This window comes from Medicago sativa, chromosome 3 (assembly GCF_051527215.1).
Source record: "Medicago sativa cultivar Bolivia chromosome 3, Bolivia_mono, whole genome shotgun sequence".
Lineage (NCBI taxonomy): Eukaryota > Viridiplantae > Streptophyta > Magnoliopsida > Fabales > Fabaceae > Medicago > Medicago sativa.
The window spans coordinates 38,009,940-38,082,028 of record NC_140751.1 but is presented as its reverse complement, the minus strand read 5'-3'; the positions used below and the strand labels follow the sequence as shown (position 1 = coordinate 38,082,028).

Here is a 72,089-nt window from a genome sequence, read left to right as displayed (position 1 = left end):
ACAATTCCATAGTATTTAAGGGAAAGAGGATAGACAATGTCTATAAAATTAACTTCTCTGAACTGGTTGATCAGAAGGTAGTTTGCCATCTATCAGTGAATGATAAGAAATGGGTGTGGCACAGAAGATTGGGACATGCTAACTGGAGATTAATCTCTAAGCTTAGTAAGTTACAACTGGTCAAAGGCTTACCAAACATTGACTATCATTCAGATGCACTCTGTGGTGCATGCCAGAAAGGGAAAATTGTTAAATCATCTTTTAAAACAAAAGACATTGTCTCAAGCTCCAGACCCTTAGAATTGCTCCATATTGATTTATTTGGACTAGTTAAAACTGCATCCTTATATGGAAGTAAATATGGAGCAATATTAGACCTATCTTGGAGAACATAACATATGAACTCTTTAAGGGAAGAAGACCTAATATCTCTTACTTTCATCAATTTGGAGGTACCTGTTACATTCTAAATAATAAAGTCTACCTAAAGAAATTTGATGCCAAGGCCCAAAGAGGAATATTTTTAGGTTACTCTGAAAGGTCAAACGCATACAAAGTGTATAATTTTGAAACATTGTGTGTTGAAGAATCAATGCACGTCAAAATTGATGATAAAGAGCCTGGAAATGAAACACCAGAGCAAGGTGAAAGTTTTGCAAATATACAGGTGCCTAAAGATACTTCAGAACCTAATCAGATTCCTGAGTCTTATGATAGTCTAGAAGCTGAACCGACTCCAGAAGCTCAAAATGAAGTAGCTTCTGATGAAGCTCAAGATTGTTCTCAACAAGCTAATCAATCCAAGAATACTTTCAAGTACAAGTCTTCACATCCAGAGGATCTAATCATTGGAAACAAAGAGAGTCCCAGGAGAACAAGATCATTTTTCAAATAAGAAGAGTCTATGATGGGATTGTTATCAATGATAAAGCCTGCTACTGTTGATGAAGCACTATCAGATGGGATAGATACTTACTATGCAAGAAGAACTCAATCAATTTCAAAGAAATGATTTGTGGGATCTGGTACCCAAGCCTCAGCACAAGAACATTATTGGAGGATCAAAGGCAGTATTTAACGTTCCCACCTGCAACTACGAACTAGGCTAGCTGAACAAAATGGGTATTTAGAAACAAGCTTAATGAACAAGGAGAAGTAGTCAGAAACAAAGCCAGACTTGTTGCTCAAGGTTATAGTCAACAAGAAGGCATTGATTATACTGAAACATTTGCTCTAGTTGCAAGATTGGAAGCAATCAGGTGATTTCTATCCTATGCAGTAAATTATGGCATTATATTATATCAAATGGATGTCAAGCAACCGCCAGGTTTTGAGGATCTGAAGTATCCTGACCATGTTTATAAACTTAAGAAATGACTATATGGTCTGAAACAAGCTCCCAGAGCTTGGTATGATAGACTAAGTAATTTCTTAATTGAAAATGATTTTAAAAGAGGTCAGGTTGACACAGCACCCTTCATAAGAACTCTTGAGCAAGATATTCTTGTTGTGTAGATTTATGTTGATGATATAATATTTGGTTCTACTAATGCATCTCTTTGCAAGGAATTCTCTAAGTTAATGCAGGATGAATTTGAAATGAGCGTGACGGGAGAATTGAAGTTCTTTCTTGGAATTCAAATCAATCAATGCAAAGATGGAGTGTATGTTCATCATTCAAAGTATACTAAGCAGCTTCTGAAGAAGTTCAAGCTTGAAAACTATAAAGAGATGAACACACCAATGCATCCATTCTGCACCTTAAGCAAAGAATATACATGATCAAAGGTTGACTAGAAGCTGTATAGAGGTATGATAGGTTCTTTGTTATATCTCACTGCATCTATGCCAGATATCTTATTCAGTGTATACTTATGTGTAAGATTCCAATCAAATCCTAGAGAATCACATTTAACGGTTGTTAAGAGAATCTTTAGATATTTGAAAGGAACAACTAATCTTGGACTCCTTTATAGGAAATCCTTAGATTATAAGTTGGTTGGATTTTGTGATGCTGATTATGCTGGTGACAGGATTGAAAGAAAATCAACTAGTGGAAACTGTCAGTTTCTTGGCGTGAATCTGATATCCTGGGCTAGCAAAAGACAAGCAACTATTGCTATGTCTACAACAGAAGCAGAATACATCTCAGTTGCAGGTTGTTGCACACAACTACTCTGGATGAAACATCAGTTGGAAGATTATCAGATTAATGATAACAGAATTTCCATCTTTTGTGATAATACTGATGTTATTTGTTTGTCAAAGAATCCAATTTTACATTCTAGATCCAAGCATATTGAAATCAAACACCACTTTATCAGAGACTATGTACAAAAAAGGAATTTTTGGATATACAATTCATTGATACTGAACATCAATGGGCTAATGTATTAACTAAGCCTTTAACTCTTGAAAGATTTGATTTTATAAAAAAAAAAATGAACATGCACTTTGTGTCTGATTAAATGCTTACCTCTGAATAGGAATTTAGGTTATGATGTTGTTCAGAAGCTATAGTCCATCAGAAGCTCTTCACTGAGGTTCTATGGAAAATGTGCTTCTGATGACATCAACATCTGAACTCCAGATTTTGGACGTTCAAAGTTACTCTTTAGTGACACATGTCCCATTAACATGGAAGTTACTCTGAGAAACTCATACATGGATTATTTGTATTGGTTTATAACTTAAGAAGGCAATGATGAATTTTAGCTTTGAATGTACTATCTCGTGCCCACTTTGTCATTAATGTTGTGTTTATTTATCCCCTTCTAAATTGCAAGCGTTTTTGCTAAAAACACTTAGACAAAATCACACACTCCTCACAACACTACTTACGCTTTCTGATTTTAGACCGTATCTCTAAAAATCTCTTCTTTTTCAAAATCAAAACCTAAGAACCTTAAATCTTCATCAATCATCATGGCATCATCAAGTCCAAGTCAATGTCAGAAGAACCTTCGATTTGAATCATCTGTCAATCAAGGACTCAGAACAGTGTAATTCAAAGTTGTCAAGGAGAATAGCGGTTATTGTGTTCAATGTACCTTCCCAAATATTTACCATTTTCCAAATTTTGCAAAGATCTGTGGAGCCACGCCATTGGCAGGTCACCACTCCATTAATAAAATTTGAGCCTATGCCCATTTATTTGGAATTGTCATTCATTCTCCTTGCAAAATTTCTTCTATTTTTGACGGCAATATTTGAAGCAAAATATTTTCAAAAAAAACTTTTCCATGTCATTTGAAAAATGTAAACAACAAACACACTCTCTTTGAACTCTTGAGTAGGTGACATGTACCTCAACATCCGCCTCGAGAACGGTTACACTCCGAAAGAGAAACATGGCTAAGCACTATGGAGAGGACTACTTCTTTGAGCAAGATGCTGTCATAAGCCAAAAATACAAAAAGAAATACAAAAAAAGGAAAGCTCGCTAAGCTGAAAACCTAAAAAGGCTGCTTAGGCAATAGAGAGCGTCCTGGTGGACTGAAAACCCGAAAGGGCCGTCAAGCCAAAAATTAGGGGCAAAAAAAGGAAATATATTCTTAGTGGACAGAAAACCCGAAAGGGCGGTCCAGGCAAAAGTTAGGGATTTTCAAAGAAAAAACAAAAAATGCATGACTGCTGAGGCGAACCAGTGGAAGAATACTCTGCGCCGGTTTACAAATGTGGACTTCTTCTAGATTTTTGGTTAAATAGCAGGTTTTCTCCCCATGAGGTGTCTACTTCCCTATTCAGTTGTTATGTTGTGTCAGGATTTACCCCGCCAACAACTTGATTTGTTCATAATAATATCATCTCCAAGGAAGTTTGCCGAATGTTTGTACTGCAATGTCAGTCCGCCTCTCATCTTACTTGTCCTGTCTCGTTTCATCGAGTTCTCCTGTTATATATAGTCCTATGGTCATACAGTCGTACAAGTTGTACATTCATACATTCATTCATACATTAATACTTTCACGTATTCATACATTCATGCATACATAGCATATACACAACATCATTCATACATGATTGCATTAGTCACCCAGAGTATTGTTTTGCTCGGTCTAACCCCAAAAAGCAAGTGGAAGTTTTTCTTTATAAAAAAAAGCTTGCAAATCCATATTTTCTCAAAAGTTTAATCTCCCGGTATGTCAGATAATGAGAAGTCACCCAATTTCTACTTTATCAAATGTTTCATTCCCCGGTTTATCTGATTACGGAATATCAAACGTGTCCTTCCCCAGTTTATCAAATTACGGAATATCAAATGTGTCATTCCCCGGTTTATTGGATTACAGAATATCAAATAAGTCATTCCCTGGTTTATCGGATTACAGAATATCAAATGTATCATTCCCCGATTTATCGGATTAAGGAATGTCAAATGTGTCATTCCCGGGTTTATCGGATTACGGAATATCAAATGTGTCATTCCCCAGTTTAATGGGTCATTCCTCGGTTTATTGGATTACGGAATATCAAATGCGTCATTCCCCAGTTTATCGGATTACGGAATATCAAATGTGTCATTCCCTGGTTTATCGGATTACGGAATATCAAATGTGTCATTCCCCGATTTATCGGATTACGAAATGTCAAATGTGTCATTCCCCGGTTTATCGGATTACGGAATCTCAAATGTGTCTTTCCCCGGTTTAATGGGTCATTCCTCGGTTTATTGGATTACGGAATATCAAATGCGTCATTCCCCAGTTTATCAGATTACAGAATATCAAATTTGTCATTCCTCAGTTTATCGGATTACGGAATATCAAATGTGTCATTCCCCGATTTATCGGATTACGAAATGTCAAATGTGTCATTCCCCGGTTTATCGGATTACGGAATCTCAAATGTGTCTTTCCCCGGTTTAATGGGTCATTCCTCGGTTTATTGGATTACGGAATATCAAATGCGTCATTCCCCAGTTTATCAGATTACAGAATATCAAATTTGTCATTCCTCAGTTTATCGGATTACGGAATATCAAATGTGTCATTCCCCGGTTAATCGAATTACGGAATATCAAAAGCGTCTTTCCCCGGTTTGTCGGATTACAGAAGTTTCAGAAGCGACTATCCCCGTTTTGCCGGATTACGGAAGGTTAAAAGCGTCTTTCCCCAGATTTTCAGATAACAGAATATCAAAAGTGTCATCCCAATATATCTGGTCAAATGGTGCCACTAAATTTTTTTGTCTTCATTAAACTATCGTTTCTAAACCAATACAACAGTAGACAATCATTTCCCCAAGTGAAACTACATTACCCCCTAGCGGAGTCAGATTCCTTTTTTCAACAAATTTGGGTATCCCATTGTTGTTTCTCGTCCCAGTTAAATCATCTTTGCCACCCTGCATTCATAATTGCATCACGAGCATTCATAGCATCTTAGGTCCAAAAATGGTGTACTTTGTATTTAAGTCTCTTCGGCCCATCGAATCAAAGATTTCATCTTCAAGTCTCTGGACGAAGAAACTTAAATAGGGTCATCTGTCATACCCCAATTTTTGACCTAAGATCCTACACTCATATGTCATTTGACCCTGAATAGTCTTTGATTTTTCAAAGGAAATTTCGGCAGAGATGTATTTGAAAATACCTCAATTTTTGTTCCGATTCGGGCCGTCTTCTCTCTTTATTTTTAGTTTTTTTTATTGTTTACATTTATCTTTTAGTTTCCATATTTTATTCAATTTTTAATTTTAATTTCAAAGGCAACAACACGTTTTTCTGGGCTATAAAGAAAGAGAAGAAACACAGAACTAGGAGGCAAAGATTCATCTGATAACACTACACAGAAACACCACGATTCCAATCCCATAAAACAGCCAAACAACCTGCAAGAAACACATACCACAACCGATCCATATATCCAACCCTATCCAAGTCGTACCTAAACTCAAACCCTTAAATACCCACAAAAACCAATCACAAAACCGTATCCGAAAATCGAAACTACAAACAGACAACCCATAAATCGACCCTCACAACAAATCATCAAACCGGATATTAAACCGAAACAAAGAAAAACAAAAGGTATTCCATTAATTCTTCGATCTAGACTCATATTTTGTCTCTTTGTGTTTTTCGATTTCAGGAATAGGTAGACAAGGAAGAAAGAAGGCCGAATTGCAAACGAGAAAGAAGGGTTTAAGAGAGAGAAAGTGGGTTTGAAAATGGCTTGATCCTATGCGTGCTTGTCCATGTGTTTAAGATGCGCCCTCGCCCTTTTGACCATCTGATTCAGATCTGTTGGCCCTTGATGCCTCCATCATGATCAGATCTAGGTTGTTTGATAAATCAGACGGCCCAGATCCAATCAGACTAGGTCCAATCAGACTAGGTTGTCTTTTCAATTCCTGTACCCCTAATTATACTGCCTGCACCCCCCCATCTTATTTCATTTTTTTCCTTTTCACGCATTCTTATTTTTTCCGTTGCATTTTATTTTCTCTTTTCACACTTTTATTCATTTTTTAGTTTAAGTTTATCATTCTGCATTTTTTATTATTTATTTATTTTTATTTTTCGTCATTTATTTTTATTTTGCATAGATTTAGAATCTATTTAGGTCCAATGTAAACTATAAATGAGAAGAACCATGCATGTGTCTTTATTTATTTATTTATTTATTTATTCTGCTTTATATGTTAAAAAAATGAAAAAATTAGGTCAGATTAGGAGATTTTGTTGTGATCCAACGTCACCACAAAATTCTCACGCTTTTATTTTATTCTAACGTTAGTTTTATTTCTAGGTTTTAGTTATTAATTAAAAAGAACAAAAACATGCAAATAACCAAAATTCACAAAAAAATCATTTTCATAATAAACCTTGATTTTCAATCAAGTGATTCTTGTCTTTATTTCTTTTCTTAAGATAATTTCAATCAATTTAATCATATTTTGAGTAATTTTCTCTTAACATTAAAAAATACAAACAAATTCTTATTTTGTCACTTGGCTTTTGTTTTAAAACTTTTTCAAAACTAATAACAAATACAAAACAAATCAAACGGTATTGAAGCTGAAGAGGAAGACTGTTGTCAGGAAGTTGAAGGAATCAGCTTATGTAGCTGAAGAGGAAGAATGTATTGAAGCTGCTACTAAGCTGGTTACAAGGGAGATAAAGAGAAAGAAACCTGAGGATGATGTTGCACTCCAGAAGGCTCTGAAGATTGCAAAGAAGATTGAGGTCCCTGCATCCAATCTTGTTAGAGCAAATGCATTTACAGATGCTCAGGAAGTTGTCAAAGCTACTGAAGCTGTGCAAGAACTAGTAACTTCAGATGCTGGAAACATGCTGATGGTAGTTAATGCTGGTGAAGGTGTCCAGGAGGACAATACTGCTGGGTCGGATGCTGCTGCTCCAGAAGCTGTTACAGGTATTCCTGATTCTCCACACTCTCAGTCTTTTATAAAAGTAGAATCTGATTCAACCCAATCCACGTCCTCCCAATCCACCTCCTCTTTATCATCCTCTGATCTAGATAACATACCTTTAGGCAAACTTTACCCATCCACTCAAAAAGGCTTTTCATCAACAACCAAAACCCACAGAAAGCCTTCTCAGAACATATAATTTGAGCCTATGGTTCCTAGTGTCAATGAAGTAGCCTATAATTCAACCCAATCCACGTCCTCCCAATCCACCTCCTCTTTATCATCCTCTGATCTAGATAACATACCTTTAGGCAAACTTCTTGAAAAAATTAAAAGTTCAGTCGTGAAATAAAATTAGTGAGTCAAAGCTAACTAAATAGCTTGATTTCTGAAAATCACCGCGGCAACGACATAAGAATGAGGAGAGAAAAGTGTTTCTAAAAAATGCCAATTTTCTTCTCTTTCGAAGATTTTTTCGTCGAAAATGGCATTTTTGGGGGGCATTTTGTTAGCCTGTAATTTCAGCAGGCTCATTTAATATGGTCAATATTTGTTTGACCTTTAACTTTGCAGAAATCGAAGGTTTTCTCATTTCAATTTGAGGATTTCGACAAGGTGGCAAGCTTAGCGCGCATAGTCAGAAGTTCGACAGAACAAGGCTGAGAGTACAATCGCGTCGAAATCAAGCATTCAAGGCAGAAAAACACGATTTCAAGCTCAAGAGCGGTTTCCTTAGTGGAAACATGGGGACAAGCGGTTGTCCAAGATGGAGAAAGTGCTGATCACAGGATTAGTATTTGCTAGTTATTTTCTTTAGGTATAAATATGAGTTTCCAAGTCGGAAAATGGGTTGCAAATCATTTATAGAAATTCTACAACACTCAAACTACCGGCGTCTAGGGAAACGAGTTATACAAAATGTATGTAAACTGATTTGTAGACCACTTTATATTTATCGCAATGCATTTAACATTTCCTTTTAAGTTTATGCGTTTAATCTTTTACTCTTTCCTTTAGTTTTGTCTTGCTTTTACTTGCAACCTCAAACCCGGTGAGAGACAATGCCCTTTTTATTTCAAAACCCGTCCTGCTCTCTAAGTAACCTGAGTGCATCTCGTGGCCTTTTTCAAACTGTTTTCAATAAAAACCTTTGCACGAAATGACCTGAGATTTCTAGTTCGGTCTCACTTGTAATAATCAGAAATAGCCCGTAGTTTACCGAAAACACCGGTAAACAACTATTATTAGGAAGTAGTATTATTTATGTGAGAGGTGAAACCCTTGATTAGGTACTTAGGTTGTGTGACGTGGTTTAATATTTATATCTTTAACTTAGGTTGATAACTATCTGTCTAGGAAGTAACTGATTATTAACTTGCCAAAGATATTAGAATAATTGTTGACCCTAGGCATAGGTACCCAGTGGTTGGAACCCATTGGGTCGAGTGGTGCCTTACCGAGGCTAGGAATTAACTGGTTAGTAATTAGGGAAACAAGCACCTAGCTGTTCGACTTAAAGCTATTACCTAATAAGACCATTCTCTTGAAACCCTTAGTAAGGTATACGTAGATTAGGATTTCCTGTTTGTAGACCATTCTCTTGGTTCCCTACCTAAATACGAACATCCCAACGGCCTCATCACTTGTATAGTCTACCTAAGATAAGTAAACGCGACATTTATATTACTTATTATCGAACAATATATATGCATAGGAGATTCGAAGAATCCTAACTGCTGCTTACTTTTCTGCAACCAAAACATATAAACTTGCTTAGTTGCAAACTGATAAAAATTGAAACCTACCTTTTATACCATCAAACTTACAAAAATAAGTAACAAGAGTTTTGGCACTTGTAAATTGTTGTTGAGTCCTTTCCAATCTCTAATTCTTCACTTCTTTATAAAGAGGTGTGAAAGAGACGCTGTGAATTGCCAGCACATCAAAAAGAGTCGTTTGAAACTTTGATCAATCACCAATGATCTTTTGCCTGATATGGTAGTTGTCCTATGAAGGATCAATTTCAAATCCATTCCCATTGTGAAGGAACATCGTTGCAGGCAGAGCTGTTTTTCTTGTCTTGTAGCAGAGACAAAAACAGAGTAGTGGAGGTAGTGGTTGTACACTTCGTACAATTGTACTTTGTCAACACTTTTTGAAGATAAGCATCAAATTCCTTCAAATCCTTTCAAAATGATCGTTGCTTTACATTTCCAGTCCTCTGCAATGCTTAGACGAGTTTAAATCCATTGAACAACCCTTGAAGCTTTAAGTCTTGCATCTCCTAATGAACTTCAGCTTCTGGTGATGAACTTGCTTCTGATGAGATGCTTCTGATGAATTCTACCTTCTGATGACGTCACCACTTCAGGAGCACTTTGACTTCAGGAGCACTTCTCTTCAGATGCATTAAGCTTCCTTTTTGTTGATTCCTTAGCTCTCTTTTGTTCATCCAGAACCTATTTAAGATGTCAAATTTTTGTCTATGGTTCTGTACACTTGAACAAATATTAGCTTATCTAATTGACAATTTTTATCACCAAAACTCTCAAAGGTTCATTGTTAAACACATTTTGTTATCATCAAAACTCTCAAAGGCTCATTGTTAAACACATTTTGTTCCAATAATCTCCCCCTTTTTGATGATGACAAACAATAGCATTTAAAATGTGCAATTGTTGTTAATCCAATTAACAAGTTGACTATAAGGGTTTGAGGTTTGTAAGCTCCCCCTGAGTATAATAGTTCTTAAGGTGAGGTTTGTAAGCTCCCCCTGAGTTCTATCCATGTTAATTAAATTCATCATTTAAAAGCGCAATAACACTCAGAATATTCTCACATCAATAGACTAAGAGATAAGAAGTAGGTCCTATTAATTTAATATGATTAAAAATTAAATTAATGGGGCTCAGAGCCTATAAATACTATACATATACTCCCCTTTTTTTCATCAATAAAAAGTTTAAAAACTAAAGACAAAAAGAAAGAGATAGGAAAAAGATAGTGAGAAAAAGAATTTTCTAAAAACAGAGCATGAACCATATATATAACAGAGCATAAATATAGAAGAAATATCATAGCAAAGACAAATGGTATCAGAAGCGCAAAACTAGTTCAGAAGCAAACATGAAGTCAGAGGCACAGTAAATGTAAGAAGATGACAAGCAAAACAACTTAAGATATGAACTAAACAAGTTAATTGTATGTGCAACTAAGGGTTGGCTTGTTTATGTAGCATGTTCATCATCTGTTTGATCATTAAGTTGGTCTCTTCTTGTTGCTTCTGCATAGCTTCTTGTTGTAGCTTCATATGATTCTTAAATTCCTCATTGCTTTTGATCAAGTTCTATTCTCTAGCTCTAGCTTCTTCTAGCTTAACTTCAGTGGATGATTTGTACTCCAGTAGAAGTAGCTTTTGCTCCATTAGCTCTTTCTTCAGCTTCCTGTTCTCAGATTCCAAGTCAGCATTTCTTTGCAATAAATCTAGGCTTCCAGATGCTGATTTGAAGCTGACCTTGCTCAAGAAGCTTAAATCCAGGTCTCTAGGATGCACACCAGAAGGAATGAAGTAAGTAACTTCTCTTCCTTTTATGCTTGGAGGATTCTGCACCCAGGTTATGAAAACCTTAACTTCTTGCAAGTTATTATCTACTCCTTTCAGACAGTCTTTAAATTTCTGTTGAGCCGAGTCTTGTTCATCCAAACATGTTTTCTGAAGTTCAGACAAGACAAAATCAACTCTTTCCTTCAATCTTCTCCACTGCTTCTCATAGCTTTCCTTGTGAGTAAGATTATTCCTTGCTTGGATCAGCTAGATCAACTCCTGAGATATATTCTCACACACATCTTGTAATAGAGTAGAATCTAGAAAGATGGTTGGTGGTGAGGGTAACTTTGTAGGTTTGGTAGGAGCAACAGGTTGGATAGCTAAGGATTATGATGATTGGCTATTTGTGGATGTTGGAGTTTGAGTTCTAAATGAGGGTTTATCAGGAACAAACTTCTCAATCACGGTAAAGGATGATTGCTCAACCTCTACATCAGAAGCATCTGATGTGATCATGAAGTCAGATTCACTGATGGTTTCAGGAATGGAAGGTGTTAAGACTTGACCAGGAACAATATATTTAGGTATGATGTGTTCAGAGGCAGGTGTAATGACATGTTTAGGGCTGGTTATTGAAGTCATTTGTTGGTTAGGTGCTTGTTGTTGGGGGCTTTCTAAAGCAACTTCATCAGAGGCTACTTCAGAGGATTTTTGTGAGTTTAGCTCAAATTCTGGTAGTTCACCAGAGTGGTGACTGACCAAATTGCCTAGAACTGATGTCTCTTGGTTTTGGTTGGTTGAGGGTGGTTGAGATGATGATGATTCAACATTCACCTCAGGAGGAACCATATTGAGGGGTGGAATTATCTGTGGTTGGAGTGGATGGTTAAAGGGTAGTCTTTCACAGACTTTGTTTCCCATCTCAGACATTTGGCCTATTCTTTCATTGACACTAGGAACCATAGGCTCAAATTATATGTTCTGAGAAGGCTTTCTGTGGGTTTTGGTTGTTGATGAAAAGCCTTTTTGAGTGGATGGGCAAAGTTTGCCTAAAGGTATGTTATCTAGATCAGAGGATGATAAAGAGGAGGTGGATTTGGTTGAATCAGATTATACTTTTATAAAAGACTGAGAGTGTGGAGAATCAGGAATACCTGTAACAGCTTCTGGAGCAGCAGCATCCGACCCAGCAGTATTGTCCTCCTGGACACCTTCACCAGCATTAACTACCATCAGCATGTTTCCAGCATCTGAAGTTACTAGTTCTTGCACAGCTTCAGTAGCTTTGACAACTTCTTGAGCATCTATAAATGCATCTGCTCTAACAAGACTGGATGCAGGGACCTCAATCTTCTTTGCAATCTCCAGAGCCTTCTGGAGTGCAACATCATCCTCAGCTTTCTTTCTCTTTATCTCCCTTGTAACCAGCTCAGTAGCAGCTTCAATACATTCTTCCTCTTCAGCTACATAAGCTGATTCCTTCAATTTCCTGACAACAGTCTTCCTCTTCTTCCTAAAAAGTAACTTCCAGCGTTTCCACTAACTCTGCTATTCAGAAGCACAAAGTCCAACTTTTGGAGTTCAGATGCTGATGTCATCTTCAGAAGCACATTTTCCTCAGAACCTCAATAAAGAGCTTCTAATGGACCATAGCTTCTGGACAGACTTCAGGACCTAAATTCCTATTTAGGAGCAAGCAAATTTTAATCAGACACAAAGTGTATGTTCAAATTTTTCTTTATAAAATCAAATCTTTCCACAGTTAAAGGCTTAGTAAATATATCAGCCCATTGATGCTCATTATCAATGAATTTTATATCTAAAATTCCTTTTTGAACATAGTTTCTAATAAACTGGTGTTTGATTTCAATATGCTTGGCTCTTGAACGTAGAATTGGATTCTTTGACAAACAAATAGCAGCAGTATTATCACAATAAATGGGAATACTGTTAGCAGTAATATGATAGTCTTCCAACTGATGTTTCATCCAAAGTAGTTGTGCACAACAACTTGTAGCTGAGATGTATTCTGCTTCTGCTGTAGACATAGCAATAGTTGCTTGTCTTTAGCTAGCCCAGGATATCAGATTATCACCCAGAAATTGACAATTGCCACTGGTTGATTTTCTTTCAATCCTATCACCAGCATAGTCAGAATCAGAAAATCCAACGAACTGATAATCTAAGGATGTCCTATAAAGGAGTCCAAGATTAGTTGTTCCTTTCAAATACCTGAAGATTCTCTTAACAACAGTTAAATGAGATTCTCTAGGATCTGATTGGAATCTTGCACACAAACATACACTGAATAAAATATATGGCCTAGATGCAGTGAGGTATAACAAAGAACCAATCATACCTCTATGCAGCTTCTGGTCTACTTTTGTTCCAGTATCTTCTTTGCTTAAGGTGCAGGTTGGATGCATTGGAGTGTTCATCATTTTACAATCTTCTAGCTTGAACTTCTTCAGAAGCTCCTTAGTATATTTTGTTTGATGAACATATACTCCATCTTTGCTTTGATTGATTTGAATTCCAAGGAAGAACTTCAGCTCTCCCATCATGCTCATTTCAAATTCATCCTGCATTAACTTAGAAAATTCCTTGCAAAGAGATGCATTAGTAGAACCAAATATTATATCATCAACATTTATCTGCACAATAAGAATGTCTTTCTCAAGAGTCCTTGTGAAGAGTGTTGTGTCAACTTGGCCTCTTTCAAAATCATTTTTGATCAAGAAATTACTTAGCCTATGATACCAAGCTCTGGGAGCTTGTTTCAAGCCATATAGTGATTTCTTTAAGTTTGTAGATATGGTCAGGATGCTTAAGATCCTCAAAACCAGGAGTTTGCTTGATAAACACTTCTTCTTCAATGACTCCATTGAGAAATGCACTCTTGAGATCCATTTGATATAATCTTATGCCATGATTTACTGCATAGGATAGAAGTAACCTGATTGCTTCCAATCTTGCAACTGAAGCAAATGTTTTAGTATAACCAATGCCTTCTTGTTGACTATAACCTTGTGCAACAAGTCTTGCTTTGTTTCTGACTACTTCACCTTGTTCATTTAACTTGTTTCTGAATACCCATTTTGTTCCAATAATGTTCTTATGCTGAGGTTTGGGTACAGATCCCACACATCATTCCTTTGAAATTGATTAAGCTCTTCCTACATAGCTAGTATCCATTCATCATTTGCAAGTGCTTCATCAACTGTAACAGGTTCAATCATTGATAACAGTCCTATCATTGACTCTTCTTGTCTGAAGTATGATCTTGTTCTTCTAGGACTCTCTTTGTTTCCAATGATTTGATCCTCAAGATGTGAAGACTTGTACTTGAATGAGTTCTTGGATTGAGTAGCTTGTTGAGAGCCATCTTGAGCTTCATCAGAAGCAATTTCATCTTGTGCTTCTGAGGTAAGTTCAGCTTCTGGACTATCTTCAGATTCAGCTATCTGATCAGGTTCTGGAGTATCTTCAGGAACCTGTATCTTTGCAAAACTTTCATCTTGCTCTGGAGTTTTACTTCCAGGCTCTTTGTCATCAAATTTAACATGCATTGATTCTTGAACACAAAGTGTTTTTGAATTATACACTATGTATGCCTTTGACCTTTCAGAGTAACCTAAAAAGATTCCTCTTTGGGCCTTGGCATCAAAATTCTTTAGGTAGAGTTTGTTATTTAAAATGTAACATATACATCCAAATTGATGAAAGTAAGAAATATTGGGTCTTCTTCCGTTAAAGAGTTCATATGCTGTTTTCTCCAAGATAGGTCTGATATAGATTCTATTTTGGACATAACATGTTGTATTCACTGCTTCTGCCCAGAAATGTTTAGCCAAATTGTTTTCATGAATCATGGTTCTAGCCATTTCTTGTAAAGTTCTATTCTTTCTCTCTACAACCCCATTTTGTTGTGGAGTTCTAGGAGAAGAGAATTCATGAACAATTCCAAGTTTTTGAAAAAAGTTTTCAAATGGCTCATTTTCAAACTCTCCACCATGATCACTTCTTACTTTTAAAATCTTCATTTCTATTTCAGATTGTGTTTGAGTGCAGAATTTGCTTAATACATCATAAGAATTATCCTTACTTTTCAGGAATTTTACCTAAGTCCATCTGTTGTAATCATCAACAATAACTAATCCATATTTACTTCCATATAAGGATGCAGTGCTAACTGATCCAAATAAATCAATATGAAGTAATTCTAAGGGTCTGGAGGTTGAGACAGTGTCTTTTGTTTTAAAAGATGATTTCACAATCTTCCCCTTCTGGCATGCACCACAAAGTGCATTTGAATGATAGTCAATGTCTGATAGGCCTTTGACAGGTTGTAACTTACTAAGCACCATCTACCAGCCACACATTATTGATTGAGATAGAGGAGTTACCAATAGTTCCTGTACCAATGATCTTGCCAGACTGGTTGCCTCCAAATTTCACATTTCCTCCTTCTTTCATTGTGAGGGTGAGGAACATAGACTTCTCTCCTGTCATATTCCTTGAGCAACCGTTGTCTAGGTACCATGATTTTTTCTTTTCCTTTGCTCTTAGACATATCTGCAGTATTGACAATTTCAGATTTAGGTACCCATTGTTTTATGGGTCCTTTCAGGTTAGTACTAGAAGTTTTACTTTTCACTTCTTGTATCTTGTGCTGTAAGTTTGGTAGCTTCTGGTTAATCATTACCTTAGGTTTAACAACCTTTGGTTTTGATTCCCTAGGACCTCAGATTCATGTTTCAACATACTCTGAGGAACAGGTTCTGATCTCTTCAGAATCCTGATCTTTGAAGTTTTAGAATAAGAGTTAATCATAGCCTTTGGCTTAGAATTCTTTGGCTTTGAGGTAATCTTAGCCTTAGAGCTGGATGCTTCATGTTCTGATTGAACCACAGTTTTAAACTTAGCACCTTCAGGTACAAAGAAGGTTTTCAATCCTTCCTTGACGCATTCACAACATGCTTTGAGACTGATTTCATTAGGTTTCCCTCCTCAAAATTCAATCCCTTTGCCATTGTTTCTGTAATTGCCGTAAATCTTTGAAGCAACTTTGCTTCTGTCAGTACCAGATATAATAAAATCCTCAAGAGCAATTTCATGCTTGCTTAAAGACTTTCCATTACACTTTTCTTGTAGCTTCTGACAAAGATACTTGAGCTTCTCTTCATAAGTTTTACAAATGAAGACAAAGCCTCTAAGTCCTTCTTCAGAAGCTTTTAGATCCAATAGAGTTGATTCTTGTTGTTTCATTAAATCAACATAATTTTCTTTTAAATCTTTCAACTCATTAGTTCTTACTTCAAAATGTGTAAATAGTTCTTTAAGAGACTCAATAAGTTCTTCTCTGGGAATTTTAGAATATACCTCATTTTCATCTTAAGAGTCTGAGTCAGGATCTGCTTCTGAAGTCTCAGTAACCACTAACCCCATAGCTACCTTAGCATCTTCTTCAGCTTCTTCCTTTTCAAACCCAGATTCACTATCCAAATCTTCCCAGGTTGCCATTAAACTCTTCTTAATCTGCTTTCTGAATTTCTTTGTGTTGAAACTTGATTTCTTTGACTTATCCTTTGATTTCTCCTTCTGAAGATCAAGGCAATCAACAATGAAGTGTCCAGGCTTCTTACAGTTGAAGCATCCCTTCTGATCTTCTTTCTTGGAGCTCTTGTAGCCACCTCTCATACTCAGAAACTTCTTGTTCTTCCTTGCCAGATACTCAAGCTTGTTGGAAAGCATAGCCATCTTCTCAGTAGGATCTTCATCAGAGTCTCCATTAGGCGACTCATCTTCAGATTCAATAACTTTAAGAGCTTTTGATGACTTTCCCTTTAGATGGTAGAGCAATAGATTTACTCTTCTTAGCAGGCTCATATTCATTAAGACTTATCTCATGAACTTTGAAAGAGCTGATAAGATCTTCAACACTTAAAGTTTTTAAATCTTTAACTTCCTCAATAGCAGTAACCTTAGGTCTCCATCTAGCAGGCAAGCTTCTTAGTATCTTGCTAACATGATCAGAAGCAACATAGATATTCTTTAGTATTTGTAGTCCAGAGACTAGGGTTTGAAACCTTGAGTACATTTCCTCAATAATTTCATCATCCTTCATCTTGAACAACTCATACTGATGAAAAAGCATAAGAGCTTTTGCTTCTTTGACCTTCTTGCTCCCTTCATAGTTAGAACAAATAGAAGCAAACATAGCTTTAGCAGTGGATTTGTCACTCATCTTCATATACTCTGCTTTAGGTATAGCAGTGACAAGTGCTCCTCTGATAATATGATCCTTCTTGTAAAGTTTCTTCAGAGCAGGAGTATGTTTCTTTCTGTCAACAACATCTCCTTCTTCATCAAGGACCAAGTCACCAACACCATCTTCAAGTATGTCCTATAGTTCTTCATCTAAACTAATGACATAGTTGTAGAAGTTGGTTTTCCACCAAGAAAATTCTTCAGGATCTCCATTAAACTTAGGATCTCCATTAAACCCGGACATGTTTTTCTCAGACCTTTTTCTATTACACTGTTAAGTGTTAAGACAGCAGACCAAGGCTCTAGATACCAATTGAAGGTGAGAAAAACACAAGAAGGTGGGTTGAATTATGTTTGCTTCTTCTTCGTTTTCTCCTAAGCTGAAAACACTGGCCATAAGCAAATAGAGACTGCTTCTGAAGTGATGTTCAGGACTAACTTGCAGCGGATAAAAACAAAGTGAGAGAGAAGAAAGACACAAAGCAATTATACAGGTTCCTTCCACAAACCGGAAGAAGTCCTGTCCCCCTTGCACTTCCAAAGAGAGTTCACTAAGATGTATTATTTGATTACAACTGCTCACTGCAAAACTTAGCAAGAGACTTCAAACTGCTCAAGCACAACTGCAAGAGACATCCTATGCTCCTGAACACAATCAAGAGACTTCTAATGCTCAAGCACAACTGCAAGAGACTTCTAATCAAACATAATTACAAAGAAAAATGTTTGAGGTTGAACACTTGATATACAATCAGTGGTGTTCACAATACATATCAGATACAAACTCTTAAGACTCTAGAATTTCTAAGATATGAAAGTTGATAAGAAATTCTAAGTGAACTTTTGAATGCAGAACAATTTCAGCAGAGTTTTGGCACTGGTAAATTGTTGTTGAGTCCCTGCCAATCTCTAAGTCTTCACTTCTTTATATAGAGGTGTGAAAGAGACGTTGTGAATTTCCAGCACATCAAAAAGAGTCGTTTGAAGCTTTGATCAATCACCGATGATCTTTTGCCTAATATGGTAGTTGTCCTCTGCAGGATCAATTTCAAATCCATTCCCATTGTGAAGGAACATTGTTGCAGGCAGAGCTGTTTTTCTTGTCTTGTAGCAAAGACAAAAACAGAGTTGTGGAGGTAGTGGTTGTACACTTCGTACAATTGTACTTTGTCAACGCTTTTTGAAGATAAGCATCCAATGCCTTCAAATCCTTTCAAAATGACCGTTGCTTTACATTTCCAGTCTTCTGCAATGCTTAGACGAGTTTAAATCCATTGAATAGCCCTTGAAGCTTTAAGTCTTGCATCTGCTGATGAACTTCAGCTTCTGGTGATGAACTTGCTTCTGATGAGATGCTTCTGATGAACTTCAGTTTCTGATGACGTCACCACTTCAGGAGCACTTTGACTTTAGGAGCACTTCTCTTCAGACGCATTAAGCTTCCTTTTTGTTGATTCCTTAGCTCTCTTTTGTTCATCCAGAACCTATTTAAGATGTCAAATTTTTGTCTATGGTCCTGTACACTTGAACAAATATTAGCTTATCCAATTGACAATTTTTAATACCATGTTATCATCAAAACTCTCAAAGGTTCATTGTTAAACACATTTTGTTCCAACAATCTTGAGCCCTACATCTATTGGGTTATTCGTTACAGACTTTCTAACACTCCCTTCCCTTATTTTTTGATGATTACAATACATTTATTGAAGTACAACGATCATGGAGGTCAACAATTCCTCGGCTTCATATCAAGTATGTTCTTCACATTATAAGTAAGATATGCTTTCTTTATCAACCACGATATTTGATCTGGTTGAACCTAAGAAGATGGTTGGTTGGATAAGATATATTGAATTATGGGGATCGAGCTTTAATTTGTCCGCCATAAGCCTTGCTCCATTGAGTTGTCCGTCCTGGGTCCTTATCCATTGGAGGGGGTTATGTACATGTACATGCTCCAACGCCCAAGTCAGTAAGGGGTTCAGGAGAAAGTGTGATTATAGTATGGGTAAGAAGTGTCACACCTGAATCATCAGCTTCTGCGAGGTGTCCTTTTTCTTCTAACACAATTTGTTGACTTCCGGATAACCTTTCTTAAGATCTTCTACCATAGTCTTCTAAACTCCTCTAATGCATCTGATGCTTTAATACATGTTATATACTTTGATAGATACATTTTATGATCCTACACACTTGAACAAATATTAGTATATCCCATTGTTCTTGAATACTTTGTTATCATCAAACCTTAAAGGAATTGCATAAATCATTTTTGTTCCAACATATAGACCTGTAGGAGACATGATTTAAAACAAAATCAGAGACAAGATCTAACGGAGGATGAGGTCCTCTTATGAAAAAAAAAGTTAATCTTCTTCTGGATTGTTTTTGGAAGACTTCGTGTTTGTTTGTTTGAGATTTTGTTGTTGTTTGTGTTATTGAATCTTCTTTTGTTTTTTTGGGGTTTATAAATTTATAAGTTGAGGGGATGAATATGGTTTTATGATTTGATGAATTTTTGGGTTATGGTATTTAAGGTTGAAGAAAGGAGGGAGGAACATGATGAAGAAGATGAACATGGATGAACAAATGATGAACAAAACCTTCATTTAAGTTTTTTTTTTAATATATTTATTTTTAAATTAGTGTTATTTATAAAAATTGCCACTTGGAATTAGTTAATTCGAAAATGAATGAAAATAGTTCAATCAACATGCCACATAGACAAATTATGCTGACATAGACTAAATTAGGAACCTAAAATGAAGAATCTGAAATTACAGGGACAAACTTTAAACTTTTTTTTTTAACCAGAACAAAAATTGGAATTCGCTAATATCACAAGGACCCAAAGTAGTATTAACCCTATAGATTTTGTAAGAAATAAATAATGAATTCTTATGATTGATATTTTTATTGTATGACCTTCTTACTATGTGTGCTGAAGGGACGACGTATTGAAGTACTTAAGAGGCATTTTATAGATATTATATTTTAAGGAAGGCATTTTTTACAAATTCGTAGTTTCTAAAAACTATTATAAGTTATAAAAAAAAAATATAATCTATTTCATTCATACAACTAAAGTAAACTATGGTTAAAATTGCAAAGTTTGTTTGCGTTCTGATTATCTTTCTTTCCTTATTTCTTTTTGAAATCACAGTCGACGGTGAGACCTTTTATCCTTTTCAAATTTCTTTATGGGTTAAATATGTTTTTGGTCCCTATAAAATGGCGACCTTCTAAGTTTAGTCCAACTTAATTTTAATAGCTTTTCTAATCCCTACAAAAAAAAATTTACTTATAATTTTAGTCCCTGCTAAAATAAATTTTGTTTAATTATCCTTAAACTCTTAAATTTTTTAACGATTCTTTTTATACAAGTTTAGAACACTATGAAAGGTTCATTTACTAAAATCTATAATTTTTTAACATGAAATAAATTAAATATGAATTTTTTAAAACGACAAAAGTTTAAGATATAAGTAACAAAAATATGGACGTAGAAATCAAATTTTTGCGATATTTTATAATTTTTTAACATGAAATAAATTAAATATGAATTTTTTAAAACGACAAAAGTTTAAGATATAAGTAACAAAAATATGGACGTAGAAATCAAATTTTTGCGATATTTTTTTCGGAGGACCTTTTAATAACGTTCTTAACATGCCTGTAAAAAATTGTCGAAAAACTTAAGAGTTTAAGCATAAATTAAACAAATATGGATTGAGTAAGGACTAATATTGAGTGCAGAAATTTTTTGTAGGGATTAAAAATGCTATTAAAATTAAGTAAGGACTAAACTTAAAAGGTCGCAATTTTGTAGGGACCAAAAACATAATTAACCCTTTCTTTATTTACTTTATATACAACATTGTAACATACTTTTATTCTCTTTATATACAACATTGTAACATTCTTTTATTCTCTTTTTCCATTGAAGGGGCTTATTATGCCTACCCTTGGTGTGTTAGAGATATTGATTGTCCAAAGGAAAAGTGCAAGCATCCTTTTAATCCGAGGTGTCTTAATCATGAATGTGTATGTCGTTTATGGGGTTTATAATTTATGCATTCATCCCTCAAAAAAAAAAAGTTTATTTGAGTAACAGTCCCAAAATAGTACGCAGAAGTCCAACTAGAATATTTCTTAAGATGTCATTTAGTTATTTTGTTGTCAGTTAATGACTTTTTTATTCTTTTAATAATTTCACGAATGTTGTGCTATGAATTTGTACCCCAATATGATTGTGATAAAAGGAAATAGGGTAGAAAAATATATTATATAGATTGTACTTCTTATTCTTTCTTAATTTTCAACCCTACATCCTAACTATTTTTTTTTTTAAAATACTTTTCCTCCAACCTGTGGCTCTGATTTACAATCAGTCACAACCGATGTTTGAGGTACTAGCTTATATGCTAAATAAGAGATATGGGTCCTACTAGAACATTTTTTTTTTAACTAAACTTTTGTTGGCTCTTGATTTTTTTTTGTGGGCCATCATTTTGATGTTTTATCTACATTTTTCTTTTTCATTATTTTCCTTTGATAACCAAGTTCTACTGGTATCCAACCCCAAATTTAAGATGTTTCTGATTCCAAAGAGAAACCCCGAATTTAATTTTAAACTATTGGGTTTTTATATTGTGTTGGTTGCATTTTGTTAAAACAAGAAGTTCTTGCAAGAAGTTGTATCAGATGTCCTAATCATGCAAGTACAACATCTTATCTTAAGGTCAAGTACTTTATTTTGTATTCTTGAAAGATTGTGTTTTTGCGTGAAATCCTTGAAGATTTGATTGAAGATTTATTCACGTAGCTTGTGCTCCACAAAATGTGTGTTTCTAGAAACTGCTCATGTTGGTTTAAACTTTGTCGTGTTTTGAATTTAATGTCCTAAACATTTTAGGAAATAATATATGTTTTGGTTTGTTTATTGTTTAGCCCGTGAAGGAAAAACCCATGTTTACTCTAGCTATATAAAGGAAAACTCACACCTTTTGAAGATTGATCGAAGCCGTCATTTTGAGAAAAGAGTCTTAGGGTTTCGAGTCATAGTTATTTGTATACCTCTCTTTGTATCCTCTTGATGCATAAAGCTGGTTTGTTTAGATGAGTTGTATTTTGTCATTTGTAAACCACCCTAGTGCTTTTTGCAAGAGTTGGTTTGTTTATTGGAGTTGTTCTCCAATTTGATTGTAATCGTGATTAAGGACAATCACAAGGGTATTGATTGAGTGATGAAAATGAGATGGAATCTCATATCTTGGGGAGTCATAGGTAGAAATTTATTGGTAATGATTAGGTGTCAAGGAAGTGAATAGGGGCTATTTGCATAAGACTATGAACCAATACTATAAAAGTGAATTTCCTTTCTTGGTATGGATGCCTCCGGACGTAGGTCAGGTTTCACTGAGTTGGGTTACCAAACCTACTGTTTTCTTTATTTATTGCATTTTACTTTAATTGATGTTTATTGTTATTGTGCTATAGTGTCCTACCTGTTGTATAGGACATCAGTATTGTTGAACCTCTTGTCCAGGACATTGGGTAAGACATCTATCCAGCGAGTGCTCGAATTTCAATTTGGGTGATTCACACTCACCACTTTCCCAAAATAGGTGGGTAGCCCCAAAAAACAAAGAGAAAATATTAACATAAGATGAGAGTGACTCACCTTTACTAACATCCCAAGAATGACCGGTTTGAACTCTTGAGAAGAGAGGAGGTTACTGACGTAAGATGGGAGTGACTCACCCTCACTAACATCCCAAGAATGACCTGGCCTCCCTCTTGGAAAAACACCAATTTGAACAACATCCCAAGAGTGCCGCCTTACAAAGCTATATCTCTTAAAACACCAATTTAAATAAACATTCCCACCTAGATGAAGTGAAAGAAGTTATGTCATTTGATTCATATGTTTGATAGCGCGGTTAGTGTAACAGCCCATTTTTTGTTAGGATTATTTTATTTATTTATTATATGTTTATATTTTCTTAATTGCTTGTTTGTGTGTTTGATTTGGGATTAGTGGATTTTTAGCCTAGAAGGTGTTTGCTTGTGTTTTCGGCAAACTACGGGCTAGTACTGATTATTACAAGTGAGGTTGAACTAGAGATCTCAGGAGCATGTTGTGCAAAGGTTTTGATCAAAAAAGGGTTTTGAAAAGCGCCACGAGATGCACTCATGTTACTTAGAGAGCAGGTTGGGTTGGTAAACAAAAGGCTTTAAGCACGTAAACTTAAAGGCAAGGTAAAATGCACTGCATTAAAATAATGGTGGTATACAAATCAGTTTACATATATTCTGTATAACTCGTTTCCCTAGACGCCGGTAGTTTGAGTGTTGTAGAATTCTATAAATGATTTGCGACCCATTTTCCGGCTTGGAAACACTTATTTATACTAAAATTACTAACTGGCAAACCACTAATCCCATGATCAGCACTTCCTCCATCTTGGGCAACAGTTTCCAAACTCGAAATCGTGCTTTCCCTCCTTCATTGCTTGACTTCGATGCGATCTTCCTTCGGTTTTGTTCTATCAAACTTCAAATCACGCGCGCTAGCTTGCTATCTTGTCGAAATTCTCGACTTGAGATGAGAAAGCCTTCGATTCCTGCAAAGTTAAAAGGTCAAACAAATGTTAAATGAGCCTGTTGAATTTACAGGCTAACAAAATACCCCCAAAAAATGCCATTTTCGATGATACGACTCAAAAGAGGAGAACATTGGCATTTTTTAAAGTATTTCACATGTCCCGTTAGTATTTTCCTCTCAATGGTCGAAAACATTTCATTGCTTTAGTGGGCCAACTCTTGCAGTTGAAAAGTTAGCGGGACATCTTGGTAAAGCAAATACCAACCATTGATCATATCCATCACGGTAAACACGTGGCAATCATCTAAAGGATCTTATGGCTAATAGAGTACTTAATCTTCATTTTAATTCACCTCCATGTAATAATGGCCATTTTAAATCAAGATTCTCATTCTCGAATCTCTAGAAGCCATTACACCTATTGTCGCACTCTTCAAATAGCCCATTTGGATCACGTCACTTCTTCTCCACCTTTGTGAACTTTGTTTGACGCGCAATATGGACGATTTGGCGGATCACCTCCTGCTTCTTATTGCCTCAAAAGTCGCTAACTCTGGCGTTAAAAAACTTTTCAGATTTAGGGCCATTTTTCTTCGCTACTGGAGGCTTCTTGATCACCCTGCGCTACTTAAGGCTTTACCTCGGAGCTGTCTGTTTTACCTCTTTGATCCTAAACCCTGTGCAGAAAAAATCGCTTTCATGCAACAACTTTCAGACAGCGGGCATTCAACATTCTGTATCACTTTGGCTTCTCAACTCTTTCAATAGCCAGATCTAGATGTAAGGAAAGTTAGACAGTTTCTGGATGCAGCAGCCCATCACAGATCAAAGTACTTTTTGATGATACTTGATGTATTGGCCGAAGATGGGTTTTCCGTGGGTGAGGTCTTCTCAGTGTTTATCGACCTTTTTGTCGACAAGCAACTAGCTTGTTGCAGGAGGTCCCTTATGAACCTAGGGGTTCACCCTAATTCGGCTTTCCTCCCTCGAGGGTTAGTGTATTGACGCGCCTGTGAATTTGGTGGAACATGTGAAGGCAGCAAAACGAAGTCAAGGCTTGTTTAGCCACTTCCTCGGTCTGATGTGGAATACAGGATGCCTGACATCTGTCTATTTTGCCGCCTTGACCTTGAAATCACCTGGTTCCTCATTCACTTTCGTATCATGGAGGATTCAAGGTTCCCTTTGAGTTCCGATAACTCATCTTGTGTGCATTTTTCCATTTTTTATTTTAGACCATCAAATGGCTTTTAAAACAACAGGAACCGCAATGCCACTCATTTTGTTTGGTGTTGTTATGTATTATGTTGTGACATAACAATGTCCAAATTGCAATAATTCGGCAATGTTTTGAATTGTCTTAATAATTAAAACCTGATGTTTTTCTCTGTCAAAATTTAACGTTTGTGCTATTTCTGTTTTTACACAATATACTTATACTTTAGTATGTGTCTTTATTTCGACATGTTATCACAGAATTTTATTTCCTTTAACATATTATAAATGGTAAATGTAATGCCCGTTTCGATTATTTAATTATTTTAATGAGTTTTAGATCATATTTATATGATTGGCGTGATTTATATGAGATTTATGTGATTTATATGATTTTAGAGAAATTTATGAGACGTTGTGACTTATTTTATTGTTTAATAAAATAAGATTCGAAAATAAAATAAATATTAAGTTGTGGGGTTATTTTGTGAGTTTAGAAAGTTTAGTGGTAGAAAAAGGAATAAGATAAATTAGACGAGGGGTTATAAATAAGAGAAGTTAGGTTAGAAAGACATAGAACGCGTACGATCAGTTTTTGGTGAAAGAGGGAGAAAAAGTCAAGAGAAGAGGAGAAGACCTAGAAGTGCTGCGATTTCTACTTTCAAAGGTAAGGGTGAGACGATCTTTCAGTAATATTAAGTCTGTGATTCTAAAATTGCTTCTAACATGTTGTAGGTTTAGTTTGTGAGAATTTGGGAATTAGGGTTAGAAGTTGGAAATTGTTGATTAGATGATGGAAACATGTTGAATTGATGTAGGAAAACAATGTTCAGACCTTAGAACTTTCATAGTATAATGATTAGAACCAGTTTTGGGGTTGAGTTGATGAAAATTGAGATTTTGAGAAAAAGTGATTTTAAGTGTTTTTGGAAAATAAGTGATTCTGGGATAAGCTGTTTTGGAGATTTTAAAATATGATTTTTCAGTAAAATATGACAGGATTTGTCGAATAGAACGCATGGGTGAAAACGGAATTGGAATTGGGGTAACGGTTAGGTTTTTACGGACGAAACGGTAAAACCGGGGAAAAACCAGGACTGCACAGAGCTGCAGCGGAGCTCACTAGCTATAGCCTGCCCACGCCTGGGCACAGCTTGCCAGCGCCTAAGCGTAGCAAGGCAGCCCCTCATGGGTGACTGCTTTGTTGTGCCTTCGTTTGCGTGCTGTCAGGACTTCGATTTTTGCGTTCTTGTGTCTTTTTCACACATTTCTGTTTTGAATTGGCCTTAGGTGTAAACATGAAAGTTTTAGATAATTGTGTTAGCCTTCTAATGGTCTTGGTTTGGCTAAAAATGATTTTTAGATTTTGAGTTATGATGAAAATACTCCAAGTGGGTCTTTGTAAAACTTTATGAAAATTCAGCATAACTATTTCTAAGTTAAACCAAAACTTATGGATTGTCTCCAAACTTCAAAGCTTGTGTACTATGAGTTTAATTAAGGTGTTAAGAGTATTTAACCTATGTTGTGATGAGTCTAACCAGTGGCAGGTTGCCTTGAATTGTTGCCTTGCGATCCTTTTCGCACGTGTAGTCTTGAGATAACCTTGGGGTTGGAAATGAAAGTTATTGATGATGTTAGAAGCTGTCCAGAAGACCTGAATTCAGATGATTAATACTAATAGTAATGTGATGTCGTTAAATATGCACCTTAAGTATTACTTATGATGATTATGTTGATGCGATTCATTCTTTAATGATTATATGATGTATAAGAGCTGTTATTTTCTGCATATGTTGCTGTTTTGCTATTGTTGACCATTAATGTCATAAAGTTGTAAATGTCGGTCTAAGTTGTAAAATTGTAAGATGTTGTCCAAATTATTGGAGTCATATAAGATGTTCATGATGTTCAAGATGTTTAAGATGTAAGATGTTGAGTCCATGCATACTCATTCAAAGTTGAGGGCTTGATGCCCTGGAGCTTTTGCTCAAATATGTTGGGGGCTTGAAGCCCTGGAGCCTTTTTACGCTCAAATATGTTGGGGGCTTGATGCCCTGGAGCTTTTGCTCAAATATGTCAGGGGCTTGATGCCCTGGAGCCTTTTTACGCTCAAATATGTTGGTGGCTTGATGCTCTGATTGGTATCACATGCATTTGCATTGTCAAGATGATTTAAGATGTTAAGAGTTGCATAGTCGAGTTGAAGTTGCATAGTCGAGTCAAAGTTGTCAAGTTGTTAAAGATTAATTTACGAAGTTGATTATGAAGTTTATGTCGATGATTAATATGAAGTTGTTTATGATGATGATATGATGTTACATGATTATTATTATGATATGTTGATGATGTTTATGTTGTTAAATGTAATTGATGAATTATATGCTTAATATTGTTGTTTGTGAAATCTCACCCCTTCTGCTTGAAAATGTTGCTCTCCGTATGGGTAACTTGCAGGTAACCAAGACTAGTTACGGTCGTGAGTGGACTCCTCACAAGTGTGTGTCTTCGGTGCTCTGATACGTAACGGGATGGGAATTTTGTCATTGTTTTCTGTTCCTTACGTATTACCTTATGAATTTTCTAAGAACTATTGTTGAACCAAGATATTATGAGATTTTATGTTGAGGCCCTTGTGCCAAAGATTATGTTTAAGTTGTTGAAACTATTTCGCTGCAAAGTTTAAAATAATTACGTTGTTGGATTTTGAAGGATAAATATTTATTTATTCAGTTTATGATTTTAAGAAAAGAATGTGGGACATTCCGTTATGATTGAGAAACTCTGATTTTTATTATGAAATTTTTATGTTGGGAAAACGGGGTGTTACAATTGGTATCAGAGCAGGTCGGTCTATCCAGCGAAGTAGTTGAGTCGAGTAGTGTCGTCTAACAGTTGGAATACCATTATTATGTTATTCTGATTGTTGTGTGTTGTGTAGAGAACTAAGATGGCTGGAAGAAATGATGTTGCTATTGTTGCTGCGTTGGAAGTTGTAGCTCAAGCTGTGGGACATCAGCCTAATGTTGGTGCTAATGATGGAGTTAGGATGCTGGAAACTTTTCTGAGGAATCGTCCACCTACTTTCAAGGGAAGGTATGATCCTGATGGAGCTCAGACGTGGCTCAAAGATGTTGAAAGAATTTTTCGGGTTATGCAATGCAGTGAAGTTCAGATGGTGCGCTTTGGCACACACATGTTAGCTGAGGAAGCTGATGATTGGTGGTTGAGTGTTCAACTAATCCTAGAGAACGGAGATGGAGCTATTACTTGGGCTGTGTTTAGGAGGGAGTTCCTAAACAGATACTTTTCGGAAGATGTTCGCGGGAAGAAAGAGATTTAGTTTCTTGAGTTGAAGCAAGGTGAAATGTCGGTGACTGAGTATGCTGCTAAGTTTGTGGAATTAGCTAAGTTTTATCCACACTAAACTGCTGAGACTGCTGAATTTTCTAAGTGTATTAAGTTTGAGAATGGCTTGCATCATGAGATCAAACGGGCCAATGGATATCAGAAGATCCGTAACTTTTCCGAGCTGGTGAGCAGTTGCAGAATTTATGAAGAAGATATTAAAGCCCATTACAAGATCAGGAATGAGCGGAAGAGTAAGAACCAACAGAATCGTCATAAGCCTTACAGTGCCCCTGCTGATCAAGGTAGTCAAATAGGGAATGATGAGAGGAGATCTGGAAAGAAAGATACTACTGCTGAGGTTGTTTGCTACACTTGTGGTGAGAAAGGCCATAAGAGTAATGCTTGTACTAAAGAGATGAAACGGTGTTTCCGTTGTGGTAAGAAGGGACATACTATTACGGAATGTAAGCATGATGATGTGGTGTGTTTTAATTGCAATGAAGAAAGACACATGGGTTCACAATGCAAGAAACCTAAGAAGGCTCAGGCTAGTGGGAAGGTGTTTGCTTTATCTGGTACTCAGACAAAGGATGAGGATTGTCTGATCTGAGGTAAATTTTCAAGGACGAAAATTCTATAAGTTGGGGAGAGTTGTAACGCCAGTTTCGATTATTTAATTATTTTAATGAGTTTTAGATCATATTTATATGATTGGCGTGATTTATATGAGATTTATGTGATTTATATGATTTTAGAGAAATTTATGAGACGTTGTGACTTATTTTATTGTTTAATAAAATAAGATTCGAAAATAAAATAAATATTAAGTTGTGGGGTTATTTTGTGAATTTAGAAAGTTTAGTGGTAGAAAGAGGAATAACATAAATTAGATGAGGGGTTTTAAATAAGAGAAGTTAGGTTAGAAAGACATAGAACGCGTACGATCAGTTTTTGGTGAAAAAGGGAGAAAAAGTCAAGAGAAGAAGAGAAGACCTAGAAGTGCTGCGATTTCTACTTTCTAAGGTAAGAGTGAGACGATCTTTCAGTAATATTAAGTCTGTGATTCTGAAATTGCATCTAACATGTTGTAGGTTTAGTTTGTGAGAATTTGGGAATTTGGGTTAGAAGTCTTAAATTGTTGATTAGATGATGGAAACCTGTTGAATTGATGTAGGAAAACAGTGTTCAGACCTTAGAACTTTCATAGTACAATGATTAGAACCAGTTTTGGGGTTGAGTTGATGAAAATTGAGATTTTGAGAAAAAGTGATTTTAAGTGTTTTTGGGAAATAAGTGATTCTGGGATAAGCTGTTTTGGAGATTTGAAAATACGATTTTTCAGTAAAATATCATAGGATTTGTCGAATAGAACGCGTAGGCGAAATCGGAATTGGAATCGGGGTAACTGTTTGGTATTTACGGACGAAACGGTAAAACCGGGGAAAAACCAGGACTGCACAGAGCTGCAGCGCAGGTCACTGGCTACTACCTGCCCACGGCTGGGCGCAGCTTTCCAATGCCTGAGTGCAGCAAGGCAGCCTCTCATGGGTGACTGCTTTGTTGTGCCTTCGTTTGCGTGCTGTCAGGACTTCGATTTTTGCGTTCTTGTGTCTTTTTCACACATTTCTGTTTTGAATTGGCCTTAGGTGTAAACATGAAAGTTTTAGATAATTGTGTTAGCTTTCTAATGGTCTTGGTTTGGCTCAAAAATGGTTTTTAGATATTGAGTTATGATGAAAATACTCCAAGTGGGTCTTAGTAAAACTTTATGAAAATTCAGCATAACTATTTCTAAGTCCATGCATACTCATTCAAAGTTGAGTGCTTGATGCCCTGGAGCTTTTGCTCAAATATGTTGGGGGCTTGATGCCCTGGAGCTTTTGTTCAAATATGTCGGGGACTTGATGCCCTGGAGCCTTTTTACGCTCAAATATGTTGGGGGCTTGATGCCCTAATTGGTACCACATGCATTTGCATTGTCAAGATGATTTAAGATGTTAAGAGTTGCATAGTCGAGTTGAAGTTGTATTGTCGAGTCAAACTCGTCAAGTTGTTAAAGATTAATTTACGAAGTTGATTATGAAGTTGATGTCGATGATTAATATGAAGTTGTTTATGATGATGATATGATGTTACATGATTATTATTATGATATGTTGATGATGTTTATGTTGTTAAATGTAATTGATGAATTATATGCTTAATATTGTTGTTTGTGAAATCTCACCCCTTCTGCTTGAAAATGTTGCTCTTCGTATGGGTAACTTGCAGGTAACCAAGACTAGTTGCGGTCGTGAGTGGACTCCTCACAAGTGTGTGTCTTAGGTGCTCTGATACGTAACGGGATGGGAATTTTGTCATTGTTTTCTGTTCCTTATGTATTACCTTATGAATTTTATAAGAGCTATTGTTGAACCAAGATATTATGAGATTTTATGTTGAGGCCCTTGTGCCAAAGATTATGTTTAAGTTGTTGAAACTATTTCGCTGCGAAGTTTAAAATAATTACGTTGTTTGATTTTGAAGGATAAATATTTATTTATTCAGTTTATGATTTTAAGAAAAGAATGTGACATTCCGTTATGATTGAGAAACTCTGATTTTTATTATGAAATTTTTATGTTGGGAAAACGGGGTGTTACAGTAAAGCTTCCAATTTCCAAGATAAAAATTCATTTGCAGCGAAGAGATATTTGCAAATAACCCAAAGATGTAATAAAATTCAACAAACATAACTCCTTGCATCCAAGGTTTGCTATTGACAAACTTGTCAAAATAATATTAGACAAGAGTTAAGTCTATTGTGGTTTTAACCACTTCTTTTGGTTTCTTATACCAAAATTTTGAATAATCAAAGGCAATTAATGCCATTTTTTACCATTTGATTCTAGGTAGGAATAATACTAATTCCTCATCATAGATACAATCAAATTCGAAGTCAATTGACCAACATATACTTAAGTTTCAAACTAAGCATTTCGATAGTATCTTTTGCTAATGGTTTCTAAACCATCTTTTGCTAAGTACTGGCCACTAAGGACTGTTTGATTTCATTCCAGCTAAAGTTGTTGGAACAAAATGTGTTTAACATTACCCTTTTAGAGTTTTGATGATAACAAGGGATTAAAAATTGTCAATTGGATATGCTAATATTTGTTCAAGTGTACAGGAATATAGACAAAAATTTGATATCTTAAATAGGTTCTGAAAGAACAAAAGAGAGCTAAGGAATCAACAAAAAGGAAGCTTGAAGCATCTGAAGAAAAGTGCTCTTGAAGTTTAGTGCTCCTAAAGTAATGACGTCATCAGAAGCAAGTACATCAGAAGCACGTCATCAGAAGCTGAAGATCACCAGAAGCTGAAGTTCATCAGGAGATGCAAGACTTAAAGCTTCAATGGTTGTTCAATGGATTTAATATCGTCTAAGCACTTCAGAAGACTAGAAGAGTGAAGCAACATCTATTTTGAAAGGATTTGAAAGCGTTGTATGTTTGTTCTTTGAAGAGCGTTGACAAAGTACAATTGTACTAACTGTACAACCACTACCTCCACTACTCTGTTTTTGTCTCTGCTACAAGACAAGAAAAACAGCTCTCCCCGCAATGATGTTCCATCACAATTGGAATAGATTTGAAATTGATCCTTTATAGGACAATAACCATATCAGGCAAAAGATCATTGGTGATTGATCAAAGCTTCAAACGACTCTATTTTGATGTGCTGGCAATTCACAACGTCTCTTTCACACCTCTATATAAAGGAGTGAAGACTTAGAGATTGGCAAGGACTCAACAACAATTTACAAGTGCCAAAACTCTGCTGAAATTGTTCTGCAATCAAAAGTTCACTTAGAATTTCTTAACGTCTTTCATATCTTAGAAATTCTAGAGTCTTAAGAGTCTGTATTTGATTGTATTGTGAACACAACTGATTGTATATCAAGTGTTCAACCTCAAACATTTTTCTTTGTGATTCTGTTTGAATAGAAGTATCTTGCAGTTGTGTTTGAGCATAGGAAGTCTCTTGATTGTGTTCAGGAGCATAGGAAATCTCTTGCAGTTGTGCTTGAGTAGTTTGAAGTCTCTTGCTAGTTTTAGCAGTGAGCATTTGTAATCAGATATTACATTTTAGTGAACTCTCCTTAGAAGTGCAAGGGGGACATGACTACTTCCGGTTTGTGGAAGGAACCTGTATAATTGCTTTGTGTCTTTCTTCTCTCTCTCTCTGTTTTATCCGCTGCATTTAGTCTTGAACATCACTTCAGCTCTATCTGCCTCTGATCAGTGTTTTCAGCTTAGGAGAAAACGAAGAAAAAACGAAGAAAAAACTAACACAATTCAACCCCCCTTCTTGTGTTTTTCTTACCTTCAATTGGTATCAGAGCTTTGGTCTGTTGCCTTAACACTTAACAGTGTAATAGAAAAAGATCTGAGAAAAACATGTCTGGTGAAGGCTCTGGTTCTGGATCTGGGAACAACAATGCTGTTCCATATGATTATGGTGACAACAAGAAATCTGACTCTGGAAAAGTTCCTAAGTTCAATGGAGATCCTGAAGAATTTTCTTGGTGGAAAACCAACTTCTACAGCTATGTCATGGTTTTAGATGAAGAACTATGGGATATACTTGAAGATGATGTTGGTGACTTGGTCCTTTATGAAGAAGGAGCTGCTATTGATAGAAAGAAACATACTCCTGCTCAGAAGAAACTCTACTAGAAGCATCATACTAACAGAGGAGCACTTGTCACTGCTATACCTAAAGCAAAGTATATAAAGATGAGTAACAAATCTACTACTAAGGCAATGTTTGCTTCTCTTTGTACAAACTATGAAGGCAAAAAGAAATTCATAGAAGTAAAAGATCTTATGCTTGTTCATCAGTATGAGTTGTTCAAGACAAAGGATGATGAAACTATTGAGGAAATGTACTCAAGGTTTCAAACCCTAGTCTCTGGATTACAAATACTGAAGAAGAGTTATGTTGCTTCTGATCATGTTAGCAAGATACTAAGAAGCTTGCCTGCTAAATGGAGACCTAAGGTTACTGCTATTGAGGAAGCTAAATATTTAAACATTTTAAGTGTTGAAGATCTTGTCAGCTCTCTCAAGGTTCATGAGATAAGCCTAAATGAACATGAGCCTGCTAAGAAGAGTAAATTTATTGCTCTACCATCTAAAGGGAAGTCATCAAAAGCTCTTAAAGTTATTGAATCTGAAGAAGAGTCACCTGATGGAGACTCTGATGAAGATCATACTGAGAAGATGGCTATGCTTTCCAACAAGCTTGAGTATCTGGCAAGGAAGAACAGGAAGTTTCTGAGTAAGAGAAGTGATTACAAAAGCTCCAAGAAATAAGATCATAAGGGATGCTTCAACTGTAAGAAGTATGGACATTTCATTGCTGATTGCCCTGATTTTCAGAAGGAGAAATCAAAGGATAAGTTAAAGAAGTCAAGTTTCAACTCAAGGAAATTCAGAAAGCAGATTAAGAAGAGTTTAATGGCAACCTGGGAAGATTTAGATAGTGAATCTAGGTCTGAAAAGGAAGAAGCTGGAGATGAAGCAAATGTAGCTATGGGGTTAGTGGCTACAGTAACTTCAGAAGCAGAACCTGACTCAAACTCTGAAGATGAAAATGAGGTATATTCTAAAATTCCCAGAGAAGAACTTATTGAGTCTCTTAAAGAACTTCTTACACACTTTGAACTCAGAACCAATGAGTTGAAAGATTTAAAAGAAAAATATGTTGATTTAATGAAACAACAAGAATCAACTCTGTTGGATCTGAAAGCTTCTGATGAAGGACTTAGAGGCTTTGACTTCATTTGTAAAACTTATAACGAGAAGCTCAAGTTTCTTTGTCAGAACCTACAAGAAAAGTGTAATGGAAAATTTTTAAGTAAACATGAAATTGCTCTTGAGGATTTTATTATATCTGGTATTGACAGAAGCAAAGTTGCTTCAATGATTTATAGCATTTACAGAAACAATGGTAAAGGGATTGGATTTTCAGGAGGGAAACCTAATGAAATCAGTCTCAAAGCATGTTGTGAATGCATCAAGGAAAGATTGAAAACCTTCTTTGTACCTGAAGGTGCTAAGTGTGAAACTGTAGTTTAGTCAGAACCTGAAGCTTCCAACTCTAAGGCTAAGATTACTTCAAAGCCAAAGAACTCTAAGCCAAAGAGAATGATAAAATCTGATTCCAAGACTTCATAGATCAAGATTCTGAAAAGATCATAACCTGTTCCTCAGAGTTTGTTGAAACATGAATCTGAAGTCCTGAAGTCTAAGTTTTAGAAGAACAAAACAGTTATTGCTTCTGGGGAACCAAAAATAACCAGAAGTTATCAAACTTACAACTCAAGGTACAAGAAGTGAAGAGTAAAGCTTCCAGTACTAACCTCAAAGGATCCATAAAACAATGGGTACCTAAATCTGAAATTGTCAATGCTACAGATATGTCTAAGAGCAAAGGAAAAGCAAAAATCATGGTACCTAGACAGCGGTTGCACAAGGCATATGACAGGAGAGAAGTCCATGTTCCTCACCCTCACAATGAAAGAAGGAGGAAATGTGAAGTTTGGAGGCAACCAGTCTGGCAAGATCATTGGTACAGGAACTATTGGTAACTCCTTTATCTCAATTAATAATGTGTGGTTGGTAGATGGTCTTGAACATAACCTTTTGAGTATCAATCAGTTTTGTTACAATGGTTATGATGTGATGTTTAAAAATACAAACTGCACAAGAAACAACAAAGATAACAAGTCCATAGTATTCAAGGGAAAGAGGATGGAGAATGTCTATAAAATTAATTTCTCTGAACTGGTTGATCAGAAGGTAATTTGTCTTCTGTTAGTGAATGATAAGAAATGGTGAAGGAAAATCAAATACAAGAAAGGAGTAGAAGTAGCGGAATAATTTCGATTTTCTTTCCTTCGATCATTACAAAATTCAAACATGAATCAGTGATTCGATAGTTACCTCGAAGTTTGGAATCTGAACGTTGGAAACTGGAAACTGGAATCTCGATCACAGCCAAGCAAGCAGCAAGCAGCAAAGCCTTTAGCAAGTCCACACAGTGCTCCTCCAAAACTCGGTGCTAGCCAAGGAATCAGAAGTGCAGAGAAGAAGGGTTGCTCCAAAACGTGTAACCAAAAACTTCAGCACTAGAGTTCTATTTATAGAACTTCTAGTGTGCTCTGCAAGTCAGAAGTCACTATTGGGCTTCAGTAAGCCCAACAACGAGTTTAATAATTTTGCTAACTAATTAGCGTTATTTACTAAACGCACCCCTTATATAAGTCATATTTATATGTTTCTCTTTTGACTGTTCTTTGTGCGTGACCCTATAGGTTCTAGTCACGTTGGCAATAATATTAAATCTAATATTTAATATTATAAACAATGAGCGGTATCTAGCAACACATCATTGCTACCCAAGTGACAAGAATGTCAAGTGATCTGACGAAACCTTTCCATGATAATTCTCATGTGTACAATTACTCCTTTGTCTCGATATCTTTATTGATCCCAAGGCATAGATATTGTCACCCTTGTATAGATCAATATTTATATTTCTTGATTCTGAAATATACTGAATAACGAATAAGTCCAATATCTTATATTGACTTAGTTCGGCATGGTCATGCAGTTTTACAGTCATATTTCATCAAGAGGCCTAAAGATATATCTCCTGTTTATGAGGAGGGACAAATCCCATCTAGGACACTCATGTCCCTCAGCATGCTTCATCAAGTACCCATCAACCAATGTTATGGTTATCCTTTTACAGACAACGTTAGAATGGCAACAAAGCACTTGAGTCCACATCTAGGGATCATAGTGGTTTCAGGTCTAAGAGCGATATACACTATTATCATTGTGAGAATATCTTATGACAATTGCATAACTTACTATGTAGTATTCTCACGGTGGGTCGATCCAGTAGAAATATTACTCCTAATATTTATACCTATGTATAGACTTAATATCTCATATCTATGACCCATGAGATGCGGTCATCAGTCTACATACATAATAGTCTCGATGCTTTATTATTATCCTTTATTCATATTAAAGCTTTGACTACGGTTACATTTAAGAATAGTGTTCTTTATGATAATGTAATCTCATGATTAAGTCACACTTAATATATTATTACATGAACTGTTTATTCTAAGGACTTTATTAACATTACACAAATATAATAAAGAGTGTCATATATTATTCAATAATAAAAGTAGTCATGATACATAAGATAATGTTTAACATAAACTATTGGCCTCTAGGGCTTACACCAACAATCTCCTACTAGCACTAGAGCCAATTAGGCATAAACCTAATACCCATAGATCTAGCATGACCATCATGCTTCTGCTGGGCAAGAGCTTTAGTAAGTGGATCGGCAACATTCTCTAATGTTGGTACTTTGCATATTTTAACATCTCCCATTTCGATAATCTCTCGAATAAGATGGTAGCGCCTTTGTATGTGTTTGGATTTCTGGTGAGATCTAGGTTCTTTGGCTTGTGCGATTGCTCCATTGTTATCACATAGTAATGCAATGGGATCCACAATACTTGAAACTATTCCAAGATCAGAAATGAATTTCTTAATCCAAACAGCTTCCTTTGCAGCAAAATACTCGGCTTCTGTTGTAGAATCAGCGACTGTTTCTTGCTTTGAACTCTTCCAGCTCACAGCACCGCCATTTAAGCAAAACACATATCCAGATTACGATTTAAAGTCATCATGATCTGTCTGAAAACTAGCATCAATGTAACCAATTACAGAGAGCTCTTCTTGACCTCCATAGATCAAGAAAGTGTCCTTAGTTCTTCTCAAGTACTTAAGGATATTCTTGACAGCAATCCAATGATCATTGCCAGGATTAGACTGGTATCTGCTCGTAGCACTTAAAGCATACGAGACATCTGGTCGAGTACATATCATACATGATAAACCCAATTGCTGAAGCATATGGAATATCACGCATTCGATCCCTTTCTTCGTTAGTCGAAGGGGATTGAGTCTTTGATAGATTTATACCTGACGACATAGGGATGAATCCTCTCTTGGAATCATGCATATTGAAACGTCTCAGGACTTTGTCTATATATGTACCCTGACTTAAGCCAAGCAATCTCTATGATCTATCTCTATAGATCCTGATTCCTAATATAAAGGAAGCTTCACCTAAGTCTTTCATAGAAAAGCATTTCCCTAACCAAGTTTTGATTCCTTGTAGTGTAGGGATGTCATTTCCGATTAACAATATGTCATCCACATATAAAACCAGAAATGAGACTATGCTCCCACTAACCTTCTTGTAAACACAAGGCTCATCTTCATTTTTAATGAATCTATATTGTTGTACAGTTTCATCAAAACGAAGATTCCAACTTCTGGAAGCTTGCTTCAATCTGTAGATTGATCACTGTAATTTATATACTTTCTTGGGTGCTTTAGGATCGCCAAATCCTTCAGGTTGTGTCATGTACACATCCTCAAGAAGATTTCCATTAAGGAAAGCAGTCTTGACATCCATTTGCCAGATTTCATAATCATGGTATGCAGCGATAGCAAGTAAGATCCGAATGGATTTAATCATTGCAACTGGTGAAAAGGTTTCATCATAGTCTACACCATGAATTTGTTTGAAACCTTTAGCAACCAATCGTGCTTTGTAGGTATTAACCTTTCCATCCATGTCAATTTTCTTTTTGAAAACCCACTTGCATCCTATAGGATTAATTCCTTCAGGTGCTTCGATCAAGTTCCAAACTTGATTTGTGTACATGGAATCCATTTCAGATTTCATGGCTTCAAGCCACTTCTCAGATTCAGGACCAGTAATGGCCTCTGTGTAAGTCACATGCTCATCTTGATCCATGAGCAATACATCACCCTCTTTTGATATGAGATACCCATATCTCTCGGGTTATTGACGTATCCTGCTTGACCTACGTGGTTCTTGTGTTACTGGAATAGGAATTTCTGTCACAACAGTTTGTGTATCATGTTCCTGTTCCTCCACCGGTATGTCTTTACTTTGTGGGTCTTGAACTTCTTCAAGATCTACTTTGCTCCCACTGATTCTTTTGGAGACAAAATCCTTTTCAAGAAAGACTCCATTTCTGGCAACAACAATTGTTCCCTCAGAAGGTTTGTAAAAGTAGTATCCTCTAGTTTCTTTAGGATATCCCACAAAGAAACATTTATCAGATCTTTGTTCAAGCTTAGTAGACATAAGTCGTTTTATATAAGCTTCACAACCCCAAATCTTTCAATGTCCCACATTGGGTTTTCGACCATTCCATATCTCATATGGTGTCTTTTCTACCGCTTTGTATGGAACTCGGTTGAGTGTATAAGCTGTAGTTAATAAGGTGTATCCCCATAAGGAGTTTGGAAGTTCCGCATGACTCATCATTGATCGTACCATGTCTAACAAGGTTCGATTTCTCCTTTCGGAAACACCATTCCATTGTGGAGTTCCAGGAGGTGTGAGTTGGGACAAGATCCCGCATTCTTTTAGATGATTGTCAAACTCTAAGCTCAAATACTCTCCACCTTGATCAGATCGAAGCATTTTGATTTTCTTGCCTAGTTGGTTTTCTACTTCATTTTGAAATTCCTTGAATAAAGTAAATGATTCAGATTTATGTTTCATTAGATACATATATCCAAATCTACTAAAGTCATCAGTGAATGTGATGAAGTAGTGAAAACCTCCTCTAGCAGTTATGTTTAGGGGTCCACACACATCAGTATGTATGAGACCTAAAAGATCACTAGCCCTTTCACCTTGACCGGTAAATGGAGCCTTTGTCATTTTCCCTAACAAACAAGATCGACATGTTTCATATGATTCAAAATCAAAAGAGTCCAAAATTCCATCTTTATGGAGTTTGGAAATGCGATTCTCATTTATATGGCCTAAACGACAATGCCAAAGGTAAGTCGGATTTAACTCATTTGGTTTCATCCTCTTAGCATTAATGTTATAGATAGGCATATCAAGATCTAGGATATAAAGTCCATTAATCAAAATTGCATTAGCATAAAGAATATTATCCAAATAAACGGAACAACATTTGTCCTTTATTGTAAAATAAAAACCGGCCTTGTCCAAACAAGAAATTGAAATAATATTCCTGCTAATGGCAGGTATATAATAGCAGTTTTCTAAATTAATTAAAAGACCACTAGGTAAGGTCAATACATAAGTTCCAACAGCTAAAGCAGCAACCTTTTCTCCATTGCCAACTCTAAGATTGACCTCGCCTTTTGCCAATGCTCTACTCGTTCTCAGGCCCTGCACATCAGTACAAATATGAGAACCACATCCAGTATCTAATACCCAAGATTTAGAAGTAGACATATTAATTTCTATAACAAAAATACCTGCAGAAGTAGTAGGAACATTTCCATTCTTCTTGTCTTCCAGATACTTTGGGCAGTTACGCTTCCAATGCCCCTGCTTGTTGCAGTAGAAGCACTTGCCCTCCTTAGCCACGCCTCCAGTAGGCTTCAAAGCTTTGGTTGATGGCTTGGCAACAGCTTTGCCTTTGCCATTTCCCTTAGACTTATTAGGCTTCTTATGGTGCTTTTTGAACTTGCCATTATTAACCATTAAAACGGCAGCAACCTTTCTCTTTCCCTTCATGTTTTTCTCAGCAGTTCTCAACATTGCTGCAAGCTATGGAAGTGTTTTGTCCATGTCATTCATGAGGAAGTTCTGGACAAAACTGCTGAAGCTTTCAGGCAACGATTGCAAGATAAGATCAACAACAAGTTCCTGCTCAAGCACAAATCCCAATCGAGCTAGGTTCTCAGAATACCCAATCATTTTGAGCACATGAGGTCCTACGGGACTTCCTTCTGATAGCTTGGTAGAGAAAAGGGCCTTAGAGATATCAAACCTTTCATGCCTAGCCTGCTCTTCATAAAGAGTCCTTAGATGTCCGATCATATCGAACGCAGCCATCCCTTCATGCTGTTTTTGCAGCTCGGGAGTCATGGTGGCTAGCATGATGCAAGAGACTTCTATGGAATCATTGAGATGCTTGGTATGAGCATTTCTTTGAGCAGAAGGAGCTCCAGCAGGTGGTGCCTCAGGAACGGATCCATCAAGCACATACAGCTTTTTCTCGTGGGTGAGGTCAATTCTCATGTTACGGTACCAGTCAATAAAATTTGTTTCAGTCAATTTTTCCTTTTCAATGAGTGATCGCAAAATGTTGTTTGAAGCGTTATTGGCCATCTACAATTTTAAAATATACAAAATAAGTATCATGAAATAACATATTTAACTTGGCCTTTAATTAAATACGCTCCCACTATTTTACTCAAATCAAATGACCTTCAAACATTTGACTCGGAAAATCACGTTGGAAGATTTTCTAGTGGATTGAAATCCTTATTTCACCTTGCTTTAAGTCAACGGGGGCTATACTTAAAACTCAGCTATTTAGGTAGGAACATTTCCAATTGTATCATATACAACTTTCAAATCAATTAGGTGAATAACTCTTATTCAAATCTATCATATAGACGTTACCCAATTATAGCTTCTAAATTTATTCTAATCTTATTAAAATTAATTTAGTTAAGTTAGACCCAAAAGAATAACACTTGGGTAAATTGGATTACCGCACCGCAACTTACTAGTATAAAATATGCGCTTCACGGAGGCAAAACCCACATATTCGATATTAGTCTTGAAGGGTGTTAAACTTTTGGAAAGCATTGAACTTAATATTTTAAATTGAAGGATTTTTATTAAGTTTGATCTCGCCTCACCACGGCTTATATATCACATATATTCGCACTCCAAACATAACATGCATAACAATTATACAATAATAAATTGACATGATTATGGCCATCCTAACGCTATGACTCTCTCAAGCCAATGAGAGAATCTAAACTAATCCTAGAAACAACCTTGCTTCTCCAAACTTGACTTCCAGGACTATCCTAACGTCTTGAGCCCTATTACCTCCTTACATTCTATTTACATTACATATGAAAGAAACTCGTTTTACATACGAGGGAGTGGATGAGAAGAGAATGTACAATTGAGATATAAGAGAGAGGCACGACACGTAGGCCGTATTTCAATATCCAAAAGAAATAAAAAAAATAAAAAGGACTAAGGCCATAATCATTCACATGATAATAATAACAAACACACTTTTATTATTATTAATTATACCTTATAATTAAATAAATTAAATTAAAATTCGACATATGATCACCCTACGCAGATTAGCTGGGGGTTCCGCTGCCCTTGCGGGGCTTCCGAGGCAGCGCCCCGGAAGCTAATCCATTATGAACGATTCACTTTGAATTAGCACTGTATTTTGTATCAACACTTGACACGTTTCTGATTACCCTAATTGTTTCGGCAAACCCTAATTCAGTCACAACAATCTGATCTTATTAAACAAGTACTCTGATTGTTTATTCACATATCATGATTGAGTCTAGGATGCTTCACCAGAGTACACAGAATCGGTTACAAAGCTCCATACATCAGATCAATTAACATGAACAAATATCATTTGACTTATTTAAACTACAATCAAATCCAGTATATCACATATACTGTTGTTATACATAATTTACCAATCATGCTTCTGTCGATATGTATAATCGAAAAGTTTGATGTTTCACCAGAAACGATTTCTGAAACATCAAAGCAAATCAAAAAGCCATGCACATACACATGATTGATATTATTATTAACTGCGTTTTATGATCGATTAATTATGTTTCTGTCGATATGTATAATCGAAACGTCGATGTTTCACCAGAAACTGTTTCTGAAACATCGAATCAAATCGAAAAGCCATGCACAGAAAACATAATATAATGGGTACCTAAATCTGAAATTATCAAAAAGCCATGCACAGAAGAACAAAACAGTTATTGCTTATGGGGAACCAAAAATAACCAGAAGTTATCAAACTTACAGCACAAGGTACAAGAAGTGAAGAGTAAAGCTTCCAGTACTAACCTCAAAGGATCCATAAAACAATGAGTACCTAAATCTGAAATTGTCAATGCTACAGTTATGTCTAAGAGCAAAGGAAAAGCAAAAATCATGGTACCTAGACAGCGGTTGCTCAAGGCATATGACAGGAGAGAAGTCTATGTTCCTCACCCTCACAATGAAAGAAGGAGGAAATGTGAAGTCTGGAGGCAACCAGTCTGGCAAGATCATTGGTACATGAACTATTGGTAACTCCTTTATCTCAATTAATAATGTGTGGTTGGTAGATGGTCTTGAACATAACATTTTGAGTATCAATCAGTTTTGTGACAATGGTTATGATGTGATGTTTGAAAATACCAGCTGCACAGTAATCAATAAAGATAACAAGTCCATAATATTCAAGGGAAAGAGGATGGAGAATGTCTATAAAATTAATTTCTCTGAACTGGTTGATCAGAAGGTAATTTGTCTTCTGTCAGTGAATGATAAGAAATGGTGAAGGAAAATCAAATACAAGAAAGGAGTAGAAGCAGCAGAATATTTTCGATTTTCTTTCCTTGGATCATTACGAAATTCAAACATGAATCAGTGATTCGATAGTTACCTTGAAGTTTGGAATCTGAACGTTGGAAACTAGAAACTGGAATCTCGATCACAGCCAAGCAAGCAGCAAGCAGTAAAGCCTCTAGCAAGTCCACACGAACAGTGCTCCTCCAAAACTCGGTGCTAGCCAAGGAATCAGAAGTGCAGAGAAGAAGGGTTGCTCCAAAACGTGTAACCAAAAACTTCAGCACTAGAGTTCTATTTATAGAACTTCTAGTGTGCTCTGCAAGTCAGAAGTCACTATTGGGCTTCAGTAAGCCCAACAACGAGTTTAGTAATTTTGCTAACTAATTAGCGTTATTTACTAAACACACCCCTTATATAAGTCATACTTATATGTTTCTCTTTTGACTGTTCTTTGTGTGTGACCCTATAGGTTCTAATCACGTTGGCAATAATATTAAATCTAATATTTAATATTATAAACAATGAGCGGTATCTAGCAACACATCATTGCTACCCAAGTGACAAGAATATCAAGTGATCTGACGAAACCTTTCCATGATAATACTCATGTGTACAATTACTCATTTGTCTCGATATCTTTATTGATCCCAAGGCATAGATATTGTCACCCTTTTATAGATCAAATTTATATTTCTTGATTCCAAAATATACTAAATAACGAATAAGTCCAATGTCTTATATTGACTTAGTTCGGCATGGCCATGCAGTTTTACAGTCATATTTCATCAAGAGGCCTAAAGATATATCTCCCGTTTATGAGGAGGGACAAATCCCATCTAGGACACTCATGTCCCTCAGCATGCTTCATCAAGTACCCATCAACCAACGTTATGGTTATCCTTTTATAGACAATGTTAGAATGGCAACAATTAGCACTGCATCCTTTTATAGACAACATTGTTTCAACCTCCAGACCCTTAGAATTACTTCATATTGATTTATTTGGACCAATTAGCACTGCATCCTCACATGGAAGTAAATATGGATTAGTTATTGTTGATGATTACAGCAGATGGACTTGTGTCAAATTCCTGAAAAGTAAGGATAATGCTTATGATGTATTCAATAACTTCTGCACTCAAATACAGTCTAAAAAAGTAATGAAGATTTTAAAAGTAAGAAGTGATCATGGTGGAGAATTTGAAAATGAGCCATTTGAAACTTTTTGTAAAAAACATGGAATTGTCCATGAATTCTCTTCTCCTAGAACTCCACAATAAAATGGGGTTGTAGAGAGGAAGAATAGAACTTTACAAGAAATGGCTAGAACCATGATTCATGAAAACAATTTGGCTATACATTTCTGGGCAGAAGCAGTGAATACAACATGTTATGTCTAAAATAGAATCTATATCAGACCTATCATGGAGAAAACAACATGCGAACTCTTTAAGGGAAGAAGACCCAATATCTCTTACTTACATCAATTTGGATGTACCTGTTACATTCTAAATAACAAGCTCTACCTAAAGAAATTTGATGCCAAGGCCCAAAGAGGAATCTTTTTAGGCTACTCTAAAAGGTCAAAGACATACAAAGTGTATAATTCAGAGACACTCTATGTTGAAGAATCAATTCACGTTAAATTTGATGACAAAGAGCCTAAAAGTAAAACTCCAGAGCAAGATGAAAGTTTTGCAGATATACAGGTTATTGAAGATACTCCAGAACCTGTTTAGATAGCTGAATCTGAAGATAGTCTAGAAGCTAAACCGACTTCAGAAGCACAAGATGAAGTTGCTTCTGATGAAGCTCAAGATGGCTCTCAGCAAGCTAATCAATCCAAGAATACATTCAAGTACAAGTCTTCACATCTGGAGGATCAAATCATTGGAAACAAAGAAAGTCCTAGAAGAACCAGATCATACTTTAGACAAGAAGAGTCTATGATAGGACTGTTATCAGTGCTTAAACCTGCTACAGTTTATGAAGCACTTTCAGATGATGGATGGATACTAGCTATGCAAGAAGAGCTTAATCAGTTTCAAAGGAATGATGTGTGGGATCTGGTACCCAAACCTCATCAGAAGAACATTATTGGAACAAAATGGGTATTCAGAAATAAGTTGAATGAACAAGGTGAAGTAGTCAGAAATAAAGCAAAATTTGTTGCACAAGGTTACAGTCAACAAGAAGGCATTGATTATACTGAAATATTTGCTCCAGTTGCAAGATTGGAAGCCATCAGGTTACTTCTATCCTATGCAGTAAACCATGGCATAATATTATATCAAATGGATGTCAAGAGTGCATTTCTTAATGGAGTCATTGAAGAAGAAGCGTTTGTCAAGCAACCTCCAGGTTTTGAGGATCTTAAGCATCCTGACCATGTTTATAAACTTAAGAAATCACTATATGGCTTGAAACAAGCTCCCGGAGCTTGGTATGATAGACTAAGCAATTTCTTGATCAAGAATGATTTTAAAAGAGGTCAGGCTGACACAACACTCTTCAGAAGGACTCTTGAGAAAGACATTCTTGTTGTGCAGATATATGTTGATGATATAATATTTGGTTCTACTAATGCATCTCTTTGCAAGGAATTTTCTAAGTTAATGATGGATGAATTTGAAATGAGCATGATGGGAGAGTTGAAGTTCTTCCTTGGAATTGAAATCAATCAAATTAAAGATGGAGTATGTGTTCATCAAACAAAATATACAAAGGAGCTTCTGAAGAAGTTCAAGCTGGAAGATTGCAAAGTGATGAACACTCCAATGCATCCAAACTGCACCTTAAGCAAAAAAGATACTAGATCAACAGTAGACCAGAAGCTGTATAGAGGTATGATTGGTTCTTTGTTATACCTCACTGCATCTAGGCCAGATATTTTATTCAGTGTATGCTTGTGTGCAAGATTCCATTGAGATCCTAGAGAATCTTATTTAACTGCTGTTAAGAGAATCTTCAGGTATTTGAAAGGAACAACTAATCTTGGACTCCTTTATAGGAAATCCTTAGATTATCAGTTGGTTGGATTTTGTGATGCTGATTATGCTGGTGATAGGATTGAAAGAAAATCAACCAGTGGCAACTGCTAGTTTCTGGGTGAGAATCTGATATCTTTGGTTAGTAAAAGACAAGCAACTATTGATATGTCTACAGCAGAAGCAGAATACATTTCAGCTGCAAGTTTTTGTACACAACTGCTTTGGATGAAACATCTTTTGGAAGACTATCAGATTAATACTAACAGTATTTCCATCTATTGTGATAATACTGCTGCCATTTGTTTGTCAAAGAATCAAATTCTACATTCAAGAGCCAAGCATATTGAAATCAAACACCACTTTATTAGAGACTATGTTCAAAAAGGAATTTTAGATATACAATTCATTGATATTGAACATCAATGGGCTGATATATTTACGAAGCCTTTAACTGTGGAAATATTTGATTTTATAAAGAAAAATTTGAACATGCACTTTGTGTCTGATTAGATTTACTTGCTCCTGAATAGGAATTTAGGTCATGAAGTCGTTCAGAAGCTATAGTCCATCAGAAGCTCTTTATTGAGGTTATGAGGAAAATGTGCTTCTGAAGATGACATCAGCATCTGAACTCCATAAACTGGATTTTGTGCTCCTGAATAGCAGAGTTAATGGAAACGTTGAAAGTTAGTTTTTAGTAACACCTGTCCCACTAACTTGGCAGTTACTCTGAGAAACTCTGACGTGGCTTAAGTGTATTAGTGTATAACGTAAAAGGGCAATGATGATTTTAAGCTTTGAATGTAATATCTCGCGCCCCCTATGTCATTAATGCTGTGTTTCTTTGTCCCCTTCTGAATTGCAAAAGTTTTACTCAAAACACTTAGACAAATCACACACTACTCACTTCACAACCTACACTTTCCTCTTTCCACTCTGTTTCTCTGCGAAGTAAGTTCGTTCTCTTCAATCAAAACCTAGTTCCCTAAATCTTCATACTCATCAATGGTGTCCTCAAGTTCAGTTCCAGAAACGTCATCAAGCATGCAAGGAGCACCTGCTTATGAAATCAAAGGGAGGACTATGTCCTTAGAAGAATGGGATCTTAGGATTCAAACCGAGAATCCAGTGGACTTCACTTCATTATCACATCATGGTTGTGACATCAGAAGTTACTACGAAGCACAAGGTCTCATGGATTACTTCAATATGTTGAATGGTACAACATACAAGACACTGGTTAGGCACTTCTGGGTTAGAGCGCATGTTTATGACAGGAAGGCTGCTAAGTTGGAAGAAACAGAGAATGTACTGATTGATCCTACTCTGGAAGGAAAATCAAGGGAAGAAATGGGTCTGGAACCATTCACATGCACATAAATCAGGTCAAGCATCATGGGCATCCCTGTTTTTGTAACAGCCCAGGTGGGTCCCGCACCTATTAGTGGGGCCGTCCCACTACCCCGGCACTGTCACTCACAAGCTTAATCACTACCCCCCTCCTCTAGTAGTGTTTTTGCCTCCCGTGGGAATCGAACCTAGTACCTGGGGATAAGTATAACTTCAATGCATTCCCACTACCAATTGAGCTACAACTCAATTGGTAGTGGGAATGCATTGAAGTAGTACTTATCCCCAGGTACTAGGTTCGATTCCCACGGGAGGCAAAAACACTACTAGAGGAGGGGGTAGTGATTAAGCTTGTGAGTGACAGTGCCGGGGTAGTGGGACGGCCCCACTAATAGGTGCGGGACCCACCTGGGCTGTTACAGTTTTCATCTTAGAAGATATTATCTCTTTCGTTTTCAGAAGATCTGCAGAAGGAAATTTCAAAGGTGGTATTGGTAACAGCAAGACCAGTCCTTGGAATGAAATAGTCAATCAGTCTATGTTCAACAGTAACAAGAAAGGTGCTTACTGTGACATAAGCAAGGAGAGGAAAATGCTCCTGAAAATCCAAAATGAAAATCTCCTACCAAAAGGTGGTGGTAGTGATCAACCCTCCTTGGACCACATAATTTTTCTTCATTACTTCATCATGAAGGAAAAAGAAAATGTGCCCAAGTATATATTCAAGCATATGATTAAACAGCTCAGGGAAAGCCAGGATAACAGGAGATGTTGGGTTCTCTATCGAAGGCTTATCTCAGAGATTCTTCATCAAGGAGGGATTCTGAAAGCTCTCAGCAAAGTCAATTTCTTCACTGATGAACAGCTTGTTACTGAAACAGGGAATATCATCAATAAAAGAACTCTCAGGAACATGAATTTGATTGAGAAGGAAGCTTATACAAAGCTCAACACAGATCTAAAGGAATCTGATGCAATGTCCAACATGATGGAAGATTTTCCTCCAATCTGCAAACAAGATCCTCTTGATGTTCAGATGAACTACATCAAAGATCACTTTGCAACAACTGGTAAGAGGATCATGCTTGAAGATGTTCCTGAACCCATGTATGGTGGTGCTTTGCAAGTAGCAAAGAGCAGAAAGACCAAGACGAATGCACTCACTAAAGATGATTATCTGAAAGATGCTTCTGAACACCCCTCCAAGAAAGCCAAGAAAGCTACAAAGGAGAGAGCTGCAGTTCAGGAGAACATAGTTGGTCTTGCTATACCAACTATCCAAGAAGAGGTTGAAGATCTTGAAACTGATAAGATTTTAACCAAAAGGACCAGAAGTGGTAAAACTGCTGCAACTTCACAATCTGCTCCTGATCAACCTTCTATCCCAAAGAAGAAGAGAAAGCAAGCTATCAGGAAACTGAAGGTAGCAGACTATGTGATGGAAGAGGAGGATCATATTGAAGCTGCAACTGATCTTGTGACCAGAGAGCTAAAGAAAAAGAAAGATGCAGAAGAATCTGCACTTCATAAGGATGCTGAAGTTGCTGTTAGTCTTCAGAAGGCCCTGGAGATATCAAAAGATATTGAAGTCCCTGCATCTAGCATTGTACAAAAAGATGTTGGTATAGATGCTCAGGAAGTGATTAAGGCTACTTAAGTTGTACAAGAGTTTGTGGCAACTGAGGCTGGAAGTCTGATGATGGTAACCACTGAACAAGTCCAGGAGGGAAATGCTGATTGTTTAGAAGCTGATATTCCAGAAGCTTCAAGAGGTAATCCTGATTCTCCACACTCTGCTGATGTTATTAATATAGAATCTAGTTCTACATTTCTTTCTCTCTCAAACACATCATCATCCTCCTCAACTTCATCTGATTATGATGATTTTCCCCTAGGCAAAATTTAAACAACCATTCATAAAGGCCTTTCACCATCCACCAAACTCCACAAAAAGCCTGCTGATTGTTCCCTATGAGCCTATGTATCCTAGTGTTGATGAAAGAATACACGATATGGCTCAAATGAGATTCAAGGTTTGTGAAACACTACCTGCTAACCATCCTTTCCAACCTCCCATGATTGAACCTCTCAGCTTTGTTCCTGCTGATGCAGATGTCTTAGGTGATCATGTAGGTCCTGAATCTTCAAATATAAATAAGTCTTCATCATCTCATCCAACTTCAACCAACCAAACTTCAGAAACATCAGTCTTAGAGAATATGGTCAATCACTATTCTAGTGAACTACCAGGCGTTGAGTCTAATCTACAGAGAGCCTCTAAGGTAGCTTCTGATGAAGTTACTTTAGAAAGCCCCGAACAAAAGCACCAAACCTACAAATAGCCTCAACAACCTTCCCAACTGCCTCTGTTCCTGAACAAACTGTTCATGAACAAACTGTTTCTAAACAATATGTTCCGGAACAGAGCCTCTCAGTTCATATTGAGTCTCTTTCTGTTCCTGATCAATCTTCAAAGACCATTATTCAAACTCCAACCTCCATAAATAACCAACCTTCATCCTCAATTTTAGCCATTCAACCTTGTGCTCTTGTCAAAATAAATGTCCCTTCTCCAACCACATTGTTTTCTAGATTCTACTATTTTAGCAGATGTGTGTGAGAATATATTTCAGGAGCTGAACAATCTGAATCAAGCAAGGAATAATCTAATTTACAAAGATAGTTATGAGAACCAATGGAAGAGATTGAAAGATAGAGTAGACTTTATCATGACTGAACTACAAAGATCATGTTTTGATGCTCAAGAGTCTGCTCAAAACAAGCTTCAAGATTGGCTAAAAGGGGTTGATAGTAATCTATAAGAAGTAAAAGTGCTAAGAACTTGAGTGCAAAATCCTCTATGCTTAAGAGAAAGGAATGCTACTGATTTCATTCCTACTGGTGTGCATCCTAAGGAATTGGACTTAACTTGGTTGAACAAGATCAACTTCAAATCAGCCTCACTACAAGAAAATCAGCATTTTGCGACACTTCAATTGCGACCCTTACCTTATAACTGCCTCAATGTGCATATTTGCAACAGTTGTTGCGACAGTTATGGTCAACAGTCGCAGGTTTTTTATTAAATTAGAAGCCGCGTTGTTAATTGTCCATTTCGGCTTGGCCAAAATTTTCATTCACTCCAATATTCAGTTTCACCTTCCACTCCATCTCACTTTCCCAAAATTTTCTCTAAACCCTAAGACCCAAATATTTCATCTCACTCTCAAATTGCAAAAATTTTCTCAATTTCATCCCCAAAATCTTTGTTCCCTGAATGTTCTCACTCTCAATCGTTCACTCCCAAAACCTAACCTCTCAATCGGTGCTCAACTCACTCACTCAATCGGTGATATGTCTGGATCTGTCTGAATCGGTGCTAAATCGATGCTGAATCATGGTCAACTCAATCAATCGGTGCTCAACTCACTCACTCAATCGGTGCTCAACTCTCTCTTTCTATGGTAACCCTCAAAACCTTATTCATCTTTTCTTCTTGTTTTACGTTGTTGTTGTGAATATTTTTTAAGGTAATGTTATCCATTGTTTCATTAGTTAAAATCTGTAACCCTGTTTTGAAATTTTGAGTGAAATGTTGAAATGGGATTTTTATAGTGTTGAAATTTGATGACCCAGTAATCCTGTTTTGTTGTTCTTGAAGTAATAATTGTATCTTTTATCTATGCTGATTATGAAGTTTAGGATTTGGAAGTTTAGGATTTAGTTTCCTATATATAATTTTGTAGTAGTTTTAAAAATCTTACTAGTAAGCCCTTGAATTTTGATGAGTTCCAATAATGTTGAGTAGCCTCTGAAATAGGAAGATTTGTATATATATAATGAGATGGTTTTATTTGAGATTGTTGGTGGAAGAAAAACATGTGAAAGTAAGGGAAAATCATGGAAGTTGCTGTTCATAAGTTGTTGAGAGGGAGGTGATTAAGTTTATGATTTTCTATGGATTGGTGATGCACAAAGTGTTGTGATTCTCCTTTGCTATCACAATTCAATCCTCTATTGAGGAAATAGTGTGATTGGCGGAATTGTTGTGTTGGTTTTGGAGGAATAGCAACATTTTTGCTCCAACAAAGGGGCGGTTTCTTCAACTGTTTTGGCTTTAGCTCTTGCTTGAGCAGTTGTTGGTAGGTCCAGGCAGAAGGGTGGGGCGTGTTTTTGTCATTAGATGCAGAAGGTGCAGTTTTGGTTTGGGCGATAAATAGCTGCAATTTTTAGTGCATGTTTTTAAGTTTTGTGCCCTTAGTTAATTTTGAGGCAGGGGTATGCGCAAAATGGATTTAAGGACCAGTTGTTGTTGATTTTTAATTATCTCAGGTGGCCTTTCCTTTATGTATGTCCAAGCATCAATTTTATAGGATAGGCGATGTTCTTTTAGGCCAGCTGCTGTTTGGTGCAATAGGTACAAAAGCTGATTGTTTAATTCAATTAATCATTTAATATAATATAAAAATATAATATAAAGTTGTGAACCTTATTAATCCAATACTAATGTAATTTTTCATCTCAGGTAGCAAAAAGAACAAAGTGTTGAAGCTGGTTATAGGTACAAATTTCTCTCAAATATATTAGTATTCCTTATGCTGTGACAAACAAATTTTTCTTGAGATAGGATATATATTTGGTTTGCTTCTGTTTGGTGCTTTTTGTGATGGATTTATAAACTTGTTCTAAAATATAATGACACCTAGTTGTGATCTTCCAAACTACATACCGTAAACACACTGCTTCTAAATTTTGTGCGAGTTTTATCTATTGTATGGTATAGTCTGGTTGTTCATTCTATGATTAGTGGTAAAACGAAAAACTATGATATATTTTGAGTTTTAATTGATTGGTTGAAACATGAAAGAAATCCAAGTTTTGCATCAGACTAAAGAACTTGTTCATGGAATCAGTTCTGTATGAGAATAGGATATTAAGTCTTATTCATAGGCTTGTCTATGTAGGCATGAATAATTTGTTGTATGCCTCACTTTATTTATGTTTTGGATCGTAGAGGCTTTCTTGAATCAATTTAATTGGATGCTATGTCTTATAATAATTTTCAAAGCTTTTGGATGGTTTATTAAGCCTTTTACTGCTAAAAGCCTTATGTTAAGTGGGTACTTGAGTTCTTTCTAGCACAGTGCATTGTGTTCACACTATTATTTTTTTAGTTGCTACAGAGTTGTTTGAGCTTGGTCTTGAATTGATATCTGATATGTTATTATTATTTGATTTAGCAACTGGCCATATTTTATACTCTTTCTGATAGACTCACTTGGACTAAGGTCTATGCTACAAGACTCAACAGATATGGCTGGTTATGATGCACAGTAATGAAATTGGATATAGCTGGCTGGTTCAGTAGCTGTAGTTTATTTTATTTCTTGTGAATTTGTAGCCATGTCATAATGAAACTACAAGATTATATGTTTGCTTTACCTATATTAGAATTCATTCAATGTCATTGTCATATGTGGCTGGAATTTTTTGCTTAAGACTTTGGATTGCCATATTCAATAATTGGTACACCCTTGTTTGATGATTTCCTTTTGTCTTACAGTATATAATTTATCTTTTATTTGGGATTTGACTGTAGTGGGAAGAAGTCTTGAAAAAGTGTAGAGGTAATATTGATATAAGGTTCTTTTCTACAAAGGTAATCTAAATCCTAACGGCTTCTCTTTTAATTCTTTTCTCACTATTCTCATCTAATATTGATAACTAGCTTTCCTCGTCTTATAGATTGCCTCGTTTTATCTTTTTGATTTCTGTCTTATCATTTTGCATCAAATCAAATTGATTTTTATGATTTCTACAAACCATGGTTTTTGTTATATGAGAATTATGATTGTGACTGTTCTACCTATAAGTTGTAATAGTAAAGGTGGAGGTGAAAAGGTTTAAAGATGAAATTAAAGAAAATAGTAAACAAAAGGATTATGTGATTGTAGAAAGATTGGATTATGTGCAGGTAGCTTGGAATGATGAACAAGAGGATCATTTATTTATAGGAATGTTTGATGTTTTTTGTTCATTTAGTATAAAATTTCCCCTTTGCTATTATGAAATTTGAGGTGTATTATCATATTTTATTTATATTTATAGTTCATTTTATGTTACTATGATGATATTTTTAATGAACTCAGTACTGTTTTTTTATTTAGAAACCTTAAAGAATAGCAATTAACACCTTGTCTTTGTTTTCTGCAGCATCTTTACCTAATTGAAGTTTGCTATCTTTGGTTGATTTAATAGCACTCCTTGTCATCAAGTAAACTTGTCTCTGAAAAGGTGAGATACTAGTTCTAAATTTTAATCCATGTTATTTATTTTTTTCGTAAGGTATTTTGATGGAGTTTATGTGTCTAACTGCCAATGGAATGTTGCAATGGAAATTCTGGATTTTTCTTATGATTGTTGTGTTCTAGTGTGGTAATCTTATCATAATAATTTAGTTTAGATTTCATACTAACTTAGTTGTTGATATGATAACATTTTAGTGGTTGGTGTTGACATATAGAAAGTTACTCTGCGATTCATGATTAGAAGAAAGATTATATATGTGTATCAAGTAGCTCAAGTAGTCCAAACCAAGTATCCAATACACAAAACATGTTTCTGCTAATGTTTATACTTGAAGTTGATGATGTTTATAATTGAAGTTGATGATGTTTTTATGTTCATTTTCCTATACTAATGGTTATTCCATAGTGGTTATTTTTGACAAATATATCAGAAAGTAATTATAAGTTTAATTGCGCGATAAGTTAGAATCATGACTTGCGTGACATTATTGCTTATTTTTGTTAATTGATGTGTCTTATATAATCTTTGACTTATTTTTAGGCGGAAGACATAGAATCACCAAACAGAGCATAGCATTCTTTGGAGTCTATTCATCTCTAGTTGATCAAAACAACTTCCTCGCCAAATATCATCTACATAATTGATTAAATTTTCATGTTAGGAACTCAAGAAACCTTATTGTATCACTTGTTTGTATTTTATATGAATGTAAAATTCATATTTTAGTTTATGAATTTGTTCATATTTTTTATTATGAATTATTTTAGTTTTATATATTTTTTATTAGTAAATAGTTCTATTAAAAATTCAGGAAAAAACTGATTTTTTTTTTAAATTAACTCAACATCTGCGACCCTTGCAAACTGTCGCAACGTTTTTTTATAAATAAATTTTATGCATCTGCGACCCTTCCCCAACTGTCGCAAGCCCCTTGAAATCCATTTGAATCTCCTCATTTGCGACCCTTAGCAACTGTCGCAGTGCCTTTTGCGGCAGTTGGTGCGGCTGTTCTATGAAGGGTCGCAAAAGACACTTGCGACCCCAACGTCCGTGACTGTTGGGGAAGGGTCGCAATTGTACATCTGCGACCCTTCTAACAGTCGCAATCTGCCATTTTAAAGGTCGCAAAATGCAGTTTTTCTTGTAGTGCCTCTACAAGTCTGGAATTGATGCAAAGGAATGCTGATTTGGAAAGAGAAAACAAGAAGCTGAAGAAAGAACTCTTGGAACAGAAATTGCTATTGCTTGAATACAAGTCATCCACAGAAGCTAAATTGGAAGAAGCCAGAGTTAGAGAAGAAAAATTGATCAAGAGTAATGAAGACTTCAAGAGAGATATGAAGCAACAGGTTGAAGAAAGAAACAAGTTGATGAAACAGATGATGGAAATGTTTCAGAAAGAAGCCCAACCCTAGTTGCACACCTGTAGCCTGTGTTTATGTATGTTGTTTTATTTCTGCATCTGAACTTATATGCTTCTGAACTACTTCTGATCAATGTTATTTGCTTCTGACTAATTTTTATGCTTCTGAACTTTATGTGCTTACTTTTCAGTTTTATAGAATATCTCATTATGTTTTTCTCATCTCTTTCTTTTTGTCTTTAGTTTTTATACTTTTTGTTGATGACAAAAGGGGGAGTAGATGTATAGTATTTATAGGCTCCGAGCCCCATTAATTTGATTCTAATCAAGTTAAATTAATAGAATCTTCTTCTTATCTCTTAGTCTATTAATGTGAGATTATTCTGAGTGTTATTTCGTTTTTTAATGATGAATTTAATTAACATGGATAGAACTCAGAGGGAGCTTACAAACCTCACCTTAAAGTACTATTAGACTCAGGGGGAGCTTACAAACCTCAAACCCTTATAGTCAACTTGTTAATTAGATTAACAACAATTGTACATTTTAAATACTAATGTTTGTCATCATCAAAAAGGGGGAGATTGTTGGAACAAAATGTGTTTAACATTACCCTTTTAGAGTTTTGAAGATAACAAGGGATTAAAAATTGTCAATTGGATATGCTAATATTTGTTCAAGTGTACAGAACCATAGACAAAAATTTGATATCTTAAATAGGTTCTGAAAAAACAAAAGAGAGCTAAGGAATTAATAAAAAGGAAGCTTGAAGCATCTGAAGAAAAGTGCTCCTGAAGTTTAGTGCTCCTGAAGTTCATCAGAAGCAAGTACATCAGAAGCAACTCATTAGAAACTGAAGATCACCAGAAGCTGAAGTTCATCAGGAGATTCAAGACTTAAAGCTTCAAAGGCTGTTCAAAGGATTTAATCTCGTCTAAGCATTGCAGAAGACTAGAAGAGTGAAGCAACGTCTATTTTGAAAGGATTTGAATGCATTGGATGCTTGTTCTTTGAAGAGCGTTGACAAAGTACAATTGTACGAAGTGTACAACCACTACCTCCACTACTCTGTTTTTGTCTCTACTACAAGACAAGAAAAACAGCTCTGCCTGCAACGATGTTCCTTCACAATTGGAATCGAGTTGAAATTGATCCTTTAGAGGACAGTAACCATATCAGGCAAAAGATCATTGGTGATTGATCAAAGCTTCAAACGACTCTATTTTGATGTGCTGGCAATTCACAACGTCTCTTTCACATCTCTATATAAAGGAGTGAAGACTTAGAGATTGGCAAGGACTCAATGTAACAGCCCGATTTTTCGCTATATTTATTTTATTATTTATTTAATTCTTTTATGTATGTTAATATGTGCCCTTATGTGATTATTTGCCTCTGCGTGTATTTTTGGTCGGGAATCGTAGAATTTGGTGTTAGAAGGGTATTTTAGTCATTTTTGACCCAGGGATATTTTGGTCATTTCACGAGTAGGGGTAATTTTGTAATTTTTATGAGGATTACTTTTAGTGCTTAGTGAGAGTGGGTATTTTATTAAGTTACTAGAGAGAGTGTAGTAATTATTTTGTTACCGGTAGTTGACCGTTGTTATTACAATTTACCGTTAAGTGAGTAGTAACATTTTGGGTTAGAATAGAAATGGGTTAGGCCCATTAAGGATTGTGAGTTGAGCCCAATTAAGTAAAGCCTATTTAAACGCTAGTGCTAGTAGAGGAATAGGGTTTTACCAACATTTTCACATTTGGGAAGAGATAGAGACAAAAGAAGAGAAAGGGTTTGAAGGAGAAGAGCTAGAGAGAGAGCTAGAGATCCAAACTTTGGGAGCTAAAGTGAAGCCTTAGCTTGAGTTTGTGGAGAATTAAGGTAAGGGGGTTAGTCTTTGATCATAATCACTTAGTTGTAGCTTTTACCCTAATTTCTTACATAAGTGCTTATTTGAATAATTGATTAATTGTGACATTAATTGTGAAATTCGTGCTTATGTTGTGATGCAATGTTTGGGTATGTAAATTGAATGCTAATTGAGTTGTTGATGATGAAATTGCAAGCTTAAATCATGTATATATGTATGCTTTATGTTTTACCCAAAAATTGTTGATATGAGATGTTGTTGTTGATGAATTGTGATGAATTCATGATTGGTTGTTGTTGTTGATGTTGTGAGTGTTGTTGTTGATGTTAGAAACCTTGGGCAATCATAATCTTTGAGTTTGTGATGATTTGTGTTGTTATTTTTGAGGTTTATGAAAATGAGTCAAAATGGTGAATTTGTTAGGAGCATGTTTTGGGTCAAATTTTATATCAAATTGAGTGTCTTTTTATGTTTGTAAATGTTTAGACAAGCCTTGGGATCAAATTTGGGCATTGGAAAGTCAAAATTGGGGTTTTGGGGTGAAAGTGGAGGTTTTCCCGAGAGCTTACTGTCACAACTCGCCACCGTGCTCGCGAGGCGAGTTGGACGCGAGCAGCAGGGGCTCCCTAGAGCTTACTCGCCTCGCGAGTAAAGTTACTCGCAATGGCGAGTTACACAGAGCAGCACCCCCTGTTTCGCGTTCTTGCTTCTTTTTCCCTCGTTTCTGTTTTGATTTGATTTTTGGTGTAAACATGGAAGTTTTAGATAATCTTGTTATCTTTCCAAAGGCGTTGGTTCGGCATGGAAATGATTTTTGGTTTTTAAGTTATGAGGAAAATACTCTTAGTGAATTTTACGAAACTTCCGCATAACTATTCCTAAGTCGACCCAAACCTTGTGGATTGTTTCCTGTAACGCCCGTTTCGATTATTTAATTATTTTAAATGAGTTTTAGAATATATATTTACATGATTAGTGTGATTTATAAGATTTATAAGATTTATATGATTTTAGAGAAATTTATGAGACACTGTGACTTATTTTATTGCTTAATAAAATAAGATTCGAAAATAAAATAAATATTAAGTTGTGGGGTTATTTTGTGTAGAAATATATTTGTTATTTGATGTAGAGATATATTTGTTATTTTGTGAAGAAATATTTTTGTTATTTGATGTAGAGATATATTTGTTATTTTGTGTAGAAATATATTTGTTATTTTGTGTAGAAATATATATGTTATTTAGTGTAGAAATATATTTGTTATTCAGTGAAGAGGTATATTTGTTATTTGGTGTATTAATATTATTAAGTGGGAGAGATATATATTTAATTTAGAAATAAATAAGATTATGAGGAAAAGAGTAATTTTGAAGGATAAATATTTATTTATTCAGTTTATGTTTTTAGAAAAAGAATGTGACATTTCGTTTAAGTTGAATTACTCTGATTTTTATTATGAAATTTTTACGTTGGGAAAACGGGGTGTTACAATTGGTATCAGAGCATGTCGGTCCGTCCGGCCAAGTAGATGAGTCGTTGTGTCGTGTGACGGTAGAATACTGTCATTGTGCTTTCTATTTAATGGTTATGTTTTATTATGTGATCATGTTTGACTGACTAACATTAATGTGATTTTTGTGTAATGTTTGAAGTTACTATTTTGTTTAAGATATTTAAGTAATAACTAAATTCATTTTCCTCTTGTTCTTTGAATTTCGAGGACGAAATTCTTTTAAGGGGGTAGAGTTGTAACTCCCGTTTCGATTATTTAATTATTTTAAATGAGTTTTAGAATATATTTATATGATTAGTGTGATTTATAAGATTTATGTGATTTATATGATTTTAGAGAAATTTATGAGACATTGTGACTTATTTTATTGTTTAATAAAATAAGATTCGAAAATAAAATAAATATTAAGTTGTGGGGTTATTTTGTGTAGAAATATATCTGTTATTTGATGTAGAGATATATTTGTTATTTTGTGTAGAAATATTTGTGTTATTTTATGTAGAGATATATTTGTTATTTTGTGTAGAAATATATGTTATTTGGTGTAGAAATATATTTGTTATTTTGTGTAGAAATATATATGTTATTTAGTGTAGAAATATATATGTTATCTGGTGTAGAAATATATTTGTTATTCAGTGAAGAGGTATATTTTCTATTTGGTGTATTAATATTATAAGTGGGAGATATATATATTTAATTTAGAAATAAATAAGATTATGAGGAAAAGAGTAATTTTGAAGGATAAATATTTATTTATTCAGTTTATGTTTTTTGAAAAAGAATGTGACATTCCGTTTAAGTTGAATTACTCTGATTTTTATTATGAAATTTTTACGTTGGGAAAACGGGGTGTTACATTTCCTAACTTCAAATTATTGTTTTATGAGTTCATTTAAAGTGTTTAAATGGTGTCCAAACTGTGAATGTAGTGGACCTAGCTTGTTTTGATTTGAAAATGGAAATTCCTTTAAAGTGAGGTGAACTTTGAGTTTTTATGATTTCGTCACATTCGACCGGTGAAACGCAATTGTATACTCTACTGCACCTATATGTGGCCTAGGGGTATACTTAGTTGAGGGATTGGATCTTGTTTGTTGGTTTTTGAATTATTCGTCTCAATTATTTTTATGTTGAACATGAGAGACGAACTTGTCGAAAATGGTTCTTTAAATCCAATTACCTTATAATTCTTTCATGAATGATTTTATGTGAATAATGGATGATATGTGGACGATTGTGGACGATTGAATATGATGTTTATCATGATATGATGTGTTGTTCCATTTTACTTGGTTATTGGAAAGTATGTGGAAACGTTATGATATTTGGTAAGGAGATATTGATGTGTGTGATGATGACTCTTGTGTAAATTGTGATTTGTTGAATGTGTGGACATGTATACTTGATAATGCAATGTTGTTGAAATAGTCAATGTAATTGGAGGTGTACTTTTACATTGACGTTGTTGTGGTGAAGTTGTGCATTATCGGGTCATTGTTGTATGTCCATGCATCATAATCATATCGAGTCATATGTGAAATGTAAAAGAGGAGGTGTAATTTTACATAGGTGGATTATAAGAGAGGATGTGTTCTCTTACATATGATGTTTTTGTTGCATCATGGGTGACGACCTTGAGAAGATTTGGTACCACATGCATATACGTGTCGAGTCTAGGCGCATTGCATATTATAATGATGTTGATGTGGCATGTGAATGATGTAGTTAGTGATGAATGTGTTGATAAATGCTAGTTGTGATACTTGAGTTGTTGCTTGAATGTAACCATGAATGTTAATTGAACATGTATTCTATTTGAGAATTGAATTGAATTAATCATGTTAATTATTGTTTATTGATTATGATTAATGTAATGCTTATCCCCAGTGGTTTTTGCCGCCTACCTGTCTGTATGGATGGGTAGACGCTGTGCAGGATTAGTTGCTCGATGAGTTTGCTTAGTGGATGTTTGGATGGCAGGAGCTTTCTCTGCTGTCGTGTCTTAGAGTCTAGGACAGACTCTGATTAGGCTTTAGTGTCTTGTGTCTGTTGTTGATTTGACTTTATTGTCCCTTTGTTTAGGACTTGGAGGATTTATATGTTGGTGTATTTTTGACCATGGCTTGTATTTGAGGAATTATATGTTTTGTTCTGCTGAGACTGCTGAGATATTTTATATATATGCATGTTGAGTTTTTGGTTTATGTTAGACATAGCGTCTATTTCTTGAATATTCGTTATATTCGCATGTTTTATCGCTTTAATAGCAATAGGGCGTTACACTCAACAACAATTTACAAGTGTCAAAACTCTGCTGAAATTGTTCTACAATCAAAAGTTCACTTAGAATTTCTTAAGAACTTTCATATCTTAGAAATTCTAGAGTCTTAACAGTATGTATCTGATTTGTATTGTGAACACCATTGATTGTATATCAAGTGTTCAACCTCAAAATTTTTTCTTTGTAATTCTGTTTAAATAGAAGTCTCTTGCAGTTGTGTTTGAGCATAGGAAGTCTCTTGATTGTGTTCAGGAGCATAGGAAATCTCTTGCAGAAGTAGAACTCTATCTTCTTCTGATCAGTGTTTTCAACTTAGGAGAAAACGAAGAAAAAGCTAACACAATTCAACCCCCCTTCTTGTGTTTTTCTCTCCTTCTATTGGTATCTAGAGCCTTGGTCTGTTGTCTTAACACTTAACAGTGTAACAGAAAAAGATCTGAGAAAAACATGTCTGGTGATTCCTCCAGTTCGGAATCTGGGAACAACAATGTTGTTCCATATGACTATGGTGACAAAAAGAAATCTAACTCTGGAAAAGTTCCTAATTTCAATGGAGATCCTGAAGAATTTTCTTGGTGGAAAACCAACTTCTACAGCTATGTCATGGGTTTAGATGAAGAACTTTGGGACATACTTGAAGATGGTGTTGGTGACTTAGTCCTTGATAAAGAATGAGCTGGTGTTGATAGAAAGAAACATACTCCTGCTCAGAAGAAACTTTATAAGAAGCATCATACTATCAGAGGAGCACTTGTAACTGCTATACCTAAAGCAGAGTATATGAAGATGAGTGACAAATCCACTGCTAAGGCAATGTTTGCTTCTCTTTGTGCAAACTATGAAGGCAACAAGAAAGTCAGAGAAGCAAAAGCTATTAAGCTTATTCATCAGTATGAGTTGTTCAAGATGAAGGATGATGAAAATATTGAGGAGATGTACTCAAGGTTTCAAACCCTAGTCTCTGGACTACAAATACTGAAGAAGAGTTATGTTGCTTCTGATCATGTTAGCAATATACTAAGAAGCTTGCCTGCTAGGGATTTCTTCTATCATTCTAGTTCTTGACGATCTACGTCAAGGCTCTATGACATAATATATACATATCTAACTTCATATGAAAATCAAGTTCATTCATTAGGTTAGAGGTTAGCAATAACAATTATATCTGAGCTGATTTTACGGAGAGCCCTGGGGTGGAAAAGGAGACCTAAGGTTAATGCTACCGAGGAACCTAAAGATTTAAACACGTTAAGTGTTGAAGATCTTGTCAGCTCTCTCAAGGTTCATGAGATAAGTCTAAATGAACATGAGCTTGCTAAGAAGAGTAAATCTATTGCTCTACCATCTAAAGGGAAGTCATCAAAAGCTCTTAAAGTTATTGAATCCGAAGAAGAGTCACCTGATGGAGACTCTGATGAAGATCCTACAGAGAAGATGGCTATGCTCTCCAACAATCTTGAGTATCTGGCAAGGAAGAACAGGAAGTGTCTGAGTAAGAGAGGTGGTAACAAAAGCTGATTAAGAAGGAGAAATCAAAGGAGAAATCAAAGGATAAGTCATGAATATTAAGAAATTCAGAAAGCAGATTAAGAAGATTTTAATGGCAACCTGGGAAGATTTAGACAGTGAATCTGGGTCTGAAAAGGAAGAAGCTGGAGATGAAGCAAATGTAGCTATGGGGTTAGTGGCTACTGTGACTTCAAAAGAAGATACTGACTCAGACTCTGAAGATGAAAATGAGATATGTCTAAGAGCAAAGGAAAAGAAAAAATCATGGTACCTAGACAGCGGTTGCTCAAGGCATATAACAGGAGAGAAGTCTATGTTCCTCACCCTCACAATGAAAGAAGGAGGAAATGTGAAGTTTGGAGGCAACCAGTCTGGCAAGATCATTAGTACGGAAACTATTGGTAACTCCTCTATCTCAATTAATAATGTGTGGTTGGTAGATGGTCTTGAACATAACCTTTTGAGTATCAGTCAGTTTTGTGATAATGGTTATGATGTGATGTTTGAAAAGACCAACTGCACAGTAATCAACAAAGATAACAAGTCCATAGTATTCAATGGAAAGAGTATGGAGAATGTCTATAAAATTAACTTCTCTGAACTAGTTAATCAGAAGGAGGTAATCTGTCTGTGAATGATAAGAAATGGATGTGGCACAGAAGGTTGGGACATGCTAACTGGAGATTAATCTCTTAGCCTAGTAAGTTACAACTTGTCAAAGGCCTACCATACATTGACTATCATTCAGATGCACTTTGTGGTGCATGCCAAAAAGGGAAGATTGTGAAATCATATTTTAAAACAAAAGACACTGTCTCAACCTCCAGACCCTTAGACTTATTTCATATTGATTTATTTGGATCAGTTAGCACTGCATCCTTATATGGAAGTAAATATGGATTAGTTATTGTTGATGATTACAGCAGATGGACTTGGGTAAAATTCCTGAAAAGTGAGGATAATGCTTATGATGTATTAAGCAACTTCTGCACTCAAACACAGTCTGAAAAAGAAATGAAGATTTTAAAAGTAAGAAGTGATCATGGTGGAGAGTTTGAAAATGAGCCATTTGAAAATTTTTGTGAAAAACCTGGAATTGTCCATGAATTCCCTTCTCCTAAAACTCCACAGCAAAATGAGGTTGTAGAGAGAAAGAATAGAACTTACAAGAAATGGCTAGAACCATGATTCAAGAAAACAATTTGGCTAAACATTTCTGGGCAGAAGCAGTGAATACAACATGTTATGTCCAAAATAGAATCTATATCAGACCTATCTTGGAGAAAACAACATATGAACTCTTTAAGGGAAGAAGAGTCAATATCTCTTACTTTCATCAATTTGGATGTACCTGTTACATTCTAAATAACAAGCTCAACCTAAAGAAATTTGATGCCAAGGCCCAAAGAGGAATCTTTTTAGGTTACTCTGAAAGGTCAAAGGCATACAGAGTGTATAATTCAAAAACACTTTGTCTTGAAGAATCAATGCACATTAAATTTGATGACAAAGAGCCTGGAAGTAAAACTCCAGAGCAAGATGAAAGTTTTGCAGATATACAGGTTCCTGAAGATACTCCAGAACCTGATCAGATAGCTGAATCTGAAGTTAGTCCAGAAACTGAACCAGCCCCTGAAGCACAAGATGAAGTTGTTTCTGATGAAGCTCAAGATGGCTCTCAGCAAGCTAATCAATCCAAGAATACATTCAAGTACAAGTCTTCACATCCTGAGGATCAAATCATTGGAAACAAAGAGAGTGCTAGAAAAACAAGATCATACTTTAGACAAGAAGAGTTTGTGATAGGACTGTTGTCAGTGATTAAACCTGCTACAGTTGATGAAGCACTTTCAGATGATGGATGGATACTAGCTATGTAGGAAGAGCTTTATCAGTTTCAAAGAAATGATGTGTGAGATCTGGTACCCAAACCTCAGCATAAGAACATTATTGGAACAAAATTGGTATCGAGAAACAAGCTGAATGAACAAGGTGAAGTAGTCAGAAACAAAGCAAGACTTGTTGAACAAGGTTACAGTCAACAAGAAGGCATTGATTATACTGAAACATTTGCTCCAGTTGCAATATTGGAAGCAATCAGGTTACTTCTATCCATGGCATAATATTATATCAGATGGATGTAAAGAGTGCATTTCTCAATGGAGTAATATCATAAGAAGTGTTTGTCAAGCAACCTCCTGGTTTTGAGGATCTTAAGCACCTGACCATGTTTACGAACTTAAGAAATCACTAATTTATTTTTCCGCTGAATAATCCAAATTAATCCTTTCTTTGAAAAATTAGTTTTACTCCTATTTCAGACCCTTTTTTTTTTAATAAAAGATATAGCCATTTACAAATTAAGTCATAAATAAACTATATACATACATCACACAAGCATGCGCCATATAAGATCGTCCCACCCAAAAAAAATTATGTCCGATGATTATTGCTCTGATACCATATTGTAACGCCCAATGTTTTCATCCAAGACATTAATTAAAATTATTCATTGCTTTAGAAAATATGAGACTATATATTTTTTTAAACAAACTGTTTGAATGAAACTAATAGAAAGATAAACTATTAAAAATAAATAAATAGAAAATTACTCCTTAATAATAGAGTTCAAAAATATTTTAAAAGTTAAAATTACAAATTAATGAAAACTAGTATTCTTTTTCATTGAAAAACCCAATTTGCCCCGTAAGCGTTTCATCAGACATCAAGCTTCATATTTCATCTTTGGTACCTACAACTTTATATTAATGTAAGGGTCAATTTCCTTATCCAAATTGGTTCATACTCAAACCACAAGAACAATGTCACAAAGTAGATAGCATTAAAACTTCTCGATCAAAAGGAAATAAAAAAAAAAAACCCAAATGCAACTATGCATAAGATGCATGCTCTTAATCACTACATGATCCAGATATAAACAAGCCACAAAGGCTAAACAAGCCACAAAGGCTAACGAGCCACAAAGGCTAAACAAGCCACAAAGGCTAAAAACGAGCCACAAAGGCTAAACAAATGTCATGATAATGAAACAAGCCACAAAGGCTGCATATGCCATGCCATGATGATTAATTTTCAAAAATATATAATCTAGCCACTTAGGCAAAAGAAAAATAGAACCCAGCCACTAAGGCAACCACACAACTAAATCATAAACAAATTACATCTCTTTATTCTCAAAGATCACAAAACAAATAAAACATAATAAAAATCGATACCACATTCTCATATATAAATTTCACAAATAAATTCCAAACTTTAATAAATATATATATATTTTTCAATTAATATTATTATTTTTATCTTCTTTCAAACGAAAAGAATTTCTACCACTCACTACACCATTTATCCTTTATAACAACAATTGAAAATTTTTGCCAGAACTATGAAAAACGTTGCCTAAAAGTATAGGGGACGTTTTTTCATGATCTTTGGGCACACTTTTCTGAAACGTCCCCTAAACCCTAGGAATAAGGGACAATTTTTCGGGGAATCTAAGGGGACGTTTTTAAATGTTGCCATAGGATGCGACAATTAATAATTGTTGCCTTATATGTGAATCATTTAGAAGACATAAAAACGTCCCCATAGCTTACATGCAACATTTTTAGAGTGTTCTCGTAAAATATTACAATTTTCCAATTATTTTTGAAATGTAACTATAGCTTAAAGGCAATATTAAAATTGTCAATTATAACTCAAAACAAGATCGAATTTAGAAATACATCTACAAAAGATGTAATATAATAAAATAGTTCAAACATTAATTCAACACATAAGAGTAATCAAAATGTCGAACATTACTTATTAAGTTTAATGCTTCGAAGTATGAGCCTAGCAAAATAACAAAACCATAGTTCGGTCAAGTTTAATTGTTTAACTACAATCTAAATAAAACACCATCCAACTCATTCAAATTTATCTTGAAATTCATCATCCAAATCGTCCACTTCAAATTCATCATCGATGTCATCCTCTTGAATTTCATCATCTAGGCCGTCCTCTTATCATCTATATCATCCTCTTGAAATTCATCACCTATGTTGCCCTCGAGAATTTCATCATCTACGTCTTCCTCTTGCAATTCCTCATCTATCTCATCCTTTTCAACATCTTCATTGATACCTTGCTGCATAAGAACAACAAAATACATCAACCATAGATATTGTTGGTTCAGAGGACAATCAGGACATCATCAACAAGTGTTATACCTCACACAAATAAAAACCAAAACAACAAGTAAAACACACACAACATAACCGCAAATAGGAAATTTGTTTTACACATTTCCCTTCCTTATTCTATCATTACAGGCCCATATTTAAGTTTCCGTAACTTGTGCCATGTTATGCAACACAGAAACAAACACAAAATGCAGAAAAATAAATCACAAGTTCGCACAAACACCACAAAATGCAGAAACAAAATTTATGCATAAAATTTTGCAACACAATCAAAATCCAACCTTGGACACACTTAAACAATTCAGCCAACCAACATAATCATAAGTTCACACAACACTAATTCAGACTCTACACACGCAAGTTAACAATTTCAGGCACTTGACTACATTTCAAGTGATGTCACTACTAACAACTTTTTGCATATATATTAACAAGCAAAACAAAATATATGCATAAAATCATAATCATGAGACAAGAAAATGATTTACCGTCTACAACTTCTACAATCTCATGAGGCATTTCTATATTGTTTCCCTGCAGCTTCTCATGCAACTTTTCAATTTTTTCTTGCTTAATTTGATGCAGTACCATCTTTTTCAACTTAGCACTTGATCTAGCTTGAAAAGGTAAATCTAATCCTTCAGCAGAACTTTGACCAGTATTCCTACGCGAACCAACATCTAATCCTTCTTGCATTTTAAAGCATAGACAAGCGATAATTGTTTAATTGAAAAAGGAATTTCTAGTTAAAATTTCAAAAAAATTAATCATAGTTAACACTTTTAGAGGACAATTTTTACACGTCCTCTAAAAAAGTGTTGCCAGAGACAACAAATGGTGTAGTGACTATTTCGTAACAAGGTCCTAGCACTTAGTAAGAACGTATGGGGAAAAAGCCCTTTACCTTTGGGTGATTTTCCTGTGACACAATACGTCCCTAAAGTTGCTTCTGCACCGAAATGCACGAGCTAGTCTTGGGATTCTTAAGACCTCACACTAAGATGAAGTGGTAGAATAAACAAGGAGAAGAACGATAACAGGATGTAAAAGAGGATTTTTATGTTTTTGTTGCTAGAGGGTTACGCTCACCCTTTTCTCTCAGATTGTTTTGTTTTGGATGTTTGTTACGTGTGGTTCAAAATATTAAGGGCTGCTGAAAGTAAGATAAGAAACGTTACCAACTCTAGGAGAATTAAGTTGGGACTGAAGGAAATAAACTCACTATTAATGAAATTATTCTAGTCAAAGGTAGCAATAAATAAAAAGAAAGGAAGGTACATATTTGACTACAGGGTTGCACATAAATTTTTAGGGTTAAATATGTTTTTGGTCCCTATAAATATGTCAACTTTTCGTTTTAGTCCCTCTAAAATTTTCCTTCAACTTTTAGTCCTTATAAAATTTTCAATCACTACTTTTGGTCTTTATTTTTAATTTAATTTTTGTATTTTTTAATGAAATTGTGCAGAAATGTATAAAATATTCTAAAAAAATTTCCTAAAAAAAATTAGAATTTTTTAACAAAACACAAATTAAATATGAATTTTTAACCTTAAAACATATAAAAATTCATATTAAATTCATGTTTTGTTAAAAAATTCTGAATTTTTTTTGGAGTGATTCTTATAAAATTTTGAATTTTTCTGGAAAATTTTATTAAATAATATGAATTCTACATATGAGTTTACTTTAAAAGAGGGACCAAAAGTGAAGATTGAAAATTTTATAGGGACTAAAAGTTGAAGGAAAATTTTAGAGGGACTAAAACGAAAAGTTGACATATTTATAGGGACCAAAAACATATTTAACCCAAATTTTTATTGCCAACATATTAACTCCGATTTGGTCAACACTCCAACCTATATGATATTTTCCCTACAGGTTTATTTTCTCTTAATTGGTGGTTTCTAAAGGAAAATTAAGAGTGGACCAGTACAATGATCATGAAAGTGTTTAGATTACAATAAAGTGAATTTAATTGAAAACAAGTGGGCATTGCTTAGATTTGGCCTCGAAACACCAATGTGAACACAAAGTGTTACCAGTTAGACCAATGTAAAGATTCTATCATGCATAATTCTAAAGAAATTAAGATTATTATTATTTTATTATTGACATAAGTTACGAATACTCAAGTAAACTAATACGTTAGGATAATTAAGCTAGTGTACACAACACACACACATACTTAAAAATAAAATAATTAAAATGCGCATCTAATAAAATAACATAAAGATAGATAACCAAATAATTAACCTGAAAAGAGATGATTGAAGAGTAAAATAAAATATATCACAAAAACAATTAAAACACATATATATAAAAATATTGGGACGTTACATCTTCTATCTGAAGATATCAACGAAAAAGACATTTTTTGGGGGGCAATTTGTTAGCCTGTATTTTCAATAGGCTATAATATACGCGGTCAATGAAGTTTGGCCCAGATTTCGAAGAGAACGAAGCAAGCTCAAGTCTCAAGTTCGACAAAGTGAAGAAGATGTCGAAGAACGGTTGGCATCGAGGAGAGGAACTAAATGACGATTTCTCGTCGTAGAGGCGTTATTTGGAACTCAAATACGCCCGTAGCAGTTATTAGCGGTTACGTCCTAAATGTGTCCGTAGGCAGTTACTTAGTATAAGTAGCATTTTCCTCTATGGAAAATGGGTCACAATTCAAACATACCGAAAGCTTACACACTCAAACTATCCGCACACACACAAAGGAGAAACGAGTAAACAAGCCATAACATATGAATCTGTGTACCAACCTTTTTTACATTCATTTACTTTAATTTCTAGTTTAACTCTTTAGTTTAGACTCTTTTCTTTTTCCTTTATCCTTTAAAACCTTTTTTAAAGCTTTTGCATCGATGCATTGAAGATAATCTCGACGGGTCTCACCCTGTTTCTTGATTTCTACGGTTATATTCATAGTTCGCTAGAATAGTCACCAGACGAAGTTGAGAAATCAAATACAAACGGTCTTGAGATTTGCTGGCTGATATTACTCGCCCTTGTCTTAAAACCAGTTTAGTAGTTTACCAAAATCCAGGGTAAACAGCCCGGTGGGACCCTGTTTGTTCAATTGATTTTCAAAAACTTTTTCATAAAAAACGGTTTTTCAAAAAAAAAAAAAAAAAACAAAATCCATCTCCTTGTGAGATCCGTTTTTTGAATTTTGTTACTATTTCCGCATAACTTTATTGCTAAAAACACCAAGTTGTATGTGTATGCATTTGAGAAGTGGTAAATCTATGGCTTGTGCCAGTTCATCCACTTCACAATCATCTTCACAAGCACAATCTTTACAAGCCACTTCTCCTTTGGGAGATTTAAATGTGTCAACCCCTTTTGGGGCAACCATGGCTATGCCAGTTTCGACGGAAATGGGAGTAACTGCTCCCTCAACCGATCTGGCGTTCCTTCAACCACCAGTATTCCAAGTTCTTCTTTAGTCAGGCCTAGGCTTGATGATAGAAATACAAATGTGCAGAACCTTTCTATGGAACAAACGTATGGTATGCCAACTTCAACGATGGCAAATGCACATAATAGTGCATCCGTATTTGAAGATTAAGCGAATCAGTTCACAATGCACAACATACATAGTCCCTCAAGTTCTATCATTTTTGGTCGAAATACTCTACCACCGTTAACAACAAATTCGATGAATTTGTTAAGACAACAAATGGATGAGAGTTACCAAGCCTTAACCACCCAAATGGGGAGGCTAGAAGATTTCTTTGCACCCCCACAAGCGGTTTACCAATCGGTTCCCCAAGATCAAAATCAACAACCGTTACAGTTAGTGGAACCAATGGTTCAGAGGCCATAACTTACGCCTCAACCCCAACCGGTTGAACCAGTGATTCAAGATCAACCTGAAGTGATCTTGGTGGATAGAAATGATAATGCCGATGAAGTTGTTAGGAATGTCCAACAACAAAGCATAGGAGCACATAACAATATAGCCAATTTGGTCGAAAATATAATGGCTCAAAATGGTTTAAATATTAGCCTACATAGGCCAAACTTTGTTTCTCCTTTGTCGGAATTGGTATTAAAATCTGAACCTCCTAGGGGTTATAAAATTCCTAAGTTCACCAAATTTGCAGGAGATACAAGTGAGTCCACTGTCGAACATATCACACGATATGTGAGAGAGGCAGGAGATCTAGCAAATGATGAGAATTTGAGATTGATATATTTTCCAAATTTTCTAACAAAGAATGCCTTCATGTGGTTTACTAGTCATACACCACATTCAATCCAAAATTGGACTCAATTAGAGAGGTTATGAGCAATTCTACATGGGCCAATCTAAGATAAGTCTAAAAGAATTGGCAAGTGTCAAAAGGAATTTCACTGAATCCATTGACGATTATCTCAGTAGATTCAGATTGTTAAAGGCAAGATGTTTCACTCAAGTGCCTGAACATGAGTTAGTCGAAATGCACGCTGGTAGCCTAGATTATTCCATTAGGAAGAAACTAGACACTCAACACTTGAGAGATATGGCCCAATTGGCCGATAGAGTTCGATATGTCTAAAGACTAATGGCTGAGAAAGCCAGAACTCAGAAACATCAAAACACATAAAAGGTTGATTATATGGATCAAATGAAAGCAATCAAGAATTCGACATAGCTTTTGGCGATGTCGAAACAAGGGAGGTTGACATTGCTAAACTAAAACCTAGGCCCCTTATACGTGTAAATCGTTAAGGCCCTTAGACGGGAATAATCTTGTTGAAGCAAGCAATGAAAGATATGTTCCCAAAACATATACGTTCGACGTAACCAAATACGAAGAGATTTACGATCTCTTAGTTGATGATGGTCAAGTAGTAGTACCTAAGGATTTAAAAATCCCACCACTAGAGCAACGTCAGAAAAGAGGATTTTGTAAATATCATAATTATTTGGCACATAAAACCTCATGATATTCCCTTTTCATGGATTCGGTTCAAAATGGTCTCAATGAAGGCAGATTGAAGTTTTGAGACAAACCAAAGCGGCAAATGCAAGTAGACTCTGATCCTTTGTAAGATGCGAGTATGATGTACCTGACATCGCAGGTTGCAATATGGTTGAAGCAATTGTTGATATTGTCGAAGGAATGTCTGTCGAAGCAGAAGCTGCTGTTGCAGAATATCGAATGGTGGACATCAATAAAGATGTAGTTCGACGAGAAGTTAAAAAAGTATATCCTACAGCTGAAGAAGAACTGATTGACTTCCTCAATTGATGCAAGCTAAAGAATTCTGAGGTAATGCTCTGCCCTAGATTTAGTGTTGTTTTTGACAAATAGGCAACTAAAGGCCCTGAGGGTTCTATCCCGACACCTGAGAAAAGGGGAAAATAGTCTGGTGATCAAAGACCTAAGTTTTCCTTTACAAAGAGTTATATTCCTTTCATTAATAACTCTTCAATCACCAATTATGTCAACAATGGTGGTCAAGGAAAAACTTTTATTCCATATGCACCCAACCAGAAATGGGTTCAGTCAACCCATAAGAATGTGCAACATAGGAAGAACAATATGGTGAAAAGAAGCATCAGTATTGTTGATAACAACAAAAATGGCACTGCCTTTGAGTTGAAAAAGTATGCTTATAGCAACAACTGCAAGGGACAGAATCCCATGACATGGACTCAATGGAGAAGGTACCAGAGGTCTAAAAAAGGCGTTGCTGCAAGCCTTGAAGACAAATCTATTGAACCAAATAATGGTCAAAGAATGGTCGAACCAGGAAGAAGACCAGCGAAAGAAAGGTTGTCTCTTCCCTTAGTCGAGGATGATCC

The 72,089-nt window shown here is 35.5% G+C and overlaps 1 protein-coding gene, 3 long non-coding RNA genes and 1 pseudogene across 7 annotated transcripts; 4 read left to right on the top strand and 1 right to left on the bottom strand.

Annotated features, from left to right (window-relative positions):
• The first annotated feature begins 20,207 nt into the window (after positions 1–20,207).
• LOC146937495 (uncharacterized) lies at positions 20,208–27,736 on the top strand. Of its 2 annotated transcripts, XR_015030959.1 has the most exons (3): positions 20,210–20,366; positions 21,144–21,938; positions 27,477–27,736. It is a non-coding gene; the product is annotated as an uncharacterized LOC146937495 (long non-coding RNA). The 2 variants fall into 2 exon arrangements; XR_015030958.1 differs by lacking the exon at positions 27,477–27,736 and having other exon boundaries at positions 20,208–20,366; positions 21,144–21,512.
• Positions 27,737–27,969: 233 nt separating this feature from the next.
• LOC146937494 (uncharacterized) lies at positions 27,970–28,980 on the top strand. The gene is made up of 2 exons (XM_085749445.1): positions 27,970–28,338; positions 28,456–28,980. The coding sequence occupies exons 1-2, from the start codon at positions 27,970–27,972 to the stop codon at positions 28,978–28,980; spliced, it is 894 nt and encodes a 297-aa protein (XP_085605571.1).
• A 17,905-nt stretch (positions 28,981–46,885) lies between these two features.
• On the top strand, positions 46,886–48,887 carry LOC146937493 (uncharacterized; annotated as a pseudogene).
• A 1,380-nt stretch (positions 48,888–50,267) lies between these two features.
• On the top strand, positions 50,268–54,297 carry LOC146937492 (uncharacterized). The gene is made up of 6 exons (XR_015030957.1): positions 50,268–50,694; positions 51,563–51,647; positions 51,756–51,791; positions 52,830–52,889; positions 53,444–53,524; positions 54,080–54,297. It is a non-coding gene; the product is annotated as an uncharacterized LOC146937492 (long non-coding RNA).
• Positions 54,298–65,765: 11,468 nt separating this feature from the next.
• On the bottom strand, positions 65,766–67,512 carry LOC146937491 (uncharacterized). 3 transcript variants are annotated; one of them, XR_015030955.1, is made up of 3 exons: positions 67,188–67,512; positions 66,772–66,969; positions 65,766–66,228 (listed from the first exon to the last, which is right to left on the bottom strand). It is a non-coding gene; the product is annotated as an uncharacterized LOC146937491 (long non-coding RNA). The 3 variants fall into 3 exon arrangements; XR_015030956.1 differs by having other exon boundaries at positions 66,772–66,972; positions 67,188–67,460; XR_015030954.1 differs by having other exon boundaries at positions 66,772–67,474.
• Between the last annotated feature and the right edge of the window lie 4,577 nt (positions 67,513–72,089).

Bases quoted from the DNA above. Each gene is read 5' to 3' on its own strand.
- LOC146937494 (XM_085749445.1), top strand. From the start codon at position 27,970: ATGGCTGGAAGAAATGATGTTGCTATTGTTGCTGCGTTGGAAGTTGTA. The intron at 28,339-28,455 runs GTTCGCGGGAAG...TAAACTGCTGAG, and splicing joins ACAGATACTTTTCGGAAGAT to ACTGCTGAATTTTCTAAGTG.